This window comes from Scatophagus argus, chromosome 3, assembly GCF_020382885.2.
Source record: "Scatophagus argus isolate fScaArg1 chromosome 3, fScaArg1.pri, whole genome shotgun sequence".
Classification (NCBI taxonomy): Eukaryota; Metazoa; Chordata; class Actinopteri; family Scatophagidae; genus Scatophagus; species Scatophagus argus.
In genome coordinates this window covers 11,819,814-11,879,361 of record NC_058495.1, presented here as the reverse complement: position 1 = coordinate 11,879,361, position 59,548 = coordinate 11,819,814, and the positions used below count along the sequence as shown (strand labels likewise).

General features: G+C 40.6%; 5 protein-coding genes across 10 annotated transcripts; 3 read left to right on the top strand and 2 right to left on the bottom strand.

Moving 5' to 3' along the window:
• Positions 1-4,788: 4,788 nt before the first annotated feature.
• camk1a (calcium/calmodulin-dependent protein kinase Ia) lies at positions 4,789-23,451 on the bottom strand. Its single transcript, XM_046383535.1, has 12 exons — positions 22,958-23,451; positions 21,375-21,493; positions 13,031-13,162; positions 11,925-11,999; positions 11,452-11,590; positions 11,232-11,358; positions 10,878-10,953; positions 10,685-10,797; positions 10,529-10,607; positions 9,660-9,747; positions 9,330-9,507; positions 4,789-7,528 (listed from the first exon to the last, which is right to left on the bottom strand). The coding sequence occupies exons 2-12, from the start codon at positions 21,458-21,460 to the stop codon at positions 7,425-7,427; spliced, it is 1,197 nt and encodes a 398-aa protein (XP_046239491.1). The 5' UTR covers positions 21,461-21,493; positions 22,958-23,451; the 3' UTR covers positions 4,789-7,424.
• A 1,587-nt stretch (positions 23,452-25,038) lies between these two features.
• On the top strand, positions 25,039-37,246 carry pbrm1l (polybromo 1, like). 4 transcript variants are annotated; one of them, XM_046383527.1, is made up of 30 exons: positions 25,039-25,197; positions 25,526-25,694; positions 25,766-25,863; positions 26,082-26,229; positions 26,386-26,535; positions 26,862-26,978; positions 27,069-27,137; positions 27,231-27,329; positions 27,416-27,501; positions 27,643-27,719; positions 27,809-28,025; positions 28,213-28,354; positions 28,533-28,618; positions 28,776-29,055; positions 29,178-29,283; positions 29,733-30,372; positions 30,604-30,821; positions 30,916-31,104; positions 31,319-31,476; positions 31,571-31,813; positions 32,336-32,481; positions 32,594-32,751; positions 33,299-33,482; positions 33,585-33,792; positions 33,950-34,148; positions 34,227-34,382; positions 35,263-35,424; positions 35,773-35,828; positions 36,098-36,302; positions 36,811-37,246. In XM_046383527.1, exons 2-30 carry the CDS (start codon positions 25,551-25,553, stop codon positions 36,972-36,974), a joined length of 4,905 nt encoding a protein of 1,634 aa, XP_046239483.1. In that variant the 5' UTR covers positions 25,039-25,197; positions 25,526-25,550; the 3' UTR covers positions 36,975-37,246. The 4 variants fall into 4 exon arrangements, with proteins under 4 accessions (XP_046239483.1, XP_046239484.1, XP_046239482.1 ...); XM_046383528.1 differs by having other exon boundaries at positions 30,913-31,104; positions 34,227-34,298; XM_046383526.1 differs by having other exon boundaries at positions 30,913-31,104.
• Positions 37,247-37,379: 133 nt separating this feature from the next.
• stau1 (staufen double-stranded RNA binding protein 1) lies at positions 37,380-45,363 on the top strand. 3 transcript variants are annotated; one of them, XM_046383531.1, is made up of 15 exons: positions 37,380-37,530; positions 38,945-39,255; positions 39,512-39,633; positions 39,763-39,919; positions 40,036-40,192; positions 40,343-40,514; positions 40,624-40,719; positions 40,826-41,038; positions 41,126-41,269; positions 41,372-41,518; positions 41,628-41,703; positions 41,809-42,128; positions 42,227-42,349; positions 44,186-44,265; positions 44,643-45,363. In XM_046383531.1, the coding sequence occupies exons 2-15, from the start codon at positions 39,063-39,065 to the stop codon at positions 44,728-44,730; spliced, it is 2,088 nt and encodes a 695-aa protein (XP_046239487.1). In that variant the 5' UTR covers positions 37,380-37,530; positions 38,945-39,062; the 3' UTR covers positions 44,731-45,363. The 3 variants fall into 3 exon arrangements, with proteins under 3 accessions (XP_046239487.1, XP_046239488.1, XP_046239486.1); XM_046383532.1 differs by having other exon boundaries at positions 37,382-37,584; positions 39,763-39,907; XM_046383530.1 differs by having other exon boundaries at positions 37,382-37,584.
• Positions 45,364-45,896: 533 nt separating this feature from the next.
• rdh20 (retinol dehydrogenase 20) lies at positions 45,897-49,884 on the bottom strand. Its single transcript, XM_046383533.1, has 5 exons — positions 49,432-49,884; positions 48,132-48,230; positions 47,790-47,935; positions 47,324-47,455; positions 45,897-46,471 (listed from the first exon to the last, which is right to left on the bottom strand). Exons 1-5 carry the CDS (start codon positions 49,882-49,884, stop codon positions 46,351-46,353), a joined length of 951 nt encoding a protein of 316 aa, XP_046239489.1. The 3' UTR covers positions 45,897-46,350.
• Positions 49,885-52,792: 2,908 nt separating this feature from the next.
• Positions 52,793-58,777, top strand: si:dkey-7k24.5 (somatomedin-B and thrombospondin type-1 domain-containing protein). Its single transcript, XM_046383525.1, has 5 exons — positions 52,793-53,093; positions 54,003-54,194; positions 55,971-56,049; positions 56,183-56,365; positions 57,283-58,777. The coding sequence occupies exons 1-5, from the start codon at positions 52,838-52,840 to the stop codon at positions 57,398-57,400; spliced, it is 828 nt and encodes a 275-aa protein (XP_046239481.1). The 5' UTR covers positions 52,793-52,837; the 3' UTR covers positions 57,401-58,777.
• Positions 58,778-59,548: the final 771 nt, after the last annotated feature.

The following is a 59,548-nucleotide window of genomic DNA, read 5'->3' as shown; positions in this document are numbered from 1 at the left end:
ACACCAAATATTCCTCCAGTGTTTTGTTGTCTGGGCTTTGTCTTCCACTCGATTACTGTTTCCTGGGGAGCTTCATCCTTGGTCCAAACACACAGAAGTTTGTTCTCTCTGACATCCTCATGGAGGAGAGAGAGATAGAGAGATGAACCTCCAGTCATTGTTGAAACTCTGTGAGCACAGGAGGTTTCTTTGCACAGACAAAATCTGGACTCTGGACTGGCATTGCAGTCACCCATGGAAAGATGGTAAGCTTGTTTTGATTTTTATTCTTCCTTTGCTTTGGTCTCATGACTCATTACTCACGTCGTGTTAAGAAGCATCCATGTGGTACAAATACCTTATTAGCATGGAGAGTTTGAGAAGATTAAGAGACTGTAAGACAATGAAAACCCCAGTATTACATGTCTCTTGTTTGTCAGAATAAATCACAAGTGCATTATTAATGGTGTGTTCTTTATCATATTTAAGCTTTTGTTTTGCAGAACTTTATAGTTTTTCTGTGGTAGGTTTGTCTGTTATTGTAGTGTCTGTCTTTATTTTTACAAAGACAGTGAGTGCCCGCACCAAAAGCTGGTCTTTATCCAATAAAAAGAGCCTTGCCAAAGCTGGAGAGTGGGCCTTGGAGAGTGTTTATCCCGTCATGTCCTATTAATTCTCCTCCATACAATACCCACTGTCGGAGATGTAGCCAAACAGCATGACTCTCCCCTCATCAACCAAACAGCAGCCAGCAGCAGAGTTGTCATTTAAATGCCTCAAGACTTCACTTTTTCCTCACTTAGACAATTTATTCTGTCATCTTATTTAAACCTTTCTTTATGTATGTATGTATTAGCTGGTGTTTTTGAACACATTGTGCAAACATGGTGCAGCTGAATTGCAACTATAATGCCAAGGCTACAATTCTGCTCACACTCAAGACAAATGAGGGATTCAAACATTAAACTTTCTTTAATCCTGTCATTAATGAGGCAGCAGCCCTCCACCTCACCAGTAAGGGCACTCGCTTCACTGGACATGTGGAACTAGAGCTGACTTGCTTTGTCTGTCAGTATCATAATGTGGTTTTGTGTAGCACCTCATTGCCATTTGAGCAAAGCTGTAGTGTTGACCTGAGCAGGAGATTTCTATCTGTTTGGAGAGCTTTCATGTGTTTTTTTTCCTGCACTTTTTCTATTTTCCACATCTGACAGAAAGTCCTCCTGGATGGATGGATGGATGGATGGATGGATGGATGGATGTTCGTGTGACTAAAGGGAGAAACAGTAAAGAAGTAGAAGAGATGTGAGGGGATATATGCTACAAACAACAGGTGGTTTCTGTAGTATTTGCTGCAGGAACATTTTTATTGATTGATTCTTTTATTAAAAAGTAAAAGGGTGGGAGAGTTTAAGCTGATGAACTGTCATGTGGCTGTCAATAGACCAGTTGCCTAGTGACATTCAATACTCAAATCTGTAAAATTAGTTTTAAATGAGGGCATGCAACTTACCCAAGCACCTTTGTTCATTTCAGTGTACTCAAGGTTAAGTTGCTGCCATCTTCCCTGGCCTTATGTGGCCTGGTGACTAATGCTGGCAAACCTTTGACATGTTTCTGCCATCCTGTGGAAGGTACAAAGCATTAAGATAATTAAATCTGTAGTTGGTTCATTGATTAAGTCCTCACTGAAAAATATTGCTGAGTGTGCCCTCCTACATGAGCAACAGGGCACAGTAGTTATTAGGCTGCTCTTCTAGGTTCTTTGTTGTTATGATTGTATGGGTTCATCATGTAATATAATATTTTTCCGTTGAGGAAGCAGGACAGCACTTTACCTGAACTATATACTGGAATGTGTGTGGATTAATATTGTCAAGCACTGTAATGTGGCTGATTTTTCTTCTCAAATGAAATTATATATAATTTGATGATTTTTGTACCTGGGGTATCATAATTTGAGTGTGCACTATTAGGTGTGTTAATGAAAAATTACAGAATTTCAATCAATCAATCAGTCAACTTTCTCAAACGTTTTGTGGTAAAATTCAGGTTAGGACTTTGTGCCTGATCTAAAGTGTGAACATAGCCCTCTGCAGTTAAATATGGAGCAGGTTTTTAGACTTCCAGAGATAGCCAGCAAATTGTAGAGAAATCTTCATTTCAAACATACTTGTAAGTGAACTGTTCTATTGAAGCTACTTTGTTCAGCACTCTTTTCTCTTTTCAAATCATGTTTTGACTAGTCTTACACATCCTTAAATGTACTTAATACTTACACCTAATAACAATGTGTCAAATTGTATCAGTCAAGACAGGGCATCATAATACTACGTTTAACTACAGTCACTTTTTCTTTTCTTTTGCCCGTCCTCGTGAAAATTCATTTTGGAGTAATAAACAGGACTGAAGTATGTTTCTTCATATTAGCGACCAAATCAGTTTGCTACAAGATGGTCCGCAAGATGTTTTAATATATAGAAATCTTTGTGGAAGTGTATCAATCTCTGCAGATAGAATTAAATTAGCTGAAGTTACTCTGCTCAGTTTTCTGAGGCCTCAAACCCCCTCATTGCTGCTCACTGGTTTAATTGTAGACATTAGAACAGAACTACAACAGCTTTGTCATGGTACTTGATCTCTTGCTGTGTCACTAAAAGCTGCTATGTGTTTAGAATGTTTGTACTTGTTTTGAACTTAACTGTGGTGAGCATTGCACTTATATGATGAAAATGTTTTCACACACAAAAAAAAGTTGCGTACAAAAATGACATTGGAAAATATATTCTGTATGGTTTTCTTTTTCATTGTCAGTAATACAGGCTCAACAGAGTGAACACAAGGCCAACACTCCTCCTCAAAGGAGAGTGGTGGTCTCATCAGACCCCCAAACTCCCTCAGTCCTTTGACAGACTTAAAGAACCACCAGGAGTCCCACAAAGAACTGCAGATAGCCCTCCAGAGGCTGGACTTATACACAGTCATAAACACTCACTTCTCAGGTTAATTGTTTGTATAAATCATAAAGGCCTTCTGTGTTTCTGTCAAGTGACTGTCTCAAGAAAGAAAAAGACCAGATGGGAGCAAAGCAGAGACCAGGAAAAGGAGAAGAGGAACAGATCACCACCCCATCAAGAGCTGTTGAAAGGACATCAGAGGCTGAAGAAATTTTGCATCTGGTCAAGCTTTCATGTTTTTCACAAATCATCACAGGGGACAGATGACATGAAATGAAATTACCAAGTAGTTAGTTCTGCAACGAGCCACTAGAGGGCAGTGTAGACATTACAAAGATTGCATTCCAGACAAGTCTAGTCTAGATGCCTACGGGAAAACATTAATCTGTTGAAGGCTATACTTGCATTTAGACCCTCTGAGTGTATGAGCTCTATGAACTCAAAGACAGCTCATGAAAATAATTAATGTTTATACTCATCTTAATTCTTTTTAAGGCCATATAAAACTGTGGAACCATGGGTTCTTTGAGGCCTTTAATTTTAGGGAATTAGCCCTAAATCTGGATATTTGTGATGCATCCTGTAAAATAATGCTTGTCTACTGTGGCTACACATATGAGCTCCTCATCTTTAATTTTAGCTTGTCTTCATTTTCCCACAGCCGGAGAGAGACAGAGAGCAACAGCGAGTTCATCTGAGTCAAAATAAGACTGAGAAGAACAGATTTGTGACTGCATATTGCATGTTTTCTGTTGACAGTCAGCGCAATAGTCTGTTGAGAATGTCAACAGGGAGTATAAAATCACTACTGGCACTTATGTAAACTGTCCAGAATTAATGATCAGTTAAATCAGGCAGATTAGGTTTATTTCACCTTATCAGGCAGTAAGACAACATAAGACATCCTTCCAATACTGAAGAAGTAGTAAAGGAATAGTTTTTCTGTTTGGATCAGTGTGTTAGAAATCAAAGTGTGCCAAGGTACACTGATGATTCCATTGAATAACACTGTTCAGTCTATCTGGCTGAATTAGATTTCTGTAGACAGTAGTGATGGCAGCTGAAAACCTGATGTACCCAACCCCCCCCAACAGAATTGCCACCACAAGTGTTTATGTTACCATTTTGTGACATATTTTGTTTAGTGATTGTTTAGTGATTGCCGTATTTCTTGTTACGGTTCCCATAATGCTCAACAAGAGCATGTTGTCATTACAATGAAGAGTGGCAAAGTTTTACTGCACAACTTTGTAAAGTGTCCCTCCACGTCATTGTTTTATGCAGCCACTTTTCAGGGTTGCTGTGTGAGTGTAGTGCCATCAGTTTTCTGGTCAAAAAGCAGGTGTCTGAGGTATCAAAAGAGCACTGACAGTGTGACTAATGTCAACACAAAGAATTAATGTAATTCTGTGATGACTATCAAGGTAACTACACAACATGAATGATAGTTATAATGTACAAGTTAAACAGAAGAATCAGGCTGATGTTTATATTTTAAAAAATCCATGAATGGGCTGATCTATAGAGCAGCATAACAATATAATTGCTGACAGTAATTCATTGTGATTGTGTTTTACGCTGTAGTTTACAATGATGCTACTTGGGTTGCACTACATTGCACATGTGTTCATTGTTTCCATTATATCTTTGAAATCACTGGTTTTGAATAATGCTCACCAGCTGTAGCAAAGGAATGAATGTAAAGCCTGGCCCTGGTAAGTAAAGTCTGCCTTGTGTTTTGTATTTAATTTGTTTATAAGTAATAAGTCTGTCTTTACAAACCACAGAGTTTTCAGCACACATCTAAGAATAAAACAACTGTATGATGACAGACAGAACACACAGTGCATAGACAAGGAAGTTTTATTTCATTTCCTGCAATCATATCTCTGTGGGTACAAATCATTGTATTTTCTTACATCTTGTTCAATAACCCATGATGCATTGCATCCATACGTTTGTAGCTCAAAACAGCTTTTACAAAAAAGGATATACAATATATACTTATATTTATATATATAATATACATGTGTTTCTTTATGCATTTAGATGTGTTTGTAATGGGTAAAATAAGCTTTAAAAAACACACACACAGCCAAGTGGAAACAAATCCCAGGTAAGGTTCAACATATTAAGGTCATTACCAAACAAATAATAGCCAGGTTATCAAAGTCATCAACATTGACTATCTTACAGTTAACATGAAGCCCTTCACACACAGTTTGCATATTTTCCACAATTATAACTTATAAATCCAGAGTGATTGCCTTATTTTACTGTACTATGAACCTGAAAAATGACCGATCACGGGAACCGGTTTCATGTGGGCAAGATCATTTTTTATGGGTTATTTGACTAGCTCTACAGTTAATAATACAGCATTATGTCATGACTTACCTTTAAATTAATAATTGTATGGTATCATTGATATCAGGATTAAAGTGTTTTCAGTCAGTTTTTATGGGGAGAATTTTGTCTAATTTTTCTTCAAATCAACACGTCGCCTTCATCGTCCTTCATCTGAGTCTTATTTAGAAGATGGCCACATGTCTTCATCTACAGTAAAAACATTCCCACTTCACTGTATGGCTTTAGTTCTGCAGTTCATCTGCTCAGGAGGACAAATGTTGAGCTCACACACTGAAGGCAACCCCCATGACAGACTGGTGATGTTTCAAGCCCCATGATACTTTTTTTTTTCATGTTTTGCACTGTGGCTGGCACCTGGTTAAAATTAAGATATGTGGGGGTTTTTGGTTAGTTTGTTTGTTTTTGATTTGTTTTGTTTTTGTTTTTGGCTTGTGCCCTGGGTATCAGACAGGGATAAACAGCTCTAGAGGTTCTACATAAGCAAAGGCAAAAAAACAGATTGAAGAAAATGTTTGCAATGTAAATAAACATAGTACAGGAGAAGTGTCACTCAGGTAGAGACTTGACCATCATAGTCAATGTAAATGATAAATCCACTGTGCTGTGTTGTACTTTGTCAACAACATTACTTCTGGTGTTACTCACTTCACATTATATAGCTCAAAATTACAGTATTACATCATTTTTCAATACAACAGAGTAATAATAATCATGTGTGTTTATACTAATTGTTCATCATTCATGTAAACATATTTAACCAGGTCATGCAAACAGTAGACCAAAACTTCTTCCACTAGAGGTGCACAGCACAGAGCAGGCAGAGCGCCCAGACTGAGATCCCTCTGACTCCGCTTCAGACCCGGAGACTGACAGCGGGTGGATATTCGGATGCTCGCCGCAAAAAGAGCAGGGATGACAAGTGTGATATGAATATGATGAATTTCTTCCCAACATAACCTTCAAAATAACTCCTCCTGGCATGATGGCAGAAGGTCAGATTCCTGTGATTTATGGGATCTCAGTTTGAGCCTCTGATAACAGAACAGCCATAAAACCAAAACCAAAAATAAAAGAAAAAAAGAGTCTCCTTTTGATATTCATACATTACGTTGTTTTACCCAACTGAAGCATGCAGTCACTCCAGGTCAGCACCACTCCTCACAGACCCAGTCTGAGCCAGAATGTAGAGTCAATAACCCCTATAATCATCCTCCTCTTTCCAAAAAAAAAACAAAAAAAAAAAAACAACAAAAACAAAATACTTTAACCAAAAGTAGTAAACACTTAAAAAAGGACAGGGACACTTAATATGAGAATAAAGACAAAGTGATTGAACAGAACAAATGGGCGAGTGGCACAGACAGCGTCACATGCTCATTTGCCAACATCCCTTGAGATTAAATCAACACAACAGCTACTTGGTCAGTGACTGGACTCAGTCACACTGATGGGTAAAGAGTATAAAGACATGCAGGAGTAGCTTTCAGTACTGTTTCCCATGAGAAAGCGATCCCATTTTCTTTTTGCCCTGTCTGGCCAGATTTTTAGAGAAAGCTGCCAGTAATGTAGAGTGTGTGAGCCAGATGGATGCAAACAGACAGTAGCTGCAGTTAGAGGTAGATGTGACAGATAATGTGAGAACAAAAATAATGGAGGAGACTGCCTTTAGGCCACTGGCTCATCTTTGATTAAGACCCAAGAGGCTTGGATCCTTCCTGAAGCTACCATCCAGAACCACCTGGAGTGTACACACTGCCAAATGACCACTGTCTGCTATAGCTGCACAAAGGACAACTATAGGTTGGGGTGCTGGGGGGGTTTATTTCAGGACGATCATGCAGCCAGGTTCATTCTTTGTGACCCGGAGCAGCTTTGCAATCTGTTCTGGAAGTTTAAAAAGTGTATGTCTTGAGTTGGGATTTTTCTTTTTCATCTATCTATCTATCTATGTAGATAGATAGATAGATATTTATATATTCCTTTTTTGGACACAGACTTACAGTATGTTTCTTCATGCTGTGACCTGCTCACTGTGAACACTGCCTGATAACTACTCTGCATTCCTGGCCAGACTGGGCGGGCGAGCTCTGGGCGCTCCATGACAAAGGGAGGTTGTGTTCAGACACGACTGGCTGGCCTGCAGCAGTAGGTGCAGCTCCTGAGGCTGTCCCGATCTGTGCTGCCCTCGGTGCTCCCGCGACGACCGTCCTCATAGTGGGACACTGAGAATTACAGAAACGGAGAACATATGAAATTTAATGGGAGCTTCTGTTGTTTGTCACAGAGGGTCTTATCCTCGTAACTTTGGCAATTCCAGCTGTTGGGTCATAATAACTTTGAACTCTCCACGTTCTTTGCAGAGACACAACTAATCTGACAGCATACATCAGGGAAATCAGTGGGAACCTCCTAAAACTTTCAAAATGGACTTACATTTTGCTGAAGTCATTCAAAATTCTTGTGCCTGAGTGCCTTACCAAAAGTAAAGAGGGATCACAAGGATCTACTCCCGGGGTAACCAGGAAGCAAACAAAACAGCTGCCTGTCCATCTGCGCACTCCAGTTTGTTTAAAAGTGTGCTCAGTATGCATGCGTTCTTTAAAAGTAGCAAACTGGTAATACAGCAGACTACAATGAAGGTGAAGATGAAGCGACACCAGCTGTGTAACAACAACAAATTCACAGCTTTCATGAATACTACGGTGCTAGAAGCCTTGCTTCACCTCCCCAAAACCAAGGGGGAAAACAGACTGAAGCAGATGGTCTCCGTAGGCTAAGTAACAGCAAAAGCTACAGCATTTCTCTAATCTCTATCCTATATAGACAAAAGTATGCCTCTTTATTATTGAATTCATGTGTGGTATGTGGCTGTTTTTCAGGGGTTGGGCTTGGCCCCTTACTCTCAGTGAAGGGAAATCTTAATGCTTCAGCATACCAAGACATTTTGGACAATGCTACGTTTCCAACTTTGTGGCAACAGTTTGGGGAAGGCCCTTTTCTATTCCATGACTGTGCCCCCAAAGTCCATGAAGACATGGTTGGATGAGTTTGGTGTGGAAGAACTTGACTGGCCCACACAGAACCCTGACCTCAACCCCATCCAGCACCTTTGAACTGGAACAGAGATTGTGAGTCAGCCCTTTTCATCCAACATCAGTGCTCGAACTCACAAATGCTCTACTGCATGAATGGGTAAAATTCCCACAGAAAATGTTCATGTTGGTGTTATGGTCAGGTGTCCGAATACTTTTGGGTGTTACTTAGGTGTCCATATAGTGCATGAAATAATAAATGTTTGTTATTTCTACAGATGAAAAGATATTTTTGGCAGGATGGCTAACTACAGCTAAAAATATCTCATCTTCCTGGGTTTCGAATTTCAGTGTTTACTTTTTAACAAGTGAAATGATTTATATAAAACGTTAAAGACAACAAGTTCTTATTTCAGAAGCAACTTCTCAGTTAAACTTCTAATCACCTGTCAGTGCTAAACCTGGTTGACCCATCATCTGTGGTTTGTCTCGGTTGTGCCTTTGAGCAAGACACTTAACCCCCCCTCCATTGGGTGTTGCATGTGTGTTCAACTAAGTATGGGTTAAATGCAGAGGACAAATTCAGTGTGTGTATGTAAAAATATATATACTGCCAATAAAGCTGATTCTTGTTCTTGCTTCCATTGCCTCCTGCATCCACTCACCTCTCTGCTTCTCCATTCTTCTTCACATTCATTCATCCTCTCCATCCCTCCTTTCATCTTGCACATACTTCTCCCATCTTTATCTTCGTTAGATACTGTCTGAGGCTCAAACTTGGATGACAATGCCTGAGGCTGATCCCCCGCACTGAGTTCCTCCTTTTCCATTTCTATACATTTGCCTTAAACCAGTCTAACTCCCTGTCCTCCTTATTAAATGTGGGTTTAATTAGTTTGATATGCAGGTGCCAAGTCAAATATTTTAGAGCTAAGAGACCAACAAGTCTGAGAGAGAGTGTTTGTTCATTCACTGTGTACTGATAACTTACAGCTCTCCTCCTCCCCATTTCCCAAATCATCTTCCTCCTCCTCCTCCTCTTCCTCTTCCTCTGGGAGCAGATGTCCATGGCAGGGACTGGTGGGAGTAATCTGACTGGGTCCCTCCAGACTGGTGCCCAGTTGCAATTTCCGCATGTGGCGCACCACCGCCGTGGCATTAAATGCTTGCTGCATGAACAGGGAGAGAGAGGAAAACCTTTTGTGTCTGACAGCTAATGAGGAAGAAAAACAGCAAAGGCTTACAAAATGTCCTCCATCTCCTGCCAATCTTAAAACTGCTCTTTCAGCAGGCCGGTCCATGATTCAGCCAAGACGCTGACCTTCCATTTACTCTTGGCAAAGTTCTTCTTGATTTGAGCGCTGACAGACTCATGGATATTCTTGTCCAGAGCTGTGTCTCCACAGATCCTGCAAAATCAACAGAAGTAACATAACAGACATGTAGTTTATGCACCTGTCTGAAGCTGTTCCTCCTATCATTTGTCAATTAGTAGATTGTCATACAGCTAATCAGTAACTGTTTAGCAAGTGGATAAAATCCAGCAATTTGTAAAATGTCAAACAGTAGCTGGTTCCACCTTCTGTGAAGATACAATACTTTTCTTTGCCATGCGTGCATGATAATGGAATATCTTTGTGATTTGCATGTTGGGTCAGGCTGGGTAAAACAAAACATTTGAATGTGTCACCATTGGCTCTGGGAAATAACATTGTGATTTTTTCAGGATGCTCCAACATTTTAGACAAAGCAATTAATTGTTTAGTTAAGAAAGTAATAACCAGGTGAGTGAAAATAACTGTAAACTGCATTTCTAAAGTTGAATTTTTTTCAATTTATTTTTGTTTGTAAGATGTCCGAACACTGTGAAAAATGGCTTTTTAAGAGCCCAAGGTGTCGTCTTTAAACTGTTTTGGCTCACCAACACTCCAAGTCCCAAAGATGATCAGTTATATAGATATAGAAACATAAAACAGCTGCATGTTGTCGCATGAAACAACAGAATGTTTGTCACTTTTGCTAATAAATGTCTTAAAGATCAATATGTCAGGAAAATTGTCATTGATTAATTTTAGTTCATTTCCCTTTGATCAGCTAATTGACAATTAGTTTTGGCACTAGACACAAGCATACTGGAAGAAGTGAGTGTATATGTATTTTTTTAGATAACTAGTATTTTGATTTTCTCACCATGGGTGCTGGAGAGCCTGCTCACACGTGTATCTCTTCAAAGGTTCTTTCTCCATCAGGTGACAGATGAAGTCTTTGGCTGCAAACACAAGTTTACTTTATGCTGTAATAGTCCATTCTGACCTGTTAGGAGATATTTTTGGTAACAGGTAGTACCTGAATCTGAGATGTCATCCCAGTATGGAGAGTCAAATTCATACTCTGCTTTCAGAATCTGCTCAAATAACTTGGCATCATTTTCATCGTAAAACGGAGGATATCCACATAGCCTGAGGGACATTGGAACATATTCAATACTCAGTGACAATCAATTAACATATTTCTCACTGATGAATAAGCTGAGACTTACAAAATATAAGAAATAACTCCTATGGACCAGCAGTCCACTGCTTTGCTGTACGGCTTCTGAGCGAGCACCTCAGGAGCTGTGAAACACACGCATTCAGGGAAAGTGGAAAGTATACAATTCAGAGCAGCAGTGAGGGTGAATTGAAGTATTCTTGACCTTTCAGTAATACCGTGTGATCTGGTAGGTCACATTAAACAGGTAGAGAGCACTTCTGAAACACTTGCAATTGACTCAGCAGTGGATGAAAGAGCCTCTCACAATGCGCTGAATAAAGAGGGGATATCGGCTGAAACACCAAGTGCTGAGCTCACATGAAAGAGAGCCGGGAGCTGAGCAGAGAAAGAAATGCCTTACCCACATATCCAGGAGTACCACAGGCTGTGGACATGACACTGCCCGCTCCCTCGATCTTTGACAGTCCAAAGTCACTGATCATAATTTTGGAGTCTTCGTCCATACTGTAATACAGCAAATTCTCTGGCTGGAAAGACAATAAGGATGATCAAACAGGTCGGTTTGCAAATGGGAAAAGCGGACAAATGTTTGTATTTCAGTCTTCCCTGAGCAATCATACCTTCAAGTCTCTGTGGACGATCCCCATATCATGGAGATATTTGACTGCATCCAAGATCTGGTGGATGAGTTGGCTGGCATCTCTCTCTGTGTAGAAACCTTTCTCCACAATCCTGTCAAACAACTCACCTCCAGATACCCTGTCAGGCAAAAGTTATGGAAAACAGGTCAATATTTCTATAGTTTTACTGAATATGGGAATATTAGAGGCTTTATACTGAGTTCAGCATAAAGTATAAACAGTCCAAAACACAAAGATATCTGATTTAAAAGAATTTCAAATCAAGAAAAATAGCAAATAGTCTCTTTAGAGACACTGAACCACACAATGTTTAGCATTTTTGTTGCAAATTATATTTCTCTAAACTGACAGCTTGATTAATCAGCTTAATCAGCCCCATTTTTCAGTAAAAACACCTGCTAAATGCACATGTATTTGGCTCTTCCATAAGATAAAAAGGAAGAAGCACTCACAGCTGCATGACAAGATAAAGATGGGATGTACTTTCAAAGATGTCTTCCAGCGAAACAATGTTGGGGTGCTTGATTCTGAGGAAGATAAACAGACAGCAGTCATCAGATAGAATACACTGCATTTTAAAGTGAGCCACATTTCTGTTATGCTTACTGCCAATTGGTCACCAGATGGCATTCTTGCTGCATAATTCAGATTTACAGCAATCTGTTCTCTCATTTCCCTGGAAAGGCCCTACAGCATATTGGGACCAAACCTGTGTGTTTGAGGTGCCCTAAAAACAAACTGGGAAAGCCTCTCATATTGAACGCAAAAAAAGCTTTAAATGCAGGAACTACCTCTCTTGCTTTGAGTGATAATGACCTGTATCTGCACCTGAAAGTAACAGCTTTAGACAGGATAGTTATAAGGATTGTCAGAATGACAGTAACAAATGTTATTCTGTCTCTCTCCCTATCTCTCTCTCCCTCTCTCTCTCTCTCACACACACACACACACACACAAATACACTTGGATCATTTATTGCTGCAAACCAGCCAAAAGACAGTCGAGCATTTTTCTTGGCTTTCAAGTAGAGTTGGGAGCATATGAACACCCCATCACTATAACACAGCAGCTGAGAGGAGCTGATGTGACTTCTAGCAGAAATAGAGATCCTCTGTCTGGGTTATTTATTTATTTAATCATTTTTTTACTTTCTCAGCGTCTCTCTCTTTCTCTCTCGTGATTCCTCCTATTTAATGTTGGCTTAGGTATTTGGCCAAACTTCACTCCACCCATTCTTTCATATCCCCCCCACCCCCTCTTCTCCACCCTCTATGTCTCTTTCTCTTTCTTCAATACACTGCTGCGGGGAACTCCACACCATCTCCGCCTCTGTGTGCTGTTTCCCTGGCAACAGGCACACTAAAAATAGGCCTATCTTCTTTACTCCTGACATTTCCGGTGCACAATCCTACTGTTTCTACTGACACCATGCATTTAGTCACCCATTCAATTGACCCCTTGCATATATTTTGCATCTGTACATGCATTGTTGTCAGAGGCTGCACCTCCTGCTGGACACAAAACGGCAGCTGACGAATTGCGAGGAGCCTGGTCTCACCTGTGCAGTACCGCAATCTCATTTTCGATGTTGTTCTCTTTGCCCTCCAAAGCTTTCTTGGGGATGCACTTGATGGCCACAAGCCTCTGGGTCCTCTTCTCCTCTGCTAGAACAACTTCTGAGAAAGCTCCCCTGATACAGAGGCAGTGGAAGCACACACACACACACACAACATACAACACACAGACATGCACACATTAGAGAAAGAAAATGTGTGGGAGTGTGAGGTGAAATGGACAACATTGGAAAGCTACAGTAGGATTCATTCGTCTTAGGCTAAGGGCCACGGTGGATGGAAAGTGTTATGGAAAGTGTGCTTGTGTTTGATTCCCACACTAAATGAAGCTCAGTTATTAAATATGTTTGCTGCCTCTTAAAAACTGTCCCTCGACTAACCACAGCTTTTAAAAAAGATCTCAAAATACCCTCCATTCAGTCATCTGTGTGTGTGTGTGTGTGTGAGGAAGAGAGAGAGAGACTGGTGTTTAGATGAATAATTCAAAATGCTGACATTACCAAGAGGTTTTGGGCTCAGGAGGAGAGGTGAAGCAACAGTCACATACAGAAATTTATAGAAATATCAGTTGCTTTTAAAAAAGAGAAACTATTTTTAATCCATTCAATAATAGATACTGTAATGTCGTGTGGCTGTTTCCGAGGAAGACTAGACTGCATTATGGATTACGGTGACGGTGAGAGGGAGAATAGAGTGTATTTACACAGTTTCCCCACAGGAGCGTGGGAGGGAGCTCAGGAGGAGGCCTGAACATTGCACGAACATTGTCAGCAACCACAGGGATCCTTTACATGTGTGCGAAACAGCCCTGTCATGCAATACACAATGGAAGTCCAGTGCTCATGATTTAGCAAATACTCCCTCTTCTTTTCCATCTGTCACGCCATGAAACACATGAAAAGTTCGCAATCTTAACTTCACCTTAAGTCTGCAACATAGGAGAAAAGGAGTTATTGTGTAACCTGACTGTCTCTCAGTACGCCTCCTCCCGACATGGACTTTTTCCATCATCATGCCATAATAAATGCTCAGTGAGTGCGGCTCTGTGGTAATCCTTGAGATGGCTTTGTACTGTGGCCATCTTGTGCTCAACGAACCAGCGCAGCAGAAGCGTTTGCATCGTGAAGCTGATGCGCACACAAGGAGAGACAATTCTCTCACACATATCTCTGGTTTCATTTTCAAACTCTCATCGACCTATAAAAGGTTTTTAATGTGTTTAAGCCTGCAGCCAGGGTTTCCTCAGAGAGTCACAAGCGTTAATCTTCTATTACTGATGAGAAATAATCTATTTGTTCTTGCTGTCTGTTTAAATAGAAGGGTAAGTGAGCCGAGTCAGGGAGCCTAAATCTGGGGCAAACTTTTACTACTGAAAACAATGTTTCTTTTTCTGGCCATGCATGGAAAGACTGTGTTGATGATAGAACTGCAACTAATGATTATTTTTGTTTAATGATTTAGTGTATTAATTGTCAAAACAGAAAGAAGTGAACTTGTTTGAAAGCCACTGTTTCCTTGTACTCAAGGTGGCTCGTTGAGATTCATTCAAACAGCTCAAAACCCACAGATATTCAGTTCACCATCACAGAATGCAGCAAGCAAAAACAGCTAATGCTGACACTTAAATTAGAGCATTTAAACTGAGCTATTTATTAGCAATTTGTTACATTACTCGTTCAATGAGAGTGCTGCTGAAAATCCATCTGACCAGAACATTGTTTTGAATAATAGACCCTTTCCCACAAAGCTAAACAAAAGCATGGGGAACAATATCAGTATTTGTTATCTTCACCACTTTTATTGTCAGATTTGTCAGCAGGAGAGATTAGTTTGATTTGGTTCCTACAATTTTCTGCCTGGACAAAACTACTTGAGCAATTTATGCTAAATTTGTACTACAGTTAAATGTCTCCTTACACATTTTGATTATATGCGACCTGATCCATACTACTCCTAAAAAGATAAAAAGAAAAAAAAATGGCACTTTTCTGCTGTCACCATGAGACCCACTGTAATTAACCATCCAGGTGCTAATTTCTACTTGGAGACGTACCTTGTAGTAAGAGTGGGCTCTCAGGGGGTTTAGGAAGAGGAACAGCTGAGAGAGAGAGGAAGCTACTGTAGCTGTTATTCTGAACTGATGAGATGAGCTGATGTGCCAGCAACATTAGCAAACAGTCAAATCAAATAGAAGAAACTCTATAGGTTGCAGCTTATTATCTAGCCTTAAAGTCTAAAATTGCTCAGTATCACATTAAATCACATCTTAATTCCACCAGCAGTTATAAAACCACTGAAGTATTTGCAGATAATCTGTTTTTTTTTTTTTTGGCCAAGAAATGCAAATTAACTTGCTCTTTGTAAACTGAAATGAAAAAAAGTTTCATATGAGTCATTGGTATCAAGAATCACAGCTGACACTTTGGAAGTTTACTCACTGAAGCTTTTTGTTTATGTGCACATTAATAGACTGTCACTAAATTAAAGCTGTAACAGACAGACAGACAGACAGACAGACAGTCAGACAGACAGACATAAAAGCCTGTCTGGTAATCATGCATCTGTAGCAGTGGGATGCCAGCCCCAAAGCCATCAGCACAACATGAACACCACAGCATGGGTCTCACACACACACACACACACACACACACACACACACGCTGTAATCCCAGCTGTCCACATGGGAAAATATTGATTCACACATTCTCATATCGCTATCAGTGTCTTGCAGTGCTTTCACAAAGATAAATGTGCTCTTATTGCTGCCTTCCATGTCTTCAAGACTCCACCTGACAGTTTATCATTATGAATGTTAACATGATAGGTTAGTTCACATGAAAATACAGCTGCATTGTGAGCTAGACACATTTGTAAATGAGTTAAGTTGTAAACTCCTTCCTAAGTTCTTAGTAGCTACAAGCACTCACTTCAAACCAATGATTTAGTAAATTATGTTGCTCCATTAAAACATAGGCTTCAGTGCCTATTAAAATCACGGTCAATGCAATTTAGCTTGTTCGCCGATAATTTACAAGAAAAAATTAAAAACAAACCCTTTCATGTCCAAGTGAAAACAGATTTCGACAAAATAATGTCAATTAATTAAAAATATATAATATGAAATGTAAAGTGATTGCATAAATATTCACCCCCTTTAAAGCAACTGACCTAATTCAGCAGAGCTCTAACCAAATGGTGCTGGTAGTCCCACAATTAGTGAAATGGAAATCACCTGAATGCAGTGAATGTGTCTAAAGTGACTGTAGTATAAAGACATGTGTCTGGAAGGTCCAGTCACTGGTTAATAAGTATTCTTGGCTACAGTTACACCATGAAGACAAAAGAACACTCCAAGAAACTCAGAGAAAAGGTTATAGAAAAGTAAAAGTCAGGGGATGGATACAAAAAAAATTTCCAAATCACTAAACAGTCCCCGGAGCTCAGTTAAATGCATCATTATGAAATGGAAGAAATATGGCGCTTGTGTAAATCTGACTAGAGGAGGCCATCTTCACAAACTGACTGACCGTGTAAGAAGAAGACTAGTGAGGGAAGACACCTGTAACAACTGTGAAGGAGTTAAAAGCTTCAGAGATGGGAGAGACTCTTTAAACAACAACTGTTGTTCAGCTTCTTCGCCAGTCAAAGGTTTATGGGAGAAAGCCACTGCTGAAGAAAGCTCATACTAAATCCCTACTAGAGTTCACCTAAAGGTTTGCGGGGGACTCCAAGGTCAACTGGAAAAAGGTTCTTTGGTCTGATGAGATCAAAACGGAGCTTTCTGGGCATCAGACTTGATGCTATGTTTGGCGGACACCGAACACTGCACATCACCACAAACACACCATCCCCACCGTGACACACGGTGGTGGCAGCATCATGCTGTGAGGATGCTTCTCGGCAGCTGGCCCTGGAAGGCTTGTAAAGGTGATGGGTAAAATGAATGCAGCAAAATATAGAGAAATCCTGGAGGACAATCTGATTCAGTCTGCAAAGAACTACAACTTGGGAGAGGATTTATTTTCCAGCAAAACAATGACCTGAAGCATACATCAAATGCTACACAGAAATGGTTTAAAGAAAACAAGGTGAATGTTGTGGAGAGGCTGAGTCAAAGTCCAGACCTCAGTCCAATAGAGTAAGTATTTTTAATACTTAAAAAGGGCTGTTCACACACAGTCCCTGTGCAGTTCTGCAGTTTGAAAGAGTGAGAAATATACTAAGGTTATCGAAATGTTATTAACCTGAGATTTGCTTATTTTACACAGCCCTCCATTGTTATTTTTGTGAAAATTTAAAATCTTCTCCCAGTTGTGTTACTATTAAGCGGCATTCTACCGAGAGTCCTCTTTTGTTTCAAAGATACACATCAGTGAGATACACATCATGCTCCTTGGACCTGTTGCAGACAGTTACGAGCATCAGTCTATTGATCTCACCTCATGCAAGCACTGCCTTCCAAACCCAGCACGCCTCCAAGTCCCAAAAAAGCTTTCTCTTTTTAGCCTAATCCATTTTGTGTGTGTGTGTGTCTGTGTGTGTGTAAACGTATTCCTGTAGTTGTGGGGACAAAAATCTGCTTACACAGTCATATTGTGAGGACCTGCCTTACTTATGGGGACAAAATGTAGTCCCCACAATGTGAATCATTAAATATTAGGGTGAAGACTTGCTTTAAGGTTAGGTTAAGGTAACGGTTAGGATTAGGCAATTAATGTTTATTGTTATGGTGGAAATGAAAAATGAGAAAACACAGAGTGGATACATGCAGACAATCCTAAATCCCAAACAATCTTCATTCTTACATCGGCATCATTATGAAAATTGTAATCATTCACAACAACAAATGTTGGGACCAGGCCTTTCACAGTTGTACTGTTGTACAACGGTATATTTTTCATCCACTCTACTGAAGTGGTGTGCAGGTTAACCCTCTTAACTACTCTGCTCTTCTCTATAAACAAACGATTTAGTCTGAGTGTTTTCTGACAATGTTTAGTAATATTTACAGACATTTTTAAGTAATTCGTAAACTGGTCTGTCTCTTTTGTAACTTCTTATATCTTCTGTTTCTTTCTTCAAGCTTAATGCTATATATTTGATTTTTGAATCAAATACTGAATTATGAAAGGGGTGACAGTACAGCTGCTTTAACTGAGAACCAACACCTGATTCTGCAGTTCTTTGCAGTTTTGTATCATGTAATTTGGTTTGGTTGAGAGATCTGAAATGAGAATTGAATGTTAGCGATAGATCTAAGACAAAATCTGCTGTGGGTGTTGTGGTCAGAAACTATTTTGTTAACTGGTCCCATGCTGCCAACCTGAGCAGATATCTCTATCCTCAGGACTCGTGAACCGAACTAATGTTGATGCAATCAATATCACTATTCCTTTAAGCCTTTAAGTCTTTCCCCAGCATCTTATTTCATACATAAACACGTTAAAACTCAATCAGCTCATGTGACATCTAATCAAAAGTAAAGGAAGAACAAATCCATCCCACACTTCTAGTAATTCCACTGATTACAATAATAACCCTTAACAACCACGGTAATGGGTGAGCGGCTCTACTCTTTCTCACTCCACCTACAATCTAAAGAAGAAAGAAAAAAGACCTGAATAAGTTAGACTTTTACCATGTGTTTTTTATGTCTTCATGTGACAAGAAAACATTTTAAGTTTTCCCTCTGATCATGACTCCAAAAAGGTCAAGAGGCCTCACGAGTATAATATAGAGTTATATCAGAGCTTTACACTTCTGTCTCGTTTTCTTTTCTTCCTATATAAATGACATTGTTACAGGAGACAGGAGTTAATGAGGATAACAAACAAATGTCAACATATGTGCAACCAAAGGCTGACAGACACGTTAACTGCAGAGTGGGGGACATTTTTTTCAGGACAGCTTGTCCTGAGGTGGACTCCAAGCAGAGGTAGAACTGTGAGGATTAGCTGGATCTGAATATGATATTTCAACATAAATCAATTAACTCCACACACTGCATTCCTGGATAAAGCTCCTCCGTAATCTTCTCTCCGAGCATAAGGAGCTTTCCGTCAACACATTAATTCTGCCCTCTGCCAGGTCCAGCTATAATGACAGGAGGGGAAGAATATTACTACAGCTTATTTCCCCATTTCTTTTCTGAAATATGGGAACACGCTATCCTGGCAGTTCACTCTTTCAATCCTTGTTACATAACTCTTAATATCGTACTTGAAATTACTATCACTGTTTTAAGTTCCCGAGTCTTAGAGGAATCATAACAGAAGTTATCAGCTTTTAGCAGCAGTTGTCAATTCTCAAATATACAGCCAGCTAGTCAAAGTGCATTTCGTACAGCATGCACAGCTCTGAGACACAGACTGAAGTCGTATTTGATGTCCTCCTACAGCACTTCACATAACCAGCCTCATCATCTTCCCACTGCTATTTCACTTTTTTGGATGAGAACCAGAGATGCACAGTCATTAAAATCTGATTCTGTGCAGCTTCTCTGGGGACGCAGGTGTGATTCCAAGAAGACAGAAAACAACCACTCTCCATATGGTACACTCATGTCATCACAGGTGGACATGCGCTAGGTCACTTGTACTTAGTTTGGGGGGGGTTGGGAAGGTGCCGCCCGACCATCTGGGCTCAATCCTGTCCCCCTGGAGAGTGCGGTCACAGATCTGTGTGAGTCCAGCCCTCACCATTATTGACTGCAAGGCAACCTTCACCCTCATGGCTGAAGATTTATTTTGCAGTTTATTGCAAAACGAAGGTATATGAAATCAAAATATAAATATAATCTATTTTGGATTCCAGACTGTAAGGCCAGAAAGAAGTATAGTCTGCCACCAGACCACATCAAGTAAGTAGGCAAGTTAAACAGTAAAAGTTTTGCAGACAAATAGGCAGCAGCTGCTGGAACAGGTTTGTGTAAACTTTTTTTTTGTTGTTATTTTTTTCTTTTTTTTTTGTTGTAAATTATTTCTTTCTTTCTTTCTTTCTTTATTTATTTTGCCTTAAGTACATGTGTGCTTTAGTTTATCAAAGAAATAAATAAGGAGAAATCCATGTTGTTTCTCACACAGTACTAGCCAATCAGGACTGACTTGGGTCTGATTTGTGCTACACAATATAGATCAGTTTTGTTAAATGGATCAAGTCTTTAGTGTTAATCTGATATTGGTTGCGCAAGACATATTGTTTCGAGTACATAAATTAATGTTAAATTTGAAATACAGTTACTCATCTTCACCATTATTGATGTTATATCCAAGGTAAGAATAATAACTAAAGAATAATGTTCTGTAATAAACAAACTCATATGCAGCCATAACTACATGCCTGCACACAAATAAATGTTAAACACATACATGAATTCAGGTTTAAAATCATGGTCACGACTGTAGTAAACAGCAGCTTGGAATAATGCAAACCGCTACAAGATTCACCTAAGTTTTAAATATTTTTAATTTTAAACATTCTGTTGAATTGAATTGATCCATTTATAATGTCTTTGTCTTGCTCAGACAAAAGTCAGAGTGATCAGGTAAATAATGCATTTTTTGTATACTTCGAACTGAGTAGGAAATAGCTGAGTCAGCATCCAGTGTGGCCAAGAACAAGACAAGTATGAGTCCACACGGGCATAAGTGACAGGCATGTCCAGAATGTCTGTCAAGTTCCTTGGGAGACTTCAGCGTCAGGACTCAAATGCTGCAGTCCTGACAGCATGGACAGATAGGGGACAATGAGTGGTGGGCGACTTCTGACCCCTCGGTTTCTCCAGCTCTCTGTTACTTCCAAGTGCCCATCAGTTACACTGCACACAGCAGACTACACGTGGCACCCGCCTTAAATTTTACCTCAAACTCTAGAAACCCGAGTGATGTTAGCGTGCTGGAGCTCAGCCTGGGCCCATGCCTGCTGCTTGTCAGTTGTTTTTGTGGGGATTAGAGTAAAACACAATGAGACCCATGCAAGAACCACAAAATTAGATTATAAAAAATATATTTCAAAAACTCCTCTTACATCCTCCAAGATGTGGCCTCTAAACTAATTCACATTTAACAGCCAGTTCATCCAAACCACATAAAAACATGCTTATTTTGGGATCTAGTTAGGCAGATCATTTTGCTGCTGAGACTTCTGCAGCCACCTTAACATAATGCACCTTTCTGGGGGGAAAAAAGTCCCGGTTATCTAATATGCTAAGTGACAATGAGGTGTTCAGACCCCTTGAGGGTCTGGGGCCACTGGTGTAGTTGCCCACGTTGCCACTTTGGCAATCCAGCTCTGCTCCGACAAGAGCATTAAACTATCTGTGCAACTTACGTTCCCAGCACTTCTTTGAAGTCATAATGTTCTTTGATGTCAGATGTCTTCTTTTTCCACCCATTTCCATCCTCTCCAAGAGGCATCCTACAACGCTGATCGGATTCACCACACTACAGCTATGGGGCAGAAAAAAACAGAACAAAAAAAAAAAAACAGTGAATAGATTCAGAGTACATGTACAACATTTTGACCCACTGCGTATGTATTCAAATAAATCAAGGACTGGGCTAAACTGAACAAGTATTCTGATTGGACCGTGACTTTTCATGAAAATAATGTTTGAGATAAAAATTCCCTAAAAGACAACATGTAACATGTTATTTTGAGATTTTACACATTTTCTAATGCTGTCTCTTTTACAAACATCCTGCAAGCACACAGTGGGGAAAAAACATTACACAACAATCAATGGGCATTGATGCACTGTTTTTATTTAGTCAATTAATAGTAATAAGACTGTGACAGCAGGCAGTATAAACAGCAGGACTGACACTTCTGCTTCTGAATCAGTTTAATGTGCCCTTTGCAGTTTGGCTGGCTTCTGTGAAACCACTGATTTTCCTGATTAGGTATTCTAATTATTGCAGCTCTTACTGGCATTTTTTTTTTTAAGATCTCCAAGTCTGATTAGACAGAATGAAAAGAAGTCAGGTTAGTGGTATGTTTCTTCTTGTATGCGTGATGACTGATCAATAAGCTAAAAACTGCAGGGCTGGTCTGTACTGCAGTCTCTTATTCATTATTATTATTATTATTATTATTATTTTACGGCTAAGCAAAATGCTATGAATTGCAATAACAAATGAACAAGAACAAAAAGCATTACAAAAATGGATCAAGAAAAAAACATCAACTTGCTTACTGACAAGAAAACGTGACTACTGCCCAAGCCACAACAAACACACAGACTTCTTTGCTGACAACCGGCCAGGCAACAATAAATAGAAACAAATAACAGCTTGAAAGTAGGGCAAACTGTGCAGCAGAGACAGCCGCAAGAAAGGGACCGTGTACCGCCTCAAAAAACGCATGGTCAGTAGAGGCAGATACCAGCTGGGGGACCTGTGCTATATTTTCTGCGGTTTTAAACAATTAGTTTGCTCAGAAGAAATTAGGAAAAAAACAACATATCTGCAAATAGGAGAGCTCTGGTCAAACGGAGACTCGGCTTCACTGAGGAACATTTAATAACCTGCTCTGCATTAACGCTGCAGGGCGTGAATGACAAACAGGAGGTTGAATTAAAATTTAGAACAATTTGCCGGTGCAATGTGTCTGCGGTTCTGAAATGAGTCTGACTGTCGTGTCGGTGATCATGCATGCAGACTACAGAAGGAAGAAGAAGAAGAAGAAGAACAAGGAGACGTGGGTGTGCGAGCCGTACTGCAGCGCTCAAGGGTACGGCAGTCAAAGGAAGACAGCATCTCTGGGTTAAATCAGGAGGCTGCAGACATGCGACATACAAGCGCTCTGAAGGCTTTGCAAGTTTTACTGCCAAAAGAGAAACTACACGACTGATGATGTATTTTTTGTGACTATTTAACTTGGTGGGGTGAGGGAGGGGGGCAAAAAGCACATACCTAAATGGCGATCTGTAGCTGTGATGTGTTCTCCTTCCCTCTGGGAGCGATGTGGTTGCTCTGCTTGTGCGCAGCGCTGGGTCCGCTCAGACTTCTCCTGACGTCAAGAAAACCAGACGTCTGTGGACGTAGTGCAGCACAAAATCACTCACTGTTCTCTTGACAACGTGATCTGCGATTCACCTTATGATAATCGAGCCACCGTCTGTTATATGGGAACAGCTTTTCGGTACATCTGCGTGTTTTTTTTTTTTCTGCAAGCTTCCCGCGGCGCGCTTGGCAACGCTGTGGCTGTGAAATGGTATGCAGACGAATTTAAAGGCTGTTTCAAAACAGGCATAACATGGCTCTGTGAATAATTTATCATACAGCGCTGACGAGGCACACTCACTACGAAATGAAAATCTTTAAGTTGGTATTGAAAATAAGAGGATTTAACCAACAGGTCTCATGCACACACGCGGGGAATTAAAGCTCTGATTTTCCGCTCATCTTAAGGCAACGCCCAGTTTCTTTCTCTCTTACAGCATCAGCACTCAAGGGATCCTTCCCAAAGTGCACCTGGACACCGACTGTCACCGGTCCGGGTCCACCAGAGGCGTATCAGCAGTGTGGCAAGGCCGGTCTAATGACAGTTGCAGGGAATAATAAATGAATGAATGAATGAAGCAACAGCCTGAACTAAACAGTGGATCCACTATGATATTCTTATCAAATGTTTAACCATCAGCTCAAACTTTGTTATCATGTTGGAACACATTGTAAGGTGTCACTGTTGTTTTGCCCCTCGTGGGTCCATCATTGTCCACATTTCAGACATAGCATGGTGTTAACGGTCATAGAGAACCTTATTTAATGTGGCTATTGAATATTTTCCCTTTATTTATTTATTTATTTATTTTAGTTTTCCCATGTAGTCGCAGATGATAGTACCACTTGTTGAAGGACTGTAACACATCATGTCCTAAACACAGATTATTTCAACTTCCTCATACAAAAATCCCTGAACCTCCACCAACTAACTCCAGCAGTAAAATCCGAATTAAGTCACTTGAACTTGGGTCTTCGATCTGAAAAACTTTATATTTCTCTGTTCAGGTGTAGCCCTATTGCTGCAGACAGTCAAAGGCAGTGGTATCTTGACTAATGGAAATAAAGATGTTTTTAGTTGACATTGGAGCTCAACTTTAGATTCATGGTCTGTATGCATACACTCCAGCTGTGACCTGTATTAACTGAACATGTTTCAACAGCTAATCATCATCAGAAACCTTTATCAGAATCAGAAGCCTTTATTGTCATTATACAAGGAATACAACGAAATTGTAACAGCCTTGGAGTGGTGTTATTCTAAATCTACATTCTACAGTATGTAAAGACAAGACAAGACAACTTTATTTATATAGTCCATTTTTAGTAGTTTGTCTCAAAGGGCTTTACATAACATCATAGCAACATCCTGCACAGATACTCATAGTGAGTAAGTAAGTAACGGTTATTTGATCATGATTTTTGGACCCATGAATTGCTCCATTTTGCAGAAATAAAAATGGCATCATAAGACTGCATCTGAGCTCTTACCCCATCCGTGCACAGATACTTCGATAAAGCTGCAGTAAAAATTTGTCAAAGACTTAAGGAGGTTTAAACCTGCACAACTGTCCCCGTACGGGCCACGCCATTCGCCAAGGGGTATAAACGTCTGGAATATACCTCCATTTAAAATCAGAAAGGCAACAATAAGACTTATTATTTGTTTATTTTTCTTTATAAATTCCCTTTTGCTTAATCTTAATCTTGCATTTTAATCTTAATCTTACTTGCATGTTAATCTTAGAAAAGTATTTTACACTTTGCAAGGCACTTTGTAAACTTGCTTTTGTGAAATAAAATAAAGACTGTTATTTTTCTTGTTGCTTTGGTCTATAGTGTTATATGGTTCAACAGGCCAGTTGTTAATTCTGCCAAAGCAAACTCACATTGCTGTTGTAAATCGACTAATATTACACAATAAAACATTTGTGCATATTGTTTCACATGCACTTGGTGTAGCATAGTTGGGTGCGTTACTATTCCCAGACTGTAGGGGGAGGCACTATCCCAGTTGGCGCTTTCCTTATCTACACAAAACACAATACAAACTCAACTTCCGGGCAGGAGTTTTCAAACAACACAAGCTAGCCAGCTAGCCGTTGAACAATTTTGCTCAGGGAACTACGGCAAACTTTGCTGCGTTTTGGGTGAGCTTTGGTTTTGAATGTCAATTTATTTCTGTGTTTATTTATCCCATCTTGTGTGTGTTTTCCGGGGACTATAAATAATAAATATTCTAGCTTTGCTGTGCTGTTAGGAGAGCGGCAAGACATGATAACATGCTAACAGTCGCTCGTCTGTTTGCTTTGTTTCATACATGCAAGCGGTGCTAATGCTAACAGATTGAGTTTGGTCGTGTTTCTGTTTCAGCCTTGTGAATGGCGCGATGGACGAGCGATATCCACTTTAAGTTGAGTTAATTGCATTTTAATCGGGCCAACATTAACAGGAAGTGTATCATCTTTTGTTTTGTAGCTAGCGGGCTAGCCTGTTGTCAGCGATGTCAGCGAGTTCCAAGAGGAGAAGAGCCACTTCACCCTCCAGTAGTGTGAGTGGAGGGGGTGACATTGATGAGATCTCCTCCTCTACTCCTGGAAGTGGCAGAAAACGAAAAAGACTCTCCAATGTTCCTCCTGTAGATACGGTAAATTTGTGCGCATATTAAACATCTAAACAAGTTTTAGGACTTTGATTAACGGCACTTGTTTTTTACAGATTGCAGTGTGCCATGAGTTGTTCAATGCTGTTAAGGACCACAAGGATGAACAAGGGAGGCAACTTTGTGAAGTTTTCCTAAGGGTACCAAAGAGAAGGTATAGTGGCATAAAGGCCAGAGCAAAGCTTTGCAGTACTGGAAAATGTGTTTGTCGACCTCTCCAAGTTATTTCTTACTGATAATGTGGAGACCAAACACCACAAACTGTGCAAGTGTTATTTTAAATTTGGCACACTGATCGATCAGTGTGCTGTGTTGGGTAGTACTTTCAGACATAAGGATATTATAGTGATCTCTGGTGTTGTACTTTTTCAGGAATCAGCCAGATTATTATGAAGTGGTGTCCCAGCCAATTGATATGACAAAAATTCAGTATAAACTGAAGTCAGAAGATTATACTGATGTGGAGCAGATTACTGCAGACTTCCAGCTCATGTTCAACAATGCCAAATCATTCTACAAGGTAGGGGGCACAGTACTTGTACAGTATATCTGTCATGTAATATAAAGTAACAGGACAATTATCTGTTAAGTCTTATTTTCAGAGATCATTAGCTTTAAGTCTGGTCTCCATATTCCCATGATAACTTTGCATCCCTTTTCGTGTTCAACATTTCAGAGTGACAGTGAGGAATATCAAGCTGCATGCAGGCTGTGGCAGGTTTATTTGCAAACCAGGGCTGAGTTTGTGCAACCTGGAGATGGAGATGAGGATGATGAAGACGGTGATGATATAATGGATAATTCAGGAATTTCACCTGAAGATGAGGTAATTTTATTTTTCTCATTAGATGTATCTTTGGGTTGCCCTGCCTGCTTGTGTGACTGTATGTTATGATTTTCACAACATCGTTGAAAAGGGTTGGTGTCTTAAAACTGTGTGTGCCTTGTTGGTGGTTTGCTGTGGTCGTGAGTGATGCGTAATCATATGTGTATTCTAGAGCTGATTTTGAGAACATCGTAGTTCTGATAGTGAAGTAAAATCACCTTGATATCAGCATAGGAAAAATTAGTCATCCATTCAGTTGTCAATATCCATTCATCAATTGACACAGTTCTACCTACAGAAGAACTAACTTATATGTTATCTTTAAGACCTCAAGTGGTAGTTTGAAGGAGGTATTGGAGCAACTCTTGGAGGCTGTAGTGTCACACACTGATCCCTCAGGACGTCTGGTCAGTGAACTGTTCCAGAAATTGCCTTCCAAAGTGGTAAGTCCTTGAATACTTATGGGACTTCAAATGATGGCCCTGAAATTGTTCCACATTGTTGACATTTACAGGCCCGTCTGTCTTTCCCAGCATTACCCAGACTACTATGCCATTATAAAGGAGCCAATAGATCTGAGAACGATCGCTCAGAGAATACAGGTAATCCATCAATTTACGGACTGATTTCTTTGTTGTGCATCAAACTTTGTGATGTTTTATTGTCATCAACACTGATTTGTGTTATTTGCATAGATTGGATACTATAAAAGTGTCAATGCTATGGCTAAGGACATTGATCTGATGACCAAAAATGCCAAAACATACAATGAACCAGGATCTCAGGTTTTCAAGGTAAACTCTTTTTTTCTTCTTCATCTTCTTTTATTTTTATTAAGATGTAATCTGCCAAATTTTAACATTTTTTCTCTCTTGTATAGGATGCAAACACCATAAAGAAAGTCTTTGCCCAGAGGAAGACTGAACTTGAACATTCTGAACCCACTAAATCTAGTCTTCGCATCAGGTATTTAACCACAATTTCTTAGTTTATAGTGTATGTTCTTTTTTTCCTCCTATGCAAATCAGCAACTAACTCCCTGACAGGTCACAGATTCTTTCAAGATCTAAATGTTGTGTGTCTTTTGTCTTTACTCTTACTGTTCAGAAATCGTAAGTCTGGCCAAGGTGTAGGCGGAACTCTTCATTACGGCTCAGAGAGTGAGGACGACCCCGTGCTCTCTGGTAAGTATCAGTGCTTTAGGCAGCCGGAAAGTCTACCTTGTGTTGGTGTTGGAAAACAATCCCACAGTTTTCCATATATATGTTTGCAGGCTCTGTGTGTTATGATGAAGGAGAGTCAGAGGCTGAGAGTCAGAGTTCCAGTATGGAAATGAGCAATCCGATCTTCCAGCTGTATGAAGCTGTGAGGGGTGCCAGGAACAACCAGGGCCAGGTCCTATCTGAGCCTTTCCAGCACTTGCCCTCTCGTAGAGAATATCCCGACTACTATCAGCAGATCAAACAGCCCATTGCTCTGCAGCAGATCAGGTAAGGAATCATCAAATGGTACATTCAGTTGAAATCATGGTGATTGAATGGCAGATCAGTGATAGGCTTTATTTATTTTTGTAATGTTTGATTACAAATGCTGGCGTGGTTACCAACAAATTACAGTTTCGAAAGGAAATTGATTGATTAGCCATAATAAACTTTTTTTTAAAAATGTATTTTCTAGGGCGAAGATGAAGAATGGTGAATATGAAAGTGTGGAACAGATGGATGCTGACCTTGCTCTGATGTTTGAGAATGCAAAGCGCTACAACATGCCTAACTCAAGCATTTACAAACGGGCCTTTAGGCTTCAGCAGATCATGCAGGTAAGGACATCTGCTTCCTGTTTTTAAATCACGTTATGCTGCAGGATGTTTTCACTCCAGTTCAGCCAAGAATAAAAAATCAAATAGATACAATGTTAAATGGGCGATGAAGCATCTTGCAGAAATAGCCCAGTGACAGTAATTGCCCATTGAGGTAATGAACCATCTGTCTGTATAGGCCAAAAAGAGGGAACTTCTGAGAAGAGATGATGAGGATGGAGACAGCATCCTGTCATCTGATGCAGGGAGCACCAAGAGGAAAAGGTAAATTTGTTGTTCTTTGACTGTATATCCACTGCTGTTTCTCTTAAACATGAAAAATCTGTAATTTGTACGTTAAGCACATCACTTATGGAGGCTTCTTTGGTGTCTCATTGTTGTCATCCAAACTCATTTATATTCTGCTTTTATTCTTTTTAAGCCACAAGAAAAATGTTAAGAAGAACCGAATGAAAACTTTGTATGCCGCTGTGACTGAGGCCAGAGAAGCGGGCACCAGTCGCCGTCTTTGTGATTTGTTTATGGTCAAACCATCCAAGAAGGACTACCCTGACTATTACAAAGTCATCCTTGAACCGATGGACCTCAAGACTATTGAGCACAATGTCCGCAATGAACGCTACACCACAGAAGAAGCTCTGATGGATGACATGAAGCTCATGTTCCGTAATGCCCGGCATTACAATGAGGAGGGTTCTCAGGTAGTTAATGAATTGCGTAGAAAGTATTTAGTTTTAATCTTTGCTCTTATTGAATACCAGGCCATCTTGGCATGAGATATTTTTTCTAACACTATATATTTGGGGGTGGGGGTGTAACATAGGTGTATAATGATGCTGATATTCTGGAGAAGATACTGAAGGACAAACGAAAGGAGTTGGGAGCTCCGCCTGAAGAAGATGATGTGGGATCTCCCAAACTCAAACTAAGTGAGTTTGATCTTCTAAAACATACCACAACCTTGTAGATTTTTCTAACTTTTGAGGCATCCATAGGATTTCATTCATTTCATTGTGGTATTAAAAAAAACTAACAAACAAATCAGTGCTAGGTAACTCACAGTAAACACCTGCCTATTGATATTCTTTAGTAATCCACCAAATTAAATGAATCCTGCTTGCAATGCTGTGTGGTGGCTCTGACTGCCCTGCCGTTAAGAAGAAACCTGTTGACTTGAGAACCGACTGACTCTTTTTTTTGTGCCACTGTCAGGTCATCCTGTCAACCTTTTAAACATAAGCACAAAGTATTTGCAGGGAATATTTTATGTTCCTCACAAGGAGAAATACTTTATTTGATGACACAATGATCTTTTGTCTGGCACCATAATAGATTTTGTGTGATTTTTGTGTGTGTTTTGTTTTGTTTTTTTGCTCAGGAAAGAGCGGTGTTTCTCCAAAGAAGTCCAAATACCTCACTCCACTCCAGCAGAAGTTAAATGAGCTGTACGATGCCGTACGAAACTTCACGGACCGTCGAGGTCGGCGTCTAAGCACAATCTTTCTCCGCCTGCCATCTCGTTCTGAGTTGCCTGACTACTACGCTACAATCAAGAAACCCATCGATATGGAGCGCCTGCGAAGCCATATGGCAGCTGGCCGTTACCAGGATGTCGAAGCCCTGGTGGAGGATTTTGCTCTCATGTTCAACAATGCGTGCATGTACAATGAACCAGAGTCTCTGATCTATCGCGATGCTCTAGTGTTGCACCGGGTGCTGCTGGAAACACGCAAGCAACAAGAGGGAGGCGAGGACTCTGGGCCTCCTGCTGTGGGACCTTTGGTGCGAGAGCTCATCAGGAACCTGTTTGTGTCAGTGCTGGGCCACCAGGATGAAGAGGGCCGATGCTACAGTGACTCGCTTGCTGAGATTCCTGCTGTGGATCCGGCTGCCCCTGAGAAGCCACCACTTAATTTTGATGTCATCAGGATGAACGTGGAACGTGGCCGCTACAGGAGACTGGACGTCTTTCAGGAACATATGTTTGAAGTGCTGGAGAAGGCAAGGAGGCTAAACAGGTACTTATCTTGAAAAGGCTGACATGTGGTTATCAGAGTCAAAATAAAGTGTTTGCTTATGTCTCAGTGTCATGGATAATCATTTAATTTGTAGGAAATGTTCACACACTCAGCTAAAACTGTGGAGTATTCCTTTTTTTTGTTTATGGAATGCATTTTGAATCTGGGCTTATTTTCCAATGACCAAACAGACAAAAGTGTTTTTTTTAACATCTTTTTATGTATCTGCAGAACTGATTCAGAGATATTTGACGATGCAGTGGAACTACAACAGTTTTTCATTAAGATCAGGGATGAGCTTTGCAAGAATGGAGAGATTCTACTGTCTTCTGCTCTCAACTACACGACAAAACACCTCCACAGTGATGTGGAACAAGAAAAGAGGGAGAAAATTCCCAAAGAGATTGAGGAGGACAAACAAAAGACAGAGGAGGAGGGGGGAAACAAAGGTGTGTGTGTGTGAACCTTTGGCATAATACGCAGGATGTCTTAAAATGTTGACATATTAATTTGAAATCGTTGTATTTCTCTCGCCTAAAGAAGGTGGGAAAACCGAGGACCTGCCGCGGGAGGCATGGCAGTCAGAGTCTGAGACGGAGCGAGTGTATAGTCAGGACTGCAGCTTTGAAAACAACACCTACCATGTGGGGGACTTTGTCTATGTGGAGCCTTCTGAGCCAAACCTGAAGCCACATATTGTCTGTATTGAACGACTGTGGGAGGATGAAGCAGGTAATACACTAATTACGTTTTGGGTGGGGAAAAAACATGAATTGGCCACAATTTATATATTGGGTTACACAACTACCTTAAGGTCATTAACAGGAAATGTACTTCTTTGACACACCGTAGTTATAATCACTAAGCTGAAATTGTGACAGTAAAGGTTTGTTTATTATTTTTCTTTTTCCACAAGTTAATGTTTTTGTCTTGAACATGTGTGAAGGTGAGAAGTGGCTCTATGGCTGCTGGTTCTACAGACCAAGTGAAACTTTCCACCTAGCAACACGCAAGTTCCTGGAAAAGGAGGTCTTCAAGAGCGACTACTATAACAAAGTGTCTATCAGTAAAGTTCTTGGCAAATGTGTGGTCATGTTTGTGAAGGTAAGAAGAAAAAAGAAAGAAAAAAATGTTTAATGTGTTTAATTCAACATAACAATATGTTTACCAGATTAAGGCTTTTTTCCGGTTTCTGTAGGATTATTTCAAAATGCAACCGGAGGGCTATGGAGCCGAGGATGTGTACGTCTGTGAAACCCGCTATGCTGCCAGGACCAAGTCATTCAAGAAGATCAAGATCTGGGCCATGCCTGTGAGCTCTGTGAAACTGGTCCCCCGGGACGTGCCGCTGCCAGTTGTTCGTGTTGCTTCCATGTTTGCCAAACCTGACCAGGACAAACTAACACTTTCATATACAGACGGTGGCAGTTTTGTGGACAAGGTGAGGTGACTGTGTTTCTTTTTTTTTGTTTGTTTGTGTGTTGTTGTTTTTTTTAAGGTTTGGAAATGCGTTTTTTTTCCCCAATATAAAATTTTGGTTTTTTTAATAAGGCCTTATTTTCTGAGCTGCTTATGATCTTGTGTGCCGCCTTTTAACTTTCCTTTTATAAAAACTGGGGCATTGTAGAAGCAAATAAAAGGACACAATAAAAACAAATGAAAGGTACAGAATGGGGGTAAACAAGACTTCAGTACTGACCTACTTTTATGGCCTAATCCCACAAGGCCTCCAGAATTCAGTGTAATGGATAAGGCTTGAGTCTTTGTCTCATTGAAAAAGTATATTGTCGCCAAGCAAGGCCTTTACTGCAGGGGATTAATTAACTGACAGAGTGGTAGCAAGCATGTCCTGACAAGGTTTAGCTGGGTGGCAAAGGAGTAGTTATTTCCAAGTATTAAAGGTTGTTTGTCACAATATAAACAATCACCTGAGCCCTCTGTGTGTACATACCTGTTCATTTAGGAGAAAGAGGATGTCCCTATGGAGATGAGTGGAGCTGAGCCCGGCTGTCAGTACTATGAACAGTTACGCTGCAACAATGTGTGGTTTAAAGTGGGAGACTGTGTTTACATCCAGTCACATGGTCTGTCTAAGTCACGGGTTGCCAGGTGAGTAAGAGTTTATTTTGCTCTGTGGTTGAAGAAAGCATCCTGCTTGATGTGACAGTAGTGCTTTGTGGTTTTTACCGAGTTATTAATGATTGGTGATCCTGGGCTGCAGGATAGAAAAGCTGTGGCTGCAGAATGGAATTACTTTCTTCTTTGGGCCTATCTTCATTCATCCTGAGGAGACAGAGCATGAACCCACAAAGATGTTCTACAAGAGGGAAGTGTTTCTGAGCCATCTGGAGGAGACTTTGCCCATGACCTGTGTCATAGGTACTGTTTCGATAACTTCCCAGAACTTGTGTTCATACATGACAGTGAACCTGTTTATCCTTTTCACTTAGAGAAATAGAAATAAGCTTATTTGATTTCTGGGAGCGTGTTAGATAAGAAGATTAATACCGGCCTCAATATCGATTTGTGAAATATGAGGCCGCATCCAGTTAGCTTAGCACACACAAACTTTGTGAACAGCAAAATGGCTTGCCTTGCTCTTTCCAGCTGAGCCAAAATCTGGCTCCCAGCACCTCAGACACTCATTAAGTAAAATGTATATGTCTTCTCTGTTTTTTTAAATGTGTAGAAAGTATAATTAGGCATTTAAACAGCTATGACTGGGCAAGTGCTACAACTGTCCGCCAGAACGCGAATAAGCATTTTTCCCTAAAATGTCAAACTGTTCGTGTCCCTTGCCATTTCTCAAATTTGACATTATGGATACACATTTTACATGTGAGGCTTTCTGCCCTCATTTTGCTTGGGTGAATTTGGACCTAAGTTTTTCATCATCAATCCTATATCGTTCCTGTCTGCTCTCCAGGCAAATGTGTGGTGTCCTCTTTTAAGGACTACCTGTCATGCAGGCCGACCGAGTTTTCAGAAGAGGATGTCCTGTTGTGTGAGAGCCGCTACATTGAAGCAGAGAAACAGATGAAAAAATTCAAGGGTCTGAAACGCTTCTCGTACTCTTCCAAAGTGGTGGAGGATGAGGTCTACTATTTCAGGTTGGTTACTCAAACAGAGCACCAGCTCTAATTTGGAGCTATACAATTTCTTGCCTGCTTGGGATTTTGACTTGTGTTTTCTTGTGCTGGTATCTTATGTAGGAAACTGATAGTGCCACAGAAGGAAGCGTCACCATTTTTGGACAAGAAGATAGATGAGCTTGAGGTTAAACTGGCAGATATGGAGGATGCAGATGACGATATGGAAGATATGGATGAAGAGGAGGAGGCTCCTGAGACGCCCTCTATGCCTCAAATGCAAACTCCACTTGCGAGCGATATGGACATCATGCCGTACATACCTTCTCAGGTACTCAAGACCTTAACCCAAGAAGTCCAAATCTTATATCCAAATACTTCTAACGCCTATTAGTAATATTAAAATTAACACGCTAGTGTTTTGTTTTTAACTTTTTAACTTTATTTTTAACTTTTTTTGTTTGTTTGTTCGTTTGTTTCCCATGAAGTCCACTCCTAAGGTGAAGGGTTTATCGAAGAAGGAAGGGGCCAAGAGGAAGATGAATATGAGTGGTTATATCTTGTTCAGCAGTGAAATGCGAGCTGTGATCAAAGCTCGACACCCAGACTACTCCTTTGGTGAGCTGAGTCGCCTTGTGGGCACCGAGTGGAGGAACCTTGAGGCTCCAAAGAAAACAGAGTATGAAGGTGAGAAGAAGCAATGTGTGGAAAATTCTTAAATGTGAACTCAAGTATAGACAGAGACCTTTTCTTCTTTTCTTCCAGAACGTGCAGCCAAAATAGTCGAGCAACAAGATCGTGAGAGACCACCTCAGAAGCAAGCATCCCCTAGAGCAGGTACCCCCGTAGGGGCACTGATGGGGGTGGTGCCTTCGCCTAGCACTATGGGAATGATAAACCAGACCATGTCACCTGTGTCAGGTAACCCCTCTAAGAGGCAGCACGAGTGTTTGACAACAAGGCAGCAGGAAAATGAGGCTGGACTGTTTAAAACCGTAATTCTCTCACGAAATTATAACAATAACTGCATTCTCAAAGCAACATTTTTCTTCTTTTGCTGATGATTTACATTGTTTTATGTTTAGTTTTATCATCACAAGCTTCGTATCTGAAATTGCATGACATTGACTGCATGATTGACTTTTAACCATGAACATTTTTTTTAAATATTTCATTTAACTTTTAGGCTTCTAACATTCTTAGACCCATTTGTATTGCCTGCCCCTTTTGCACACTGAACCTTTGACATCACCTGATGACAGTGATTTTCATTATCCACACATTGTTCTCTAATAATGCAAAATTCACTGTCTAGTCCTAGTCCTATAATTTGGCACAATCAGCCAGGATAGAAAGATTTTCTTTTCTTTTGGTCAGCACAGCTGGACGACAGAAAAGTTGGGGGAAAAAAGTAGACAGCAGAAGATGGCCATTCTTTATGCTAAGAGTCTACCCCAAAGACTGATTTAAATCTTATCCAAAATTATATCACAGTTAAATATATTTGGTTAGCTGGATTACTATGTAAAACCCTTACTTAAATAAGAATATTTTAACATTTTGCAAGCTTTACATTGATGTTTCTGTTACCATTAGAGTTGCATTTACACATTTATAGACATTTAACCTGCCCTGAGCAAGCAAAAAATAGATTCAGGTGCTGAAAATTGCCTGAGTATTTTAGGCCTTGCATGTGCGAAAGGGGCCACTGTGTGCAGTAGTAGTGCATGTTATTTTAGAGTCAGCTGCATGTACTTATGCATGGATATGTTGTTGTCCTCTCCTCACCCTCTTCCGCAAGGCATGATGGGAGCTTATGGGCCACCTTACATACCCATGCAGGGCCCCCATGAGGGCTTGTTGAGTGTGGCCCCAATGCCACCTCACCCTACAGGGGGGGCCCACCTGCCTCCTCACCATCTCCAGCAAAGTATGCCTGGGTACCCTGGCATGCTTCATCAGGGTAAGGGCCACTGTCCTAGCCACACCTGCTCAGTCACATCCAGTCGTGTCTCTCCTGCTGGAGGGGTTTACCTGGTCCACAGGCTGCACAGCCTGATGTACTCAGCAAACTGTCAAAGCTCTCTTGTCTCCAACAACTTCTCTCAGGGTGTACTCACATTCCACATCTAAAATATACAGCATCCACATACACATTCACTCATTATAATGCATGTGAACAAACCAAACAACTAACTTTCAACTGATTTTCAAAAACTAACTTTTCTATGTCATTGTCAGCTTAAAGCAGGCCAGCTTGAGTTTTATCACAGTGCAAAATGCACAGAAACAAAATATTGTCATTTAACAGGTGTGATGGGAGCTGGAATGAATGGAAGTCCTGCACCAGGAAACTTTATACAGCAGGTGAGCCCCATTTCAGAAAATACTCCTGACTTAAATGAAAAAAAAAACAAAAAAACAAAATTCTGGTTTCAAATATTGCTAATAATTTTGTTACTTGCACATAATTTATGATCATAAGATAAATTATATAATTATTATAAATTACAACATAGGATCAAAATGTATAAATTAGAAAACTCCTCATGGCTTGTTATTATATGTAACATATGTATTGATTACATGTAACTCACTGTTCCACATATTATCCGCATGTCATTGTTCGACTTCAGCCTGGGATGTTCAGTCCAGGATCGCATGCTCCTCCACCATATCCAGGACAGAGCCAGCCCTCACACTTGCAGCCCACCACTCCCATGTTTGTGGCTCCACCACCAAAGACCCAGAGGGTGCTCCACTCAGAGGCCTACCTGAAGTACATTGAGGGCTTGAATGCAGAGTCTAGCACTGTCAGCAAGTGGGACCAAATGCTCAAAGGTGGAGTTATTTTACTTGTCATCTTGGTGGTGTGTAGAAGGGTTATTGTGGTCACAATATCGACAGTACAGTAACATCATATTATACCACAGGTTTCTCCCACATTATATGATTAGGTCTGACAGTATGCCTCTCGTAAATCTTTTTTCTATGAAATGAACTTACTAACTTCTAATGGCCCAGCTATTAAGACATTATTAAACCCTGTTTTAGGTCAAGACAAGTAGGTTGATTTAGAAATGTTTGCTGTTAATGGAAATGTGATAACTAAATGAAAAATGTATGAGTATGAAAATAAGAGAAGCAGGTTTGTTTAAGTAGAAAAATACATCTGGAAAGACCTGCATTCATTTCTTTTTAAGCATAAATTGTCATTTTCAAAGGCACATTGTTCAGCTCAAGTGCCTCCTTTTTAGTTTGCCTTTAAAAAAGAGAGCGAGATACACAAAAGTAAACATTATTCATTTATTAAGTCAGAACTTAATCAAAAATCTTGTTTTCACAACAGCTCAAAGGCGTGATGCTCATCTGACCAAAGAGCAGGAGAGCCGGCTGCCAGCTCACTGGCTCAAGAGCAAAGGAGCCCATACCACCATGGTGGATGCACTGTGGCGTCTGCGTGACCTGATGCTGAGGGACTCTCTGAATATCTGTCAGGCACACAACCTGTGACCTGGTGGACGCTAACCACTATAACCAGCTCTCTCACTGCTCGTATCCTCAAGCTGTGGAGTTTAGGAGGAGATATAGATCATAGAAGCAATATTTTATAGTGAATCATTATCAGTTTTATATTTATTAGGTAACATGATGAGCTTGATAGTTATTTGTGTGTGTTTTCCTTTTTTTTTTTTTTTTTTTTTTTTTAAGACGGATTGTTGTGCTGCAAAACCAGTGTTTTGGCTTATTGATACTACCAAAATAAAATTCAGAATATCCTGTTATACTGTGTTTGGTTTGAAATTGTATTTGTCCCAAACAAGCATCACTGTTGTGCTTATCTTATCTTAGTCATTACCCATCATTTCATCGCTCAACTAAGTCTTGCATTATTTTGGAATTACTTCCTGTCTGGTGGCGTCACTTCCCGGGGAGTGAATCAAGATAGGGCCATTCTCTTTAGTGTTTGCCCTGTTTTCCCAATGTCCATCTCCTCACCGCTCGCATTTTGATATAAAAATAACACAGACTGACTCCTGAAACTGGCTGTTAACTAAAGCAAACGAGAGTAAATCAACGTGTATTATGGAGTAACTGAAAACGGAACAAAAGGAGCAACGAGGTGAGGTTTAATTTGTGACTTACCGAGGGTCGAGTTTAGCTAGCTAGCAATTTTACCGGCTGGCCCCAGACTCGCAGGGATAAAAAATGAGATGTGCAGTTAACAAATAAACTGGTGTCAGGTACTGTTCCGAATGAGTTGTGAGTATCTCTTTCTGAAGACACCATTGGTTCAGTCATTTAAGTGTTCAGGTTCGTTTTTTACAGAGATTGTTCCCGTTATGTGCATCACTGCCATTATAGCTAGTTGATATTGCTAATATTTCTCTAGGAAATCTCCCAACGGCCCGATGTCACTCAGAATTACACAGAGCTGAGAATATTTTTGGAGTTTTCACACATATTGTCACATTATTAGAAAAGATATGAAACAAGTGATGTTAAAGATGTTCTCGTGTATGCATATCTGCAAGCAGTTGAAGCTCCATTTGTAACCCAGTTTGACTTTAAATGTAATGAAATTGGCGAATGTTTAAGTAGACAGTTTGCTTACAAGGTACATGATTTTGTGTAGCCAACATTTAGTAGAAGGAGGCACATTTTAAAATTAGTGCATTAGTAAATTAGTCGACGAAGGCACCAAGGGCCCCACAACACAGAATGTGATGGACGCCTACTAATCGTGCACCTTGAATGAAAACAATATAATAACGAACTTTATGGATTAGCAGCATCCGTAAATGACAGCCAGGCTAGCGAGTGCTGGCGAGAAAACGGTTTGAGCCACCTGGTTACACGGTTTGGTTGTCTCGTTCTTGTTGACTGTGACTGAGTAAATAATGTTGACCTGGTGGGTGCCGTTCTTTTCTGGGACCCTACATAAATCACTCCCACTGCCTGTAGCGTGTATTTTAAGGGTCAAAGCACAGTATTTTGAGACTAATATGAATGTTGTTAATACTTGAATGAATACCAGTCTGTAAAGATCAGTTAGGTACCACAGTTTACATCTTGGATCAGTTTCAAGGTTGAACGTTAAATATGAGGGCGTGAAAGCAGTCTGTGAAGCTCAGCGGTTAGCAGTGTTGATTCACAGCAAGAAGGTGCTGGTTTTTAAACCTGATCCCAGCAGCTGAGCCCTTTCTGTGTAGATTTAGCATGGTCTCCGTCTTCTCTGCTGATCCATAATCCCTACACATTTGAGTTGAGTGAGTGGGACACTGTATTGTCTATACATCCAAATGTGGTTGTCTTGTGGTTTGTGAAAGACCAACCTCTCCAGAGAATGCTCTTCATTTTGCACATTGTGTGCTGATGTTTCCAGTGTCTGTCACATAGACATTTTTTAGATAACCTGTAATTATTTAATATTTAGAAAATGGCACATCTTTGTTGCTTATCTCATATCCTCACTTTTCCAGGCAGAGCTTATATTCAAACCTGCTCAATAAACAGTTCTTCCCACTTTGGCATTCATCATTGCTGCACAAGTTCTTACCTTGACCTCAGCCTACGATTGACTAAGCTCAAACAACAAGGATGTCCCAGCTCCAGTTTCAGTGTCCGGCTAGCCCCATGCCTGCTGTCCCTGCCCCAGTGCAGCTGGGACAGCCACAGCCGGGTTACAGCATCCCTTGTGCGTCAGGCACCCTACCCTCGGAGAGCGCCAGTCAGCCCATCAGGAGCTCAGCTCTTCCTGCGGGCTCAGCCACTCCCTACAATACCACCACAGGTTTGTTTTATTTATTTGTTCATAAAACTTATTTTCATTGCTTTGTTAATTTATTTTTTAAATGCAATGTAAAGTACTACCTTTCAAGCTCTATATGTAAATATCACTTTTTAATTTTTTTTCTTTTTGCCTCTTGTTTTCAAAGGTTTAGCAAGATCTCTGTGTCTTTCTCAGACTTTGTTTCCTGCCAGACTTTGGAACATTTGGGATCATGTCTAAATACCAAATTTTTGATGTTATTTTTGTTTTATCACAGTGTCTAACATGGCAAACCCTAAAGAGAAGACCCCTATGTGTTTGGTGAATGAGTTAGCCCGTTTCAACAAGATCCAACCTGAGTATAAGCTGCTTTGTGAGCAAGGACCAGCTCACTCCAAGGTGCATTGAGAGTAATTTTATAGACAAACCAGTCATGCAATTTCATCTCTGCTGTTGTTTTCTTTTGTCACATGTTCATGCCAGTGACAGAAAATCTGTTGCACTTCCTCTGTTTCCTGCCTCTGGCAGATTTTCTCAGTTAGACTTACACTGGGAGATCAGCACTGGGATGCAGAGGGGACCAGCATCAAAAAGGCCCAGCATTCTGCTGCTGCATCTGCCCTCGCTGAGACAACACTTCCCAAGCCAACTGTTAGGACACCTCGCAACACAGGCAAGAACCCAGGTGGGCTCTTCCCACTGGCTCTGTCAGTCTCTTTCTAATGCTTATTAACACTTTACAGAAAAGAGTTTGCTCACATATGAATTTTTCTTTGGTTTTATCTTGTGTTGGCCTTACAGCCGATGGCATGACACATACCATGGAGTTAAATGCACTATGTATGAAGCTTGGTAAAAAGCCTGTGTATAAACCCATTGACCCGTACCCGGGGATGAGACCACCAAACTTCAACTACAACGTCCGGGCTCCAGGACCTTACCAACGCTCTATGCAACAGTGAGTTTGCTTCAGTTGGAAATTAGAAAATAGGACATTCTTCCATTTTTGTCTTAATTTTGAATTTCAAAACTTCTAGAATCTTATTTTTTAAAATAAGCCTAAAAAACTTGAAGAAAAGACTGTCATGTTGTTTTTTATTGTCTCCAGGTACTACTACCCATTTCCTCCAGTGGGGCCAATGATATACCACATGGAGCTTTCCATCGGAGGCCAGCAGTTTATTGGTAAGGGACGCACACGGCAGTTAGCCAAACATGACGCTGCTGCCAAGGCCCTGAAAGTGCTGCACAAGGAACCAATATTGCAACAGTTGCCAGTGGTGAGAAAGAAAATGCACACTCAGTGTGAAGTAGTGCTTGAAAGCCTTTATACAGTTTTATTCAGACTTACTGCTTTTCTCTCTTGAATATTCTTTTTTCTCTTGGCAGATGAATGGAGAGCCCGAGGAGGAAAACCTCAACAAATCCGAAATCAGTCAAGTGTTTGAAATTGCACTTAAACGCAACTTACCTGTCAACTTTGAGGTGATTTGCACATTTCTGTTTAGACACGAAGATGTGTAAACAAACGTAGCCCAGTTTCTTACCTGCGTGCTCCTCTACATAACGATTTGTCCCTGTTGTTTTCCAGGTTTTAAAGGAAGAAGGCCCTCCTCACATGAAGAATTTTGTAGTGTGTGTCACAGTAGGGGAGTTCACTGGAGAGGGCGAAGGAAAGAGTAAAAAAATTGCCAAGAAGCTGGCAGCAGCAGCGGTACTGGGGGAGTTGAAGAAGCTGCCCCATATTCCTAGTGCGGAAAAGACGCTGCCACGCATCAAAAAGAAATCCAAATCCATCATCAAGGTAATGTAACCTGGGCGGTGGAATAAGAACAATCAGTACAGAGCTGAAGTATCTACATTAAGTGATGATTTACTGTCACACCATCAGCTGCAAACCAGCCCAGAATATGGTCAGGGCATGAATCCCATCAGTCGCCTGGCTCAGATCCAGCAGGCCAAGAAGGAGAAGGAACCCGAGTACAGTATGGTGACAGAGAGAGGTCTACCTCGGCGCAGGGAGTTCGTCATGCAGGTAACTTGCACCTGGAGCATCCCTGTAGCATGACATCTGTCTCTCCCTGTTCTTGTTAATTACTCACACATTCCGCTCTTTGATGAATGTTTTCTGGTAAAGGTGACGGTGTGCAGCCAGACTGCAGAGGGAATGGGACCCAGTAAGAAGGTGGCTAAGAGGAATGCAGCAGAGAAAATGCTCGACCTCTTGGGATATAAAGTGCCTCAGCCTCAGCCCCCTAAGCCGGCACTCAAAACTGATGAAAAGGTACTGCTACATCTTTATCCAGTTTTTTTATATATGACTGACGATCTATAATGATCATGATCATAATGGTCATTCCTTAATGCACACATACTGTTTTTGTAATATTTAGACGCCAGTGAAAAAGCCTGGTGATGGACGCAAAGTGACCTTCTTTGAACCTGGCTCTGTAGAGGATGTGACACTGAGTAAGTGTCAGTAGATCTACTTGACTCATCTATTTGGCAGATAGTCATACTGGATTATGTAAGTTGTGTTTATGTACCCTTAACAAGTGAGTCTTTCATTTGAAGGTTCCAAGGAGGAGGACTTCCGCCTGCCTTACCTGAGCCACCAGCAGCTGCCTGCAGGCATCCTGCCCATGGTCCCCGAGGTGGCTCAGGCAGTTGGGGCCTGCCAAGGATCCCAGGCCAAGGACTACAGTCGAGCTATGCCCAATCCAGGCAAGGCCACGATCACTGCCATGATTGCCAATGAGCTGCTTTATGCAGGGACATCCCTGACTGCTGAGACCATCCTAAAAAACAAAAATAACATCAACCAACTGCCCCAAGGACCCCTCACCAGGCCTTCAGAACAGCTCAGCTATCTTGCATCTGTGCAGGGCCTGCAGGTAATCAACACCATGTTCTGATTTGATGAACTCAATAAGCATATTATGACACTAAAAATGGTTTAAAAAATTCACTGAAATATTTTATTTGCTTGCAGGTGGAATACAAAGATTTTCCCAAAAACAATAAGAATGAATTTGTGTCACTTATTAACTGCTCCTCCCAACCACCGCTCCTTAGTCATGGGATTGGGAAAGATGTTGAATCCTGTCATGATTTGGTGAGTTTCTTTTAAATGTATACCTACAGTTTAATGCTCCTCCATCCAACCAAAACCTGGGGAATGTGGGAGTATTTGGATGCCTCAGGGAGGACTAGGCAATCATTGACTGAGGACAACTCATAGGGAGAAAATGCTGAAATCCAGTGGCTATCAGTGTCTCAAACATACACATATGAGCTTCTACGTTATTGGTCCTTGCATGCAAAGTTGAATCATGTTTAGCGTGCTGACAGAGTGTTAAATGAAATGTAAAGATGTAAGCATGCATGTGTTGTTACTCACGTTAACATAATTGTAAACAAAGCAGGGCAGCATATTTGTCATATGCTGCAATTGTGCCCCTCATTAATGGTCACCCTAGTTTTTTACTTAATGTCCAGCCCTTATGATCAGATGTGGTGCCAGACAAACAAGATCATAGAGAAGGCACAAAAACCTCCTGATTAGCCTAGTCCGGTCTAAATGAGCATGAACTGATGAAGCCTCTTGGATGAGAGGCTAAACGTCATCACAGACATATAACCAAATCCAGTTGTACTTACTTTAAACTTAAATACGTCAGTCTTGTGCACTTTGAGAGCAATATTGATAGGGTAGATCATATATATATATATGTATATATAATTAAATAAGGTTATTTTTTTTATTGTAGAAAATATATGTAGTAAATAATGAAAAATATAATGCTGAGCTCTGCTCTGCTGCCTGGCAGTTAGTAAATATACAGTTGTTTTGGCTGTACAATGTGAACATAAGCCTATAGTCAATAGTCAGTGTTAGTCTATTGCTGTCCATTGTGCATTAGTGTAGAGTTTTAAAATGATGTGTCATTACACTCATATGTTGTAAAGAATGACTGGTCCTTTCAGAGGATCTAGCGAGAAGCGTGTTTCATGTCATGAGTTACGGGTGTGCGCTGGGAATGGAAAAGAAAAAACCCATCATCAATAGAGCTCCAATATGATAATTCACCATGGCAACGGGTGTATAAAGAGTAGAACCTCCATCTTAATCCATTAGAGCTAGAAGTATATATGCATGTCAGTGCATGCTCTGGCATTTGTCTGACAGCTGCCTTCACTGTTCACTGTTATCAGGGATAATATAGCCAGTGAATTTAATCCAGAATATCCGCTGATTGCTCTCCTTTTTGTTCGCATTGTTGACAGATTAATCATTTCTAAAGGAACTTATAAAGAATCCAATTTCTGCAAGTAAATGTATTTCAGTATGTGCTTTTACTGTATGTTACCACAGTAACTGAGTTTGAGCTGCCACTCTGGAATGGAAAACCCAGTTTCCACAGTTTCAGTTTTAACAGAGTTTTTGCTAAACCTGCTTTGTGAAATAGGGCCTTGAAGGAGAGTTCAGCTTCATCCTGTCGCTGAAGTTGTAAATAGTGACACCTGCTTTCACGGGCTGGGGGGGGCTGGGGCTGTAGTGAGCGTGTAAGGTCGCTCATCTCCATTCAGAGCGAGTGATTGTGTGTGTTTGAAAGAGAGAATTAGTGCAGAGACAAAATGCAGAGAGGACGGTTGGGCGCTGACTGACTGGTAAAAGATGCTCTCCCAAAAAAATGTAGAAAATTATTTACAATTTTTTTTTAAAGTTAACATGAAGTTAAAACATTTTTGGTTCATTGTGAAGCCATCAGACTGTGGCAGGCTGTCTAGGTAGGAAATGGAAAACACTGATCAACACGTACATTGGCTGCTTCCTGGTCACCCACTCCTTTATTTTGAAGGATACCTACTATCAAGACAATGTAGGTTGACTTTACAGAGTTGTGCTCAGCTGGGTAGCAGTAACCCATACTGTTCCTTGCCTCTACAGGCTGCACTGAATATATTGAAGCTGCTCTCTGAGTTGGACCAGCAGTCAAATGAAAGGACAGGAAATGGACCAGTCTCTCGGTAAGCTGTGACAATCACCGTCTCTGTCTGATGAGTAAACGGCCATTATAATGATGTCTGACGTAAATACTTCAATTAGCATTTTTTTTTTTTTTTGTCGCTTCCAGGTGCTCTCTATCTATTTTCCAAATGGTGCTTGTTTCTCGGGGAGATAATTTGTTAATTTTTGGAACATGGCTCAGCTTTAGCTTAATAATTCTGATTGCAGAATGCTCTGGTAAAACGGGTGTTTGATTACTTAAAAGTACAGCAGGAGGCTAGTGACAGTCTCAAGCACTGAACAGACTTTTCAAAGGTCTGCCCGTTGGATGTGTTTGACCTGTTATATATCTAAATAACTATTAACAGCATCATTACATATGACTTATCTTTCACAGGTGTGGCAAGCAGGAAATCGAAGGTGACATGCACCTCAAACAGGCTAACTCAAGCACATTGGCACAGACCCTGGATGGCACTGTTTAGATGATCAGATTTGGTTGTCTGTAAAAGCACTAGAGAAAACTCAGACACTGTGTTCTTAGAAGGTAGCAGGAAGCTCTGGGCACTGTAGGCTCTAAACCATCACTGTTCATAGTCCTTGTTCCAAAATGTTCACAGTTAAACAAGATTGATAGGAACAAATAGTTTCTTCCCCTTAATGTTGTTTAATTGTTCACATTATTTATTTTGTTGCATTGTAGAAAAAGTTGCTGCATCCTAGTCAAGGAGACGGGGGTTTACAATGCAGAAGAAGAAGAAATTTAACTGTGAACCTTTTTTTCCTTTTCCTCTCTGTGAGACGTTCTAATTCTTTTGTGTTTTATACCCTGTCGAGGTAGTGCTGAACAGTAGATCTGGTAAAGGTTTGGACCTCATCTTTGTCTAGGTTGCGGCTGGCGAACCTCTGTTGATTTTCCTAGACTGCTTTGTATCAACAACCAGTGTTATCGACATTACCATGTAGGGCTGGGACGAATTTCTGACTAAATGTAGCTTGACATTGTGTCTGCTGTGTGCGTCAGTTTCCCCGTTACTTCCTTTTTTTCCTTTCATGTCAACCTCCCTTCCCTCTCTGCTCCTCAAATTAAAATTACGTGCTTATGTGCACAAAACAAGGATTTGTGTTATCTTGTCTGTTTGTTCACCTGCTCATGGTTGAATATATAACTGAAAAGGCTTTTGTCATCTATTGCTGTGCGGTAATTCAATATTATTATTTAACTACTCTCAGTGCTGTCATATCGTTACGAGATAATTGAATTGTGTTGGTTTTTTAGGGATTTCTCTTTTCTAAATGAATGATTCTAACAAGTTAATTAAGTCAGTTATGTTCCTATGCTGTAGAAAAATGAAAATGTTTTCTTTGCAGTGATTGCATGCTCTGCAACTGTCTTGACATGAGCCACACTTGCAGTAGGTCCAAAGTTGGCAACAGAAAAGTCCTTTTATTGAATCGGTGAGTGAAAATGAAAAACTTGTTTCTCAAACAACTCATGGCAATTGCACATTTGAATCCTGTTTCAGGTCAGAGCTGCTTCTTGTCACCTTTATTAGCCTTACAACTGTTGTTGCTAAATTACCTGCCCTGCGACAAAACGCAATGCAACACACAAATCACTTGGCTCTCATCAGTGATTATAATAGTGGTTTTCAATCAGTTTATTTTATGTAAACACAGTATAGCATGATATTCTGTTACATTGAGTTACAGATATTGAAGACATTCCCCTTTTGGCCAGTTCATAATTTAATCGCTGTTAATTATTTTTGTCATCCGAAAGATTTATGGTGAAAACAGTTTGAAGGGACTTTAGACTTCATCTGAACATGGGGGTGCAGTTTGCATGCTGATGACCACTTGGCTGAGTCGCCATCAAGTACACGCTTCCAAATGATCAGCCTCAAAATCTAAAGCCCCTTCATTTGGCCTCTGCATTACTTGCAGTTATGTACTTCTGAATGCTGACTGTAGCTGGACTGTTGGGCCTAGCTACAAGGATTTTTTTGTCCATTATTTAATATATCATAAACCTTTGGAATGACATTTGATTTTAATCTGAAAGTTCTGACTCCCAGCACTGTCTTAATTGTACTTGAGTATGATTATGCAACCTTAATGGAGCTATTAGATGCTTGTTTCTTCATGGTGTCAATGAAGGGGTACATGCACTTGTCGGACCCCATGAAACGATACGTGACCACGTTGGATTCCCATGGCAACAACCTGAAAGAGTGCAGTAGAGCTCAAACTGGGAATGTCAGCTGTTCAGCAATGTAAGTGCACATGTGGAGAAATGTTAAAAATGTATAATAATACTTTACAGTACTGCCTGCAATTTACTAAATGATTTTGTTGCATCAATCAGCTATTAATTAAATATTTACTGGTTCTTACCATTGATTTTATATGAAGATATAGCAATGCTTACTGCATAGGCACAGTGCAGTATGATAATACAATGGTGAACAAGGGAGTGACACTTATTAATAAATTATAGTATTTGTACATACTGGATACCCACAGGGCACAAAACTGATGGATAATGGTATTACCATCATTGATAGTCTGCAGTACTTACAAAATAATACAAAGCTGCCATGAGCAAAGTACAAAAGCATTTGTATGACTGCAGTCATTCAAAAGACCTTTAGCTGGCTGGCCAAATTACCTATGCAGTGGGCTAGTATTTCACCTCTTTAGGCCCCTGTAAGGACCTTGTTGTACTTCATAAATGACTGACAAGTCCCTCATTGTTTCCAAAATAAAAAGAAGTTCCTCCCATTCCTGACATTTTTTTAATATTCTTCAATAACGTCTAAGTGTTGAGAGATTTTCAAAAAGCCTCTTTCCTGTACCCTTGCTGTTTTTACTTAACTACAAAATAGGTGACATGATAATTATCACTTTCTGCAGAATATCAGTAGTGTTAACTAGTTTCAGTTTTAGTATTTTATTATTTTAGTACCTAACCTCACCTACAGTGAGTTTACACTATAAATTAAAGGCTGTATCATAAAATGCTATGAAAATTATTTGTGTTCTTTAGGTAATATGAAGGTGTGGCTTTGTACTTACGCTCTGGACAGGAAAGGCAGGTAGGTGAGGCGAGGGATGCACACGAGTGGTTGGTCGATCAGGATGGCATTCATGGCTTGTTCAACACAGTACTGGGGCTCCAGTGGGGACAGGAGCAGTTCTATTTCCTCCCTGTGAGTGGCACCAAAGAACAAGTGGGCTGTTAGTGTGCAGCATGTTGACATCAAACCCATGACCGAACACTCACAGCCCCTCTGACACAGTGGGTGCACTGCTACTGGCAGACCCAAGCCAGGAAGTAGGGCAGGGTCGTGAAGGAGTACAGATGCCACAGCTGTTTAAATGAAATACTTCACTTGCTTTTTTCAAACAGAATAATGGAGTTTTGGTGTTCGAATTATGACCAGTTGTTTTACCATACTTGATCTCATAATGGATTCTTAGTGGGCTGGAAATCAGTCTGTTCAAAGGACAATGACAGGACATGAGTATTTTGTGGATGTACCGTATCTTGCAGCCTTCAAACATGCCCGTGTTCACAATATAGGGGCACACAAGAGTCGTCTTCACTCCTTCAACCTCCTCAGCCAGCAGCTCGTGGGCCAGAGACTCATGGAAGCCCACTGCAGCAAACTTACTGGCACAGTAATCCTGTTCCGAAGAAATACCATTACTGTGTCTTTACAAGTACTGAATATTTACAGGATGATTTGCATTTTGTCACACCTGCACAGACTGTGATATACATTTAAATTTGCTGACTTGAGCAGTATAGTGTGTGAAAAACTGAGACAATAAAGCTGTCCTGTCTTAGTGTTGCAGTGAAGTTTCTCCCCCCCTGCTTCACCTCAACACAAGCGGTGCTGAAGAGACCGAGGACGCTGGCGATGGTCACGATGTGCCCGTGATTCTGGGCCTTCATCTGTGGGAGGAAGGCCTTCACTGTCTGACACATACACACACACACACACATAGCAGGTTATTATGAGGCAACAAACTGTTCATATGACTTGTAATGACTGAAGTGTTGCTCAATATGAAGGAAGCTTATGTTGCACGAGCAGCTTGACATTAAGAGGATTTTGAGGGAATCCTGAAGTCCATAGTGTGAAGGGGATAAAGATATTAACGCAATACATTTTACATGTCATGCGTCACACTATGCACAATAACCTGCTCTGTATAACAGCTGATGCTGAACAGATTATACATTGTGAAATTCGAAAGGTTTATTTCCAGATTTCTAAATTTCAGTCAGCGCTGGAAGCAGGGCAGGAAGCTGTGAGAAAATAGTATATAGAATATGATGAGAATTTTTCTAGGAGAGCCGGAGCAAGGAAGACTTCAGGAAACCAGATGTTGTCTTACTGCAGATGTTATTTAACAATGCCTGGTTGACCAAGAACACTCAGAACAACGCGAGGCAACAGGTGCAATGTCATCCCATTCTGCCTGTCTTCCTTCAAAGTGGCATATAAAAGTTATGGGTATAAACTATGTGTTTATGTGTGTGTAAAATGATTGGATATTTATTACTTCCTCATGTCGTATCCCCTCTGCTGCCTCTGTGCACAAGGACACCTGGTCTCCTTCACCGCCGACTGCCTACTCTAAGCCTCCTGACCTCAAGCATACAGATGACAAGCAACTGAATGTAAACTGTGGACACTCTTATGCTGAGTGAAGACACTACGAACTGAGTTTGAAGGAAAGTTCCATCACAGTATGTAAAGACAATCAAGACATGACTGAATTCCACACAGCTGTTGGTCGTTGCCCTGACTATTTATTAGTGTGCCTCCTTTTTTCATTTTAACTTTCCGTAAGCTCACATATTCAAAGATTTCTGTTGGTGCACAGCTGAAATAAAGTCACAGAGTTCTGCTCAGTGTTTGGCTGTCATTTACAACAACATTGCTGGACTTGAATGTGATTTACTGTTTAACACAATTAGAACAGCATAATTAGAAAAGCAGTTATTGTTCTTGATGAGCATGTTAATAAGACAGCATGGTCAACCGTTACAGGCACCAGGCTCATCCCGAGTAATCTCTGAAATACACTGGCACCTATACTCTACCTGTCCAGTTTCAACATGTCAGGTGTGATGTCTTCAACATATTTCATACTGACTAAAGAGGTCTCACCCAGAAGAGGGCATGGCAGTTGACTTTCATGGTCCTTTCCACCAGCTCATCAGGACAGTCCAACATGCGCTCCCCAGCCACCACTCCAGCATTATTCACCAACATAGTAATGTCCCGGCCCAGGTCCTTGCGCACGAGGTCCGCATTGCGATACACATCCTCCCTGTTGGTCACATCCACCGTGTAGGTGTGCGCCTTACCCCCCATCTCACGCACCAGCTTGGCTGTCTGCTCATTGGAGCTGCTGTTGATGTCCCACAGCACCACTTCTGCCCCATGCTTGGTGAATTCCTGAGCAAAGAGACGACCCAGGCCACCACCTGATCCGGTGATCAGCACCAGCTCGCCGTCAATGGGCTTGGTGCGTGGGCGCAGGACCACCCTCAAAGAATTGCGCAGGATGAAGTAAATCACATCCAAAAGCATCATCTGGAGGTCCATTAGAAAAATCATGTTGATCTGGTTTACTGCCGATGGTGTTGACTGGAAGAACAGATGTCTCAGTATTTATAGTGGATTGGACTTCACACCTGGTAGTGAAGTTGTGTGTCCTACTGCCTGACTAAGTGTTAGATTATGTGAGTGAAAAGGATGCAGACAGCCAAGCTGGTGTTTCCCTCCTTCTGCGACCCTCAGCCTCCGTCTATGGTTTATTTAAACACTCTCCTCCCGGATTAGAGGAAATACCTTGAGCTCCTAATAAATACGCTTTTGTTGCAAGCTGCAACAAAATAACGTGTGTTACAAGGCATTACACAGAGTTAAAGATTCCTGAAGTTTCACAGTCTTTGTGGGACATCATTCGAAGCTTGCTCATTTGTACACGTGGAGCACTTGCATAGCGTTAGTTCAAGACCCCGTCACTAGCTGCCACGATATTCAAAATCATGATATCAGTTGCGGGCAGCACGGTGGTGAAGTGGTTAGCACTGTCGCCTCATAGCAAGAGGGTTCCAGGTTCGAATCCCGGTCTGGGCCCTTCTATGTGGAGTTTGCATGTTCTCCCTGTGCCTGCGTGGGTTTTCTCCGGGTTCTCCGGCTTCCTCCCACAATCCCAAAAACATGCACATTAGGTTAATTGGCTACTCTAAATTGCCCCTAGGTGTGAGAGTGTGTGGTTGTCTGTCTTTGTGTGTTGGCCCTGCGATTGACTGGCGACCAGTCCAGGGTGAACCCCGCCTCTCGCCCGTAGTCAGCTGGGATAGGCTCCAGCTCCCCCGCGACCCTGACGGATAAACGGTATAGAAAATGGATGGATGGATATCAGTTGCTTATAGAGCATTATATTCCTGATGTGAAACCAGGAGGATTCTGTGTAGTACCTGAATAATGAGTAAAAGTCGTGAGCCTTTTTTTATATACATTTAACTCAAACCCAAGTAAGAAAATGAGAGTGAAGAACTGCTAGTTAAGTATAAAGACTCTAAATCTTATACTCCCACCAATGGTGGAAAGTAACGACAACAGGTTAACACAAAGTCGGTCGCAGGTTTACGTCTGGCCTGTAGAGCAGTCCCAATCAGAATAAATGAGAGCATAAGGAGATTATGTATATGTGAACTGTATATCTGCATTACTTATGTCCAAAGAAGGCTGCTTGTTTCTGTATCACGTTCTTGTTTCCTAGGTGAACACGGCCAGCTTTGTGAGCACATACGTTCAGAAACTTTCAAAGCATTTCATGGCCTTTTCTGCAGCAAGCACACAGACAGTCGACCTGCTGGAAACTGGCTTGACTGATTAGCTAGAGTTAATCTATCAAAATGGTCATCTGCATTTATTGTTGTCGGTTATGTTTATTGTTACATCTTAGATAGTCTTAAGATTATCTATGTAAAGATCATTATGGCTTTTTTCTAACATACAAAATATTTTTTACAGAAATGCGTCAAGGTAATAAGAAGAAGATTAACTTAAATACTGCCAAGATTTTTTTTCTGCCACAATTTGAGTTAATGTGAGCAACACTTGGAAACAACAGCAAAGATCACATCAAAGTTAGTGCCTTGACTTTAACGGTGGTACATGATTATCAGCAGATCACGTGATGTGCATCCAGCAGTTTGTGGCTTATTGTTTACAAGCAAGTTTTTCTGTAGGATATGCCACAGAAATGATGCATTGTGACTGTAGCGTGGTGGGAAGTCATTGAAAATACCAGACTGCACCCTGCTGATGCTTCTTTCACTTTCTTTGTCTGAAAAAAAAAAAAAAAAAAAAAATCTTATTTTGATATAAGTACCACTAGAAATTAAGGCCAGCATTATTTTGAAATGGAAATCTTCAACTTTTCCTTAAGATGAGAAATATATATAAAAACAGGAGAGAGGACGTGAGTGGTGTCTACATGAACTGTATCCAGTTAGTGCTGACTGACTGTTTGCTAAATGGACAACGTCGTCGTCTCTGAAAGCCACACATTTTTGTAGGTACACATGGGAGCCACAGACAAGGGAAAGGAACCACAACTGTCATGCTTATCCTTTTTACTATTTCTATATATGTGCCACATTTGCGTGTCACAATTAGACTTCTTAGCTGGTGGCGTTTTGAGTCTTTCCCCCTCTTTCTGTTCCTGTACTCTCCCCCCACGCACACAGCAGAAGGTGGAGGCCTGCACTGTCCACAATGTTGTTCTTTTTGCATGAATACCCTCAGCCATGGGAGTTTCATTAATCCATTCTTTTCACATGTTGAGGCACACATGGGCCTGGGAAGCCGGCTGCGTCACCAACAGACCGAGAGGGACGCTGAAAGAATTTAAGCAAACATCTTTCTTCACTGTTGTGTTGCAAGTTCTGCTTTTCCATATAGTTTACTGATGACTGCAGAAAATATAAAATGCCTTGCTAATGTAGCTCAATTGGATCCATATCTTACTTTTAATTCTGTTCCAAGGTGTGCCGTCTTTATCTTTTTCTACACAAAGCATTTCATGCTTCATATGGTGTGACACAGGACAAACTATATGAAAAACCAAAATAAAGTGTGAGCAGATTTTCTTTTCAGGTTTTTGGTTCTTTGTTTTTATGTTTTGTTTTGTTTTTTCCAAATGATGCTTGGACAAGTTAAAAAAAAAAAAAAAACACTGCAGTGGGGAAGTAATAAATGAACCTAGATCCAGGGAAAATAAAGTCCAAAGTGCCAGATGTAATGATTGCCCAATTGACCTTCCGCAGTCACAGTAAACTCAGTTTTGTCAGTTTACATCAGTTAGACCAACTTTAAGTACAGTGGCGAACTGTTCCTTTAAGAGACACATGAATAATTTCCAATTCACCGATCAGCTTCAGCTCCTGATAGTTGCCGTTTGTCTTCACTGACCGCAGATGGTTGGACTTCAGCAGGACAGGAGAAACTGCTGCACTAAACCGAACCTGTTGAAGTGCATGTCGGCTGCTTCGTGATGACAGCGCGGAGGAGCAGCAGCAGCAGCAGCAGCAGCAGCAGCTCTGGCACGCTGCTTTGTCTCGCACTGTCTGTGGTCCTCGTCGGTCCGTGTCAGGCGGGCTGCCGGGACACCGCTCTGTGTTGCGCCGGCCGCGACCCGTCATGCGTCAGCACAGGATGGAGGTCCGACCGCTCCTACGGCTCCTGCTACTGCGACCAAGCCTGTGTGTCCACCCTGGACTGCTGCAGCGACTATGAGACAGCCTGTCCAGGTGGGTTTGCTTAGCTCATATTAAACAGAGCTAAGCCTGTAAAGAAAATGTTCTCCTTTACAGTGTAGGGTGATGATGTTAGTTTGATTAGGACCAGTGTGAGTGTTCAGATGTTTTAGTCCTACTGAAGCAAATGCTGACTGCATAAAAATAGTAGTAAAAGTACTTGAAAATGTAGGCTCCTTAAGTTAAAGTACAAAAGCTAAAAGTACACAGAGTATCAAAAGTAAAAGTAGTCATTAGGCAGCATTGTGACCCCAGTCTTTTAATGCTACTAATACTACAGTTACTAATACTAATACTAATACTAATACTAACCAATACTACAGTTTTTAGTAATGTGGCGGAGCAAATGTCAACTACCAAAGTTCTTTGGTTCTTTCGTACTATTAGTTGAACTGCTGACAGTTAATCATTTTAGAAAGTAGTTATATGTGTACGGTAAAATCTTCATTTGTAAAGTAATTAGTGACTAAAGCTGTACATGTAGTGGAGTAAAAGTATCAAGTGCTTTCGAATGGAAATACGTCAAGTACGTCAAAACTGATTTGTTTGTTCTTTTAGAGTTCTTTTATCCTTTTGTCAATAAAATACATAATATACATAAATATATATATATATAATTAGCAAAAAATAGGATAATAAAAGTAGTTAGCTACATCCTGTCATCAGCAGGCCACAGATTTTGATCTCCATTGATACACAGCTACAGTATATTGCATCTACTTCATCTAACAAACACAACAGACCCAGTGAAGCATTAAATGTAATGCAAAACACTGCATGTTCTGATTTCCTGAAATCAATGTGACATCCGGATCTGTAGACACACGACAGCTATTAAGTGATTTCTACGATGGCGGCCTTGTTTTTTCCTCGTCTAGATGTCCTCTGTCTCTTTCCCCTCAGCGGTGTCCTGTGTGGTGAGTGAGTGGACGGAGTGGTCGGGTTGTGCTGAGCCGTGCAGGGCAACAGTCCGCCGGCGGAGCAGGATCATCCTGCAGGCGCCACTCAACGCAGGCAAACCCTGTCCCCACCTGGAGGAGCACGCCGGCTGTGCGCAGTACTGGTCCCAGAAAGGCCACTGTCACAACTCGCTTAGTGAGTGAACTACAACCTGAATCCTTCCACACGGCGGTGTGATCATCACCTTATTCTCTACAGTTTGTGTATACAAATTTAAAGACGTTGAAAGTTATTAAATGAAAACTATAACTTTAACATTTAACACTATAACATTTAGGTCAGCAAGGTTATTCTCATGTGTGATTAGATCAGGTTACATCTAAATTAACAGACCATCACCGGTGGAATAACTACTCAGATCCTTCTTTAAGGTAAAAGTAACAATACCAGACTGTAAACATGTTCTGGTACAAGTAAAAATCTTGTATTCAACATTCTACTTCAAGAACATATAGTAAGAATTACCATCACAATATGCTTATCAAATGTAGAGGTACTCACAATGCGAAATGGCCTCTTTCAGGCTGTCAAATTATGGAGCACTCGAGGTCTTGAGAGAGGAAATCTTATGCACGCAAGATAATAATTTGTACACACAAGTTATTATCTGGTGCAATAACATAATTTTATACTGGACTTCAGAGGCTCTCCAGATTTGTTGTGGGACAATTTGCAGCTTTATCATGATGACCTCATCTAAATCCCAGCACAGTTTGACACAAACCCCCATCTGAGTCAGTCTGATCAGCAGCTTTACTGAAAACATCTATAAGGGTTGTTAAAGTATAACATTTAATACACTGATCTTATCATGTATTTGCATGTAACTGTAAGAGTGGGAAGAACAGTATTACCCTCTGAAATGTAGTACACAGTTATATTTATTCGAACAGCTGTGCAAATATATCTACTGATACGTCTGGACACGCCTTCAGTGATGTTTCTGGAAACATCGTGGGTTTCGGGTCTTTCGACATCACATCATCTCCTCCTGGTGACCCAACTTGGGGTCCAGATGGCAAACTAGCTACTCTGTCCCCATGGTCCTCCTCTCTTTAGCCACAGCAACCTTGTGGCTCACTCTGCAGCACTGGTGATGCAAACGTAACCACATTACAATATCTGTTCATTCACCAGCATCTGATGAGCTAATCAGAGGACAGATTATTATACATCTTCATCATCTGTCCATCTACCTTGTTGTTCCATTCACAAGGATTTATGTGACTGTGATGAATATTATGTTACTGTGACAGTCTGACTGTGAATGACGGAGATGCTGATGCACCGGCTCTTCAGACATACTCTGGCAGGAGTAAGATTGATGCTGTTTCTCCTCCCCCCTTCCAGGTTGTCATTTTTCGCTGTCCTGAAAGTGTAAAATTAATGCAACAAGATTTTATCTCAACTGCCCAGTTTTACCTTTTTTCATCACTTCCGTAATTTGACAATCACCGTAGCCTAGAGGTTGGAGAAGCGGCTTGTGATCGGAGGGTCACCGGTTCGATTCCCCCACGGGCAGGAAAAATTTGGGTGTGGTGGAGTGATTAATGCGAAAAAATGCTCCCCCCCCCTTCATTAGCTGGCTGATGTGCCCTTGAGCAAGGCACTTAACCCTCCAATATGCTCCCTTGATGCTGTCCACTGCTCCTGTGTGTGTTTCACTGCATGTAATTTGCTGGATGTTGCATGTGTGTGTCCAACTAAGGATGGGATAAATGCAGTAGTAAAATTCAGTATGTGTGTATGTAAAAATATATATATACTGCCAATAAAAGTTGATTCTTCTTCTTCTTCTTCTTCAAAGAGTATGGATACAAACATTTCCCCAGCACATGCTCATTTCAGATGTATGGAGCCCCCATATTGCAACATACTTTCACATGTAATGTTCTTTCCACTGATCTACAGTCCCAGCACTTATTATCACGAGTGGCTATGGCAACGCCAGGAAGAAAAGAGACATCCCTGACAGCAGCAACGTTACAGGGTAACACGTCGCCAGAAAAATGTGAAATTACACTCTTTTTGCTTTAGATATTTCCTCATGCATCATCAAAATGTTCTTAATCTGAGTTGTGCTTGTGTGTGTGTGTGTGCGTGTGTGTGTTGGTGTAATACAGGTATTGTGTCCAGTTTCAGTTGACCTCTCTGACAAAGGGATGCCAGCAGAGTGTGGGCCCACACACTCAGTGGATGCAGCACCTGAGGGACGGTCACCACGTGTGTGTCGAGTGCCAGCCGCCTGCCCTCGCCGCTGGACAGACACACTGCGCCGGAGACGGGGAGGAAAACTACGAGGACAGGTAAGAATGGAAAGAACATAACTTCACCAATACAGGTGACCTCAGGAAAGTAAGTACAGAAAGTATAGAAGTATAGAAAGTAATTACAACTCTTTTTACTTGTACATACAACACACCATATATTTTCCTTTAAATTCTTTGAATGATATTTGTTTACTAAATGGTATATTTGTTTGGTGCACTGTGCATAACACATTCTGAATATCTGCTACCAAACACATCACAGTTGTCAACTCGCTCCTTTGGACCAGAAAATTCCCCTTTTTATTCAAGGAAGAGCATTTAGACATTAACAGTAGGGATTCACAGTATGATGAGAAGAATCAACAACAAAGGCGTGAAGAGACATTTGACATTGCACTGTCATCGTATCTGTGCTGTAAATATGTAGACTCAGCAAGCAGCTACATATTTAACAGAATGTGTTACCTTTGAGCAGAGTCACACTGGCTGTTCTCCCTTTTCTAGTCTTTGTGCTAAGCTCAACTAACCAGGTGATAATGTTAGCTTCATATTTACTGTACACACATGAGAGTGGAGATCGACTGTCTACTCTAACTCTTGGCAAGAATGCAAATGATCATTTATCCCAAAATCTCTAACTACTCCTCTAAGGATATACTTAATTACAAATTTGGGTTAGGATAACTGTAAGTCAGTTGCCATGAAATGCAAACCTAAAAAGAAAGCCTAAGAAAGAGTACCGATAGAGAGTACCAATAAGTGGATCAGTACCAGAAAGAACCACCTGTGTAGCATTTCCATGGTTTGTTTATCACCCACTGATCTACACCCTGTCTCTCAGATCTGATTGGTGGCAGTGAGGACTACCACTAGATGGCAACATTGTTCCTCACTTGGTTTTAAAAGGAAATCGTACGATCACTAACTCATTCCTCCATCCTTCCTTGCTGCAGGAGACGGTCTCTCCAGTGGCAGGCGGTGGGAAACCCTCGATGCAGGGGTGTGTGGAGGCGTGTGGGGAGGCTGGAGGCCTGCTCCTGCCCTACAGCCCACAGCTTCCTCTTCATCTAACATCCTCCTTCCTTCTGTTAGCCTCCCTCCTGTACATATTTACTCAGACAGTGCATAAAGAGCAATCTGCCAGTGTGACTACAAACCAGTCAGAATAATTATAAACACTAGTCCCTAAACCTACTCTGTCAGCGGTCAACAGTTTTGCCTCTTTAGTTCTGATGACCAAATTTGATCTTGTCCACATTAGTGCCACTATATATATATATATATATATATAAATGCTTTATTCATAAGGGTGAATGTGTGGCAACGAAAATTCTTAGTCATAACATATTAAATGCACAGTCCTTAGTATGGCGCAACACAAACATGAATAATACATATTCATAATTAAGTTTGTGTAACAAATCAGTTTAACAGTAAAATGAAAGTCAGCAAATCCTAATCAAAATGTAAAGTGATCTGATTTATTTCATTTTGAGTCATCCAAGGGAAATGTTGCTTTTTCTTAAGAAATAGAAATATCTTAGGACATTGAGACACATTTTTTTTTTTTTTTACATGACAAGTACTGGCTCTGTGTGAATGACAACCAGTCACAACGCCAAAGTTACAACATGCACTGAACAATAGAACATTTATACAGAAACAACAGCATAGAAAGTCAACAGGTAAAAATTTTTTGGTTTTTTTTTTGTTTTTACAAAACAGACAGCCTCGGGACCTACAAACAACATTGTATAAGAGCTGGCTAAGGTCGTTCAAATATTTTTTTTCAGTTCCCTGGAAACAGTGTACTTTACAAAGACTGATGGCTTAGGCAAGGTTGGGGTCAATTCCACTGAGAGCTTAAAACATAGAAAAAATATATTTTATGTTTTAAATTTGTACTAGGTTTTTAATTTTTCTCATGCTCTAACACTGGCTCCTTTTACATTGTCTTGTGTGATGTGTGCTGTACTCCCATCAAGGCATCCTGAATCGACCCCAACCCTGTAGTACAGTGTTAGATTCAGAGTATGTGGAATCGGGCTACTTGCTAAAGCAGTGATTCTCACTGGGAAAACTACCACATGTCCTTGAAAAGGGTCCTATGGGGTTCTAACAAAAATAAAAAAAGACCTGAACCTCGTCACAGATAAATTCAGCAGCGAGAGCAACAACCAAATTCTATTTTAGTTTTCAACTAGATGCATTTACTGTACAGTGGGGAGTCTTGTTATGGAAAAGTTTGAGAAAACTGTGCTCTTCATTTCAATTAGTATCAATAAATGAGAAATAAAACAAGTCACTTGAGTGTGTTTTCTTCATGAATCATGATGAATTAGTTCTTTGATTCACATTACAACTCCTCCACTGGGATCTCTCTGCTTAATGAAAATTCTTTTTTACTTTAAGATTGGAGTGGCTCCTTTTGAGATGGAGGGGATTAAAGTGCCCAAATAAAACAAATGCAAGGATGTGTAGAAATAAATGATTTTTTTTTTTTTCATTTTTTATTTAGTTTTCTAGTGTATTATTGTGGAATGATGTCACAGTATCACAGTCTAGGTATTAAATCACAACTCCATGCTTGATGTTCCTTTGCACTACCTTGTCTGAAAGCTTAATTTTAATACTTTGTGTGTGTGTGTGTGTGTGTGTGTGTGGGCACGCATTTGTGTAATATTTACCCATAGTAAATTTCACTTCTCTACAATACTGTTCGCTGCCTAGTCATGCACTATTGATTGTCATCATTGTTGAGAGATATTTCAGTGAAAAATGGTCCCTGACTACTGTAATATAGAAAACCTAAATGATGGGACAGAAACTCTTGTGATGCTTCATGGGTGGTTGTGTGAGCTGAATGCCCTTTATCATAGTGTTGAGAAATTATTTTTTTTTAATGAGGTGATGTATTCAGAAGGACATATCTACCTTAGATTTGTTTCTTCACAGCTTAAGAAATGATCTGAAATCTCCAAGGATATTTAGATACAAAAGAGTAAAAGCTTTTGAAATGTTTGGCATACATTGGCCTTGACCTTTCAAAAGGTAAAGAACATACTGTACATAATCAGAAACGAACATACAGCTAGTGGTCTATAATCCAATGTTTCATTTGTTGAGAAAGATGTCGTCTGAACAAAAGGAAATGAACGAACCAAACTTGCTTGTTTTTATTGTATAATTGAATCTGGTGGCACTTCTACCTTATAAAAT

Coding starts and splice junctions, on each gene's coding strand:
- camk1a (XM_046383535.1), bottom strand. CDS start 21,460: ATGCCTCTTGGAGAGGATGGAAATGGGTGGAAAAAGAAGACATCTGAC. Junction 10,954..11,231: donor TGGTACTCCTGGATATGTGG/GTAAGGCATTTC, acceptor TGTGTTTCACAG/CTCCTGAGGTGCTCGCTCAG. Junction 10,608..10,684: donor GGATGACATCTCAGATTCAG/GTACTACCTGTT, acceptor TTGTGTTTGCAG/CCAAAGACTTCATCTGTCAC.
- pbrm1l (XM_046383526.1), top strand. CDS start 25,551: ATGTCAGCGAGTTCCAAGAGGAGAAGAGCCACTTCACCCTCCAGTAGT. Junction 29,284..29,732: donor ATCTCCCAAACTCAAACTAA/GTGAGTTTGATC, acceptor TTTTTTGCTCAG/GAAAGAGCGGTGTTTCTCCA. Junction 36,303..36,810: donor GTGGGACCAAATGCTCAAAG/GTGGAGTTATTT, acceptor TTTTCACAACAG/CTCAAAGGCGTGATGCTCAT.
- stau1 (XM_046383531.1), top strand. CDS start 39,063: ATGTCCCAGCTCCAGTTTCAGTGTCCGGCTAGCCCCATGCCTGCTGTC. Junction 39,920..40,035: donor CAACACAGGCAAGAACCCAG/GTGGGCTCTTCC, acceptor TTGGCCTTACAG/CCGATGGCATGACACATACC. Junction 40,193..40,342: donor TACCAACGCTCTATGCAACA/GTGAGTTTGCTT, acceptor TATTGTCTCCAG/GTACTACTACCCATTTCCTC.
- rdh20 (XM_046383533.1), bottom strand. CDS start 49,884: ATGATTTTTCTAATGGACCTCCAGATGATGCTTTTGGATGTGATTTAC. Junction 47,456..47,789: donor TTTGAAGGCTGCAAGATACG/GTACATCCACAA, acceptor TGCCACTCACAG/GGAGGAAATAGAACTGCTCC. Junction 46,472..47,323: donor CTGCCTTTCCTGTCCAGAGC/GTAAGTACAAAG, acceptor GCACTCTTTCAG/GTTGTTGCCATGGGAATCCA.
- si:dkey-7k24.5 (XM_046383525.1), top strand. CDS start 52,838: ATGACAGCGCGGAGGAGCAGCAGCAGCAGCAGCAGCAGCAGCAGCTCT. Junction 54,195..55,970: donor CCACTGTCACAACTCGCTTA/GTGAGTGAACTA, acceptor ACTGATCTACAG/TCCCAGCACTTATTATCACG. Junction 56,366..57,282: donor GAGGAAAACTACGAGGACAG/GTAAGAATGGAA, acceptor TCCTTGCTGCAG/GAGACGGTCTCTCCAGTGGC.